This window comes from Linepithema humile, chromosome 2 (assembly GCF_040581485.1).
Source record: "Linepithema humile isolate Giens D197 chromosome 2, Lhum_UNIL_v1.0, whole genome shotgun sequence".
Lineage (NCBI taxonomy): Eukaryota > Metazoa > Arthropoda > Insecta > Hymenoptera > Formicidae > Linepithema > Linepithema humile.
In genome coordinates this window covers 13,236,030-13,293,443 of record NC_090129.1, presented here as the reverse complement: position 1 = coordinate 13,293,443, position 57,414 = coordinate 13,236,030, and the positions used below count along the sequence as shown (strand labels likewise).

General features: G+C 39.7%; 3 protein-coding genes and 1 long non-coding RNA gene across 4 annotated transcripts; 1 reads left to right on the top strand and 3 right to left on the bottom strand.

Moving 5' to 3' along the window:
* Positions 1 to 3,636: 3,636 nt before the first annotated feature.
* LOC105670716 (uncharacterized) lies at positions 3,637 to 5,009 on the bottom strand. The gene has a single exon (XM_012364400.2). It carries the CDS (start codon positions 5,007 to 5,009, stop codon positions 3,666 to 3,668), a length of 1,344 nt encoding a protein of 447 aa, XP_012219823.2. The 3' UTR covers positions 3,637 to 3,665.
* A 24,265-nt stretch (positions 5,010 to 29,274) lies between these two features.
* Positions 29,275 to 31,600, top strand: LOC136998260 (uncharacterized). Its single transcript, XR_010888871.1, has 2 exons — positions 29,275 to 30,128; positions 30,218 to 31,600. It is a non-coding gene; the product is annotated as an uncharacterized lncRNA (long non-coding RNA).
* Positions 31,601 to 49,696: 18,096 nt separating this feature from the next.
* Positions 49,697 to 50,659, bottom strand: LOC136997838 (uncharacterized). Its single transcript, XM_067349234.1, has one exon. It carries the CDS (start codon positions 50,657 to 50,659, stop codon positions 49,697 to 49,699), a length of 963 nt encoding a protein of 320 aa, XP_067205335.1.
* A 645-nt stretch (positions 50,660 to 51,304) lies between these two features.
* On the bottom strand, positions 51,305 to 54,247 carry LOC136997837 (uncharacterized). Its single transcript, XM_067349233.1, has one exon. The coding sequence runs from the start codon at positions 54,245 to 54,247 to the stop codon at positions 51,305 to 51,307; it is 2,943 nt and encodes a 980-aa protein (XP_067205334.1).
* Between the last annotated feature and the right edge of the window lie 3,167 nt (positions 54,248 to 57,414).

Below are 57,414 nucleotides of genomic sequence, written 5' to 3'. Positions count from 1 at the left end.
TTTTTTTTTTTTTTTTTCAGGATAATGTCCAAATCATGTATGGAAATAGAGATATTTTAGATCTAGCGACGAATATCCGAGCACCGCTCTTTCTGACATCCGATACCGCGCACTCGTCGCGTAATAACAAGGATGAGAAAGAGTCTGGTAAAAAATGAAATTTGTACAACAACCGTACACGATCCGTGTGAAAAACATGGATGATAAGAGTGGGCAAGGGGTTTGTGAGAAGGCGTGCAGACATGGTAAAATGCTGCCAAACACGATACGCGGTATCATTTGCGGTCCCTCGAATTGCGGTAAAACCAATGTAATGATTAGTCTGCTGGAAAGTCCGAACGGTGTACGTTTCGAAAACGTGTACGTGTACTCGAAATCGTTGAATCAACCAAAGTATCGGTATCTCGAAAGATTGCTCGGATCGATCGATGAAATCGGCTACTTTACGTTCTCGGACAACAACACAATTGTACCGCACAGCGAGGCGTTACCGAATTCCGTATTCGTCTTCGACGATATAGCGTGCGACAAGCAGAATGCGATACGCGAGTACTTTGCTATGGGTCGACATTCGAAGGTCGATTGTTTCTATCTGTGCCAAACGTATGCAAAAATACCGAAACATCTCGTGCGCGACAACGCGAATTTACTCGTAATATTCAAGCAGGATGGAACAAACCTTAAGCACGTCTACAACGATCATGTGAATACGGACATGACGTACGAAGATTTCGGTACATTGTGTCACGCATGTTGGCAGCACAAGTACGGATTTTTAGTGATAGACAAGGATAGTACGATTAACGATGGACGATACAGACGTGGTTTTAACGAGTTTGCGGTACCGCGGAATGGTTAGTTGTTCTCGAGACGTTGACGATGACGCTCGACACGAAAGATATCGACGAGAGGGAGAAGATCGCGAAGGAAATCGCTCGTACGAGCGAGTCGATTCGCAAGAAGCATCGGACGTTGAAGACGGGTAGAGTGGAGCAAGAGGTGCAATTGGAGAAACGGTTGAAACCGATCGTAGAGCCGTTGAAACGAATCGTCGAGAACATCAAGGGTGACGATGATTCGGTTGACGATCTCGAGATTAAAAACGAACCGGACATCAAACGAAAGCGGTCGAGCTTCGAGAAGAAGAAGAAAATCAAGCGTACCCCGTTGACGACACCGATACAGACCCCATTGACGTCACCGATACAAGCCTCGACTCCGTTCCAGCCGCAAAAATTGGTGTTTGAAGCGCCGACATATTTACCGCCCGAAAACGTGTTCGAAACCACGGACCCGTCTTTCGCGACATCCGTGAGACAGACGATGCAAACGTCCGATGGTCGGGAAGCTCTGTACGGCCAAATGGGTCCGCTGGGCCAAGAGTACATCGGGGAGCTCTTGAGCGGTGACAAGAAGAAAGGGATCGACAACGTGTACGATGTATACTTCAACGATGCGGGAACGTTTCTCGGAGACAAGGCCTTCGACATTGATAGAGACGACAATGTGATCGTGGACGGTGTGAAATACGCTGGCACACCCGGCCTGTTTGAATTAATATTCAAAAGACTTCCCGACGATACGCTGTGTACGGAGGCTGACAAACAAAAGTACAAGAGCATACTACTCGCTACTAACGCTCACAGACGTGGTCATAACGCGCATTTACCTATTTTGGGAAACAAAGGATACAAATACAAACATATCATCACACCTCTGATATCTAAGAAAGGTGGAGGTGTTGCACATCTCGACAGGAGAGGTGCGGGTCGCACGTTACCCAAGTGTAACGTACCACAGACCATGACTGTGACCGACAACGCGGTCGATTACGTGCACTGGGATGATCCGAACGAATTGGTGGATCGCCTTCGATTGCTGGACGCCTCCCGTCAGGCGGGAAACAACGCGCACGACAACGAGTTTCTCTCGATTATCGAGGAACTGCGCGAAGCTGGTCTGATTATAAATTGATCACAGCTTTTCAACTATCGCCAGTATTGCTCGTGTGATGCTACAGGAATGTCTATCAACAAATTCGGACTACAGTTAGGAGGAAGCGACAGGGTGACGAGACAGAGCGGCGAAGTCTCGAAGAATTACGTGCGCGAGAATTGTCTCTGCAAGGATGGTGAGGTTTTCAACGCCAAGTCACGCGTGATCAGACATCTCGCCGACCCTGAAGCGGACACCGACGCTGTCAACAAGCTGCATCTGGATCATCACCTCAAGCTTATGAGCGATCGTGAGAATCGAAATCGTTTGCTCTGTGAAAATTTTAAGCGAGAAGTACTTTCGAGACTCGAAGATTCGGAAAATATCGAGCGGACCTGGAAGAGAGACCACGATTACATCGAGACCAGATACGTGGCGTTGGAACGACAGATTCACGATCTGAGAGGTCTCCTCGACGAGAGTGTAGCGCGACTCGATGGAAAACTCGTCGATTGCGAGCGAAAGACGAAGAGTCTTGTCGAGCGAGAGATTCACAATCTTCGTAGAGCTGTGAGAAAAAATTTCATCGAATACTACGATGAGGCGATGAAGAAGAAACAGAACGAATCGCAATGAGCGAGAAGGAAGCGGTGTGCCTGGAGAGGAGATCGCTCGTGGACGAGCTCCACGCACCGGCGAGAAGAAACTTTACGCGTCGGTCAGTCGTCGTGAAAAGATACGATGATTTGTGGCAGGCTGACATTGTTGAGATGAGACCGTACTCGCGATCCAACGGCGGTTACAACTATATTCTAACCGTTATCGATGTGTTGAGCAAGTACGCGTGGGCTATGCCCTTAAAGACCAAAGGTGGAATTGAAACGTCCAAAGCATTTTCCGCGATATTTAGGGAGAGAATTCCGAAAAATTTGCAGACCGACCGTGGAAAAGAATTTTACAACAGAGATTTCCAAAATCTTGTCAAGAAACACGGCATCAATCATTATTCGACATACTCGGTTATGAAGGCTTCGGTGGTGGAACGATTCAATCGCACGTTGAAGAACGAAATGTGGAAGTTTTTCACGCTCACGGGATCGTACAGGTGGATCGACGATTTACCGCGATTGGTCTCGGAATACAACGGTCGTAAACATCGTACGATCGGTATGCGCCCGATCGATGTCACTCCCGAGATCGCAAAGGGACTCTTGAGCACCGTGTACAGTAATATAAAAATTGCCGCGCCGGCGAAATTCAGGGTGGGTGATTCGGTGCGCGTGAGCAAATTCAAAACTGTATTCGAGAAAGGATACACGCCGAATTGGTCGACGGAGGTGTTTAAGATCGCCACGGTGCAACGTACCAATCCTGTGACGTATCTGATTAAAGATTATCGCGGAGATCCGGTCGCGGGAGGCTTTTACGAGCACGAATTGCTCAAGACCGCACAACCTGACGTTTATCTCGTGGAGAAGGTGTTGCGCCGAAAGGACGACAAGGTGTTTGTAAAGTGGTTGGGATTCGACAATTCGCACAACTCTTGGATAAATAAAGACGATGTATTGTAATAAACTATGTATATTTTACATTGCATTATAATAAACTATTATACATTTATATACAATAATGTTCTTTATTACTACAACATGTTACAATATATATACATTTAAAACTAACAACGATAATAATACATAAAATATTAAACTATATAAATTACTAAGCATTATTTACAATTGTATTTTATAATGTCCCCATGGTAGAGTGTCGGTGGAACCGGATACGACGTGCCGCTTATCGTCGTACGGACTGAGCGCGAGTTTCGACTCCGACACGGTGTACACCTCGTGCATCTTTGAGCGGATGCACGATTGACGCCGCGTTAGCTCGATTTCGTCGTTGAGACACCGAGTGTAATCGTCAAACGTTATAGTTCTGGCGACTACACTCTTTTTTACACCTTTGACCTTTTTGGTGTCTTTTTGGCCGGTGACTCTCAACGCGTACATCTTCGCCCTCAGTCCGACAAATTCCGTCATGATCCCGCCGTTGTTCTCATCTTTCATCAGACCGGGTACTTTCTTGTTGGCGCGCGGTATACCGTAAACGTTGTCCTCGGAGTAGTCGCTCGTGTCGAATTTTGAAATATCGCGTTTCATATCGTGATATACGTTCTCGCATTGTAGAAAGTATATCAGACTGTCGGTATCGGTATACATAATTTTGCAATTGTCGCGGTAGAGAGGCGCCATGTACTCGTAGTGAAACTCGTACAAGCAGATCTTGGATATGTCGAGGATACACATACCCACGTAGATCGGCTTGTTGAATTTTACTTCGAGTTTTCGTAACTCTACGGCGACTAGATTCTCCGAGAACACGCTTCGACTGTGGAAATTCGGTTTCGCGATCATAGCCTCCGCTCCGTACCGACCCTCCCATTGTGTAACGAGCCGTACATCCGTGTGATTTCGCACATTCTCCATGGTTTTGCCAAAAACCGCGTTGTTCATCAATTTGTATAAATTTTTCTCGAAATCGTTTGTCACCCGTGTCCGAAACTGTGTATTCAGTTCTATGTATCCGCGGAGCCATGGAGATTGCGCGAATTGCAGTATGCGGTGAAACTTTGCAATTCGCAGGCCATGTAGCACGCATTGCTGCAGATTACGGTAGTGAATAACATAACGCTGCTTATCGTACAGCGTTGCGAGTAACTTGAACTCCCGCTTGCCGGGCGGCTTATCGCGCGTCGGGCAGAACGGTAGGTCGGAGTGCGCGTCGTGAAGATTCACCGGATACTCGAGATCGACTTCCAGCACGTAACCGGTAGCCGAATCGGATGCAACGGACATTACGTCAAAGCTCGCGACATCATCGACCCATCGAAATTTGGCGTAGGGCAACGGTTGACACATTGCCCAGCCGTACAAGTTGTTTACATCATAGTACATTAGGTACGATGACGGTTCCGATGGATCGTACGATGACATGTATTTGTTGTTGGCGGTGGCGTATCGGTTGGAGCATTGGCTGAGACCTCCGCGTATACCGCGCTCGACAAACAGCACCATATCGATGTCCGTGAGCAATTCGAATTTTACGCGCGTGTACTTCATCATAGCGTCCCACGTGTATCCCGGTAGAGTGTAATACTGAGCGGGATCTAAACCGTAACTCTTTATACACGTGTTTCGGAAATTTTCGAAAATATCCGCCAACAAAAGAACGTCTGTTTTCAAATACAAATCGCTGTATTGACCTAGATCTTCGATCGAAAAGGTTTGCTAGACGTTTGTCGCGTGCGCGTAATCGCTCTCGGATACCGTTTCTCCGGTGAGCGAGCTGTAAAACGATTCGCGCGATGGTAGGCTTGTGTCCCGGAGCTTGTCGACGCTGTCGACGTACTCGTAGGGAAACACACCTTTCCGAGTAAGCAGATTGAAATGTTCCGCGGATAAATGGCTAAATTCCGATCGTGAAATTTTTAATTCATCTATAGTTAAATATGATGTTAATTTTTGTAGACTTGTACCGAGAAATCTGAATGAATCGATGAATCGTAATTTTATACACAATTTTGATTTTTCATCCTCCGTATCTTTAACATTTTTTGTAAATGAAATGTAACGTTCTTTCGTCAGCGGCAGTAAATCAATGTTGCCTTCGAAAGCATTGGCAACATCTTTGATGATGAAATGCGCGTCGTAACCGGATAAATTGTGAAATATCACTGGGATAACGTGGGAGTCTTTGTAATTTAAATTGCACGATGAGTGCGCGGCACCGCGGTAACGCCCGGTAAGATGACAATGATCGCGCACCCGCGTATCATCCGGTGTAAACGGTTTCTCGCACACGTGACACGTCGCGGAGCTACGGAATTTTTCCGATTCCTCCGGCGTAAGATCCGCCATGGGGACGACGGTGGTGCGGATCGCTTTCACGCGGTGCGCCAAATCGTGCAGTTCATTGACGAACCACGCTGTGCAATCCTCACCGCGATACGACTTATACCCGGATAAAGAATTATTGTACGTGCAACTTACATAATATCCTACGCTAAACACATTGTGATGCTGATAGACGTATGTGGTGCCGTCTTGTCCATCCTTCTTCTCGAGCGTACATTCGAGATCGGCGTACACTACAAACGGGAGCCGCTCCTTCCGGTTGTAGTTGCTGAACGTTAGCCACTTGTCGTCCTCGCTGGGGAGAATGACGGCGCAATCGTTCATCTTGCCGCAATCGACGCTGTGGACTGACAACTTCTCCCGTGTATAAAAGTAGTGTAGACACCTGTAATAATTTATTTGATTAAAACTATGAATAAAAATATTGATTTATTTTTTACGTATATTTTTACTTACCGATCGCAAATGTACTTTTTACATTTGTGCATGCTCAGTTGTGAGCTCACCAACCGCGGCAGGTTCTTTATACACGCAAAGTGTGCATCGTTGTTTTTACACACGTAGAGCAGGTTGACGTGCTTCTCTTTTTTATCGTCGGTGAGCCGCAGAGGGACGATTTTGGAGTCTTGGGTGGTAAAGACGTTGACGGAGATGGTGTTCAGTTTCTCAAATTTTGATATTTGCGGAAGCGTCACGGGGAACTCTATGCCGCACAGGTTGAGCACCGTTGAGTAATGTGGGTATTCTATCGTCCTTTCCGAATTTCTTTTCGTCGGATATAGAGCGGCGACGACTGCCCACGCGAAACACGTATTATCATTTGATTTCACGTTGACCACCGCCTTTTTTAACATAATTTTCCGCGGTAACTCGATGTGGCATCCCGCGCGTAGAGGATTCAACTTGTTGACGTTGATTGTTAGGTTCAGGATACGTGACAACGCCCATCCACTGTCGCGTTCCTGAAACTCCTCCAAAGATGTCAGGATGACGTCAACCACATGCTTCGTGTACCACTCGTTTAGATCAGATGTTGGATATATCTCTTGATTCTTCGTGGCGATGGTCTTCACAGCAGTCTTATCGCCCGCGATAAATTCCCCGTTGAACGCAGCATTGATTTTAACGTTCCCACGCTCCGCCATGACGCTCTGGATCCGCTCAATAACCGTATTTCTTATCTCTTCCAAAAATTCACGAGGATCGATGAAGTCGTGATTGACAACCGCACCCGTCAGCACACGGTTCCTAAACGCCGTCTCGATCTCCTTCCACGTGTAGCCCTTCTTCTCGTATCCACCGTATCCAGCACCGATGGGCACAAAACGCTCATGCAGGGTGTTCCTCACACCCTCCAGACGCACAATTTGCGCCACCAGAGAGTTGACTACTCCGGTTCGTTGCTTCTTGCGACATTTTTGCCTCAGAGAATCGAGGTACTCGTCGCACTCGTAGTCCCATGGAAGGAACTCTCCCAACGTTTTGATATTCGCTGCTCGTACGGTGAGATCGCGCTCCATTTTGAACAACTGTGACAATTTATATTTTTTCACGAGCTTTTTATACCCGCCCGTCGCACACGACACTAATTAAAAATATCGATGATGTCACGCAAATTGAAATCTGGCAACATGGCGCCTAAAAGTGGCTACCTAAGGGCCTATGATCTAAAAATAGCGATGATGTCACGCTAAAACCTGCACGAACCTGCAAAGGATATAAACAATTCTCGGAACTATGAATCATTTTTGTATAAACAATCCTTATCTCTCTATGACTCATGCTTATATAAACAATCCTTATCTTATCTTTTCCAGGAATTTATGTAATCCGATACCTTCCCCGCACCTCCCCCTCACCTCCCTCGTCGCCCCCTCCACTCCAAAAGTGCTGACGCAGTGTAATCCGATACCCTTTGTATAAACAATCCTTATCTCTATATGACTCATGTTTATAAATTATAGCAATTTAATATGAATAAGTTTATTTTAATAAAACTTTTGAAATTGTTTATTTAAATGGTTCGCTACAACGGTGTAACTTGACTCGCGATAAGTCGGTACAATCGACGCGTTCTCTTATATTACTACAGCGGGATGATGATAAAAAAAAACTTACATTTTAAATATAAAAATTTTTTATTTCAATATTCACATACAAACATTTCCGACATTTCGTCGGTATCGACACAACACATCAACTGTATGATGCCTAAGTACTCGGCTTGCGTCTTACATTTTGGTAACAATTTTTCGACGCGATCCCGACCATACGTCTGATACAATTGTCGAATATACTTCTCCGGAAGCGGTAGATCGCTCAATAGGTATCTGCTTGCAACGTTCTGGTTTATGACCTTCCCGGTGAGTTCGACGAGACTCCTCGGCTGTCGCATCGTGGTGATCCTGAAACATTTTACAATACACCTAAATATCTACTCGCTGAATATTTCTCACTTTCTATTTTTAGAGATATTTTTCTTACCTAATTCGCACAGAGTGCAATCTTTAATGTATGGCGCGGGTCCGTCGATGTGGTCGCGCTGCCACGGCTGGTTGTAGTGCAACGAGCACCGACGGTAACCCTGCATTTCCGGGTCCACTCTTACGTGTTCCGGAAGTTTCTCCCACACTTGATCCACGAACCGAGCAAACTTGCTTAATAAAATCACCTTCGGCACAAATTTTAACTCCGCTGCTGTTAAATTGAGAATATCGCGTTCATCCGAGAGTGCGATGAACATTTCGACTGTTATACCACTCGTTCTTCGCGGGTCTTATATACCCTTATTGTATAAACATTGTGGTGATGCATTCCGACAACATGGCGCTCTACTTTGATGCGCAGAGAAAAACCAAAAGATGTAAACAGTTCTCGGAATCCTTATCTCTTCCAGGAATCCTTATCTCTCTATGACTCATGCTTATATAAACAATTCTTATCTTATCTTTTCCAGGAATTTATGTAATCCGATACCTTCCCCGCACCTCCCCCTCACCTCCCTCGTCACCCCCTCCACTCCAAAAGTGCTGACGCAGTGTAATCCGATACCCTTTGTATAAACAATCCTTATCTCTATATGACTCATGTTTATATAAACAATCCTTATCTTATCTCTTCCAGGAATCCTTATCTCTTCCAGGAATTTATGTAATCCGATACCTTCCCCTCTCCCCCGCACCTCCCTCGTCACCCCCTCCACGCCGAAATTACCCCCTCCCCTCCAAAACGATGACGTCATTACCCCCTCCCCCTCAACCTCTTCCCCCTGTAATCCGATACCTTTCCCTCTTCCCCGCACCTCCCTCGTCACCCCCTCCACTCCAAATTTACCCCCTCCCCTCCAAAACGATGACGTCATTACTCCCTCCCCTCCAAAACGATGACGTCATTACCCCCTCCCCCTCAACCTCTTCCCCCCTTCACCCGCGCACCCCCTCAGATGCCTGAGTTAGAACCCCCATAGCTATACTACTAACTTGTAATTACTGCAGGAAAATAGGACACACAGAAAACGAATGTATGAAAAAACGTTACGATTCACAAAATGCCTCTCGTGAAAATCAAAATTCTTGGCAAAATAACCAATATAATAACGTCAGACGCGAGCAAAATTTTTCGCGGAATAATAACCCGAACGGAAGGGATTTAACAGTAACCAAAATTTTTCTAACACTAACTATCAATCCAACCGGTTTAACCAACCCAATCAATATAATCAAGCGAATTATCAACGTAATAATAATTTATCTAACAACCTACCTAATAATTCAACTAATAATTCACATTTAAACTACCATGGCCAAGCGAAAAGCGCGCAACGTCAAGGCCAAATATCGAGTCGCGCACATCCGATTCAATCACTAGAACAAGAGCAAGAACATATACAATCAGAACAACCTCAAGAAATCTTATATCAATCCCATTCGAAGAACTTAGAAATTCAGGAGACAGATTCTTGTTAGATACAAGCGCTGATATTAACATCATTAAAGCTAACGCATTAGAGCGCGATACACTTGTGTATGTCGATGAAAAAGTAGAAATTCAAAGCATAACCGAAGAAAAGCAACAAACTCTCGGAACTGCATACTTACATTCAAATACGGGAGTTCACGAATTTCATGTAGTGCCCAGTAAATTCCCTTTGAAGGAACAAGGAATTATAGGTTCTACATATCTGCGTCAAGAAAACGCAAAAATTGACTTCAAAACGCGAACGGTAACAATTAGCAATAATCAAAGATACCCATTAGAATTTAGTAATCGAATAACGTTACCGAGTAGAAGTATTTGCCCTGTGATGTTACAAACGAAACATTATAACATTGATAATGCATTCATAGATCACAAAGAGTTAGAACGTGGTGTTTTTCTAATGAATAGCATAGTAAAAGTGAATCACGCGGGAGAAACGTATACATACGTGACAAACACGACTGAAAAAGAAGTAGAACTAGAGTTACCTGAGATCGATGTAGAGCCAGTGGATATTACCACGAGCCCGAGGGACAGCCCTACATATAAGATAAACTCGGTAATCTCAAATAATGTAACAAAAAGATTAAAATTATTAAAACAGAATTTAAGATTAGATCATTTAAATGAAGAAGAAAAACAGTCAATACAACCTATAATCGAAAATTTTAATGATATATTCTATTTACCGGGAGATCAATTATAAAAGGTACTAATAGAATTACACACTCTATAAATACGACAGATAACATCCCTATAAACGTAAAACAATATAGATATCCACCGATCCATAAAAACGAAATTAAAAATCAGGTAAATAAATTATTAGATCAGGATATTATTCAACCGTCTGTTTCACCGTATAACTCACCGTTATGGGTAGTGCCAAAAAAACCCGACGTTGATGGCAACAAACGATGGCGGTTAGTAATAGATTTCCGTAAACTAAATGAAAAAACAGTTGGAGATGCATACCCTTTACCTAACATATCAGATATCTTAGATCAATTAGGCAAAGCCAGGTATTTTTCGTGTTTCGATTTAGCCTCAGGCTTTCATCAAATTCCCATGGATCCGCAAGACACCGTAAAAACAGCCTTTAACACGCCTAACGGTCATTTCGAGTATAAAAAAATGCCATTCGGTTTAAAGAACGCCCCCGCGACGTTTCAACGCCTGATGGATAACGTTTTAACCGGACTACAAGGAAATGTTTGCTTTGTTTATTTAGACGATATCGTTATATACGCACAAACTTTAGAAGAACATAAACAAAAATTACACCAAATTTTCGAACGAATCAAAGAAGCTGGTCTTAGCTTACAGCCAGACAAGTGTGAATTTTTCAAGCGCGAATTAACATATTTAGGCCATATAATATCAGATAAGGGAGTTAAACCTAACCCAGAAAAAATAAAAGCAATCGAGCAATATCCAGTTCCTAAAAATCATAAACAAGTAAAACAATTTTTAGGACTTGTAGGGTACTATCGTAGGTTTATTAAAAATTTCAGCAAAATTACAGAACCATTTACTTCGCTCCTCAGAAAAAATGTACCATTTAAATGGGAAATGAGGCAACAAATTAATTATGAAAAACTAAAACAGTTACTATCGAGAGAACCCATTTTACAATATCCAGATTTTGATAAAGAATTTTTATTAACTACTGATGCAAGCGATGAAGGAATCGGTGCAATCTTATCACAAGGTGAAATAGGCAGCGATCTTCCCATTGGTTACGCTTCACGAACATTAAATAAAGCAGAAAGAAATTACGACACAACGGAAAAAGAACTTTTAGCTATTGTCTGGGCAGTGAAACATTTTCGACCTTACTTGTACGGTAAACCATTTAAAATTATCACGAATCACAAGCCGTTAACTTGGCTCTTTAATGTTAAAGATCCATCATCCCGACTAATGCGCTGGCGATTAAAATTAGAAGAATATAATTATAAAGTCGTATACAAAGAAGGAAAACTAAATACAAATGCAGATGCACTCTCTAGAAATCCGCAAATAATGACCTTTCAGACACAAGCTTCAGGTAGTAGCGATGCGAATTTGAGCTATAGCTTATTTTTACAACACGCACTAAATGATTCATTGTGGGAAACAGATAATATAATCCCTCAGTTTCAGGTAGCATAAAAGGTCTTTTAGTGAAAGAAGTAAACTCTTCTCCTAAAATTAAAATTTCTCTTTCTAAAAACGGTAATAAAGCAGAAGACATAACGCTCACACCGGGAAATATTAAAATTAAGAAAAAGAAGCATCTAATCAAAATAAATCTCGTTACACGCGAAAATAAAAATACCCCAATAAATATGGAAGATATTTTTAATTGCTTAATTAAACTAAAAGAATATGTAATTGCACATAACCAAACGATAATTTCGATAGCACCTATAGGAGACGCTAACAATAAAATAAAAATAACTCAAATGATAAAATATATATTTAAAGATACACCAATTAAAGTATATCTATTAGAATCGTTAACACAAGAAATTGTTGATCCAATAATAAAACAAAATATTTTAACAGAACTACATAATTCAGCGATCGGAGGTCACAAAGGCGTAACAAAAACTTTAAAACGAATACAACAATACTACTCATGGGATGGTATGAAACAAGACGTAAAAAATTATATAAAAGCTTGCCATGATTGTCAAAAACGAAAATTAGTTAGAGTAAAAACAAGAGCACCCATGTTAATTACTGACACTCCAAGTGAGGCATTTGAAAAGGTAGCGATCGACATTGTGGGTCCTTTGCCGGAAACAGAGGAAGGACATAAATACATCTTAACCACACAGGATCAATTAACGAAATTCTGCACGGCTTATCCATTGCTAGACACAAACAGTACGACTATAGCTGATAAAATCGTCAATAAATATATTTATACCTATGGTTCACCTAAAGAATTGTTGTCCGATCAAGGTAGTAACATTTCAGGAGAGTTAATGAAAGGAATTGCAAAGATCTTTAAAATCAAACAGGTAAAAACAAGCGTTTACCACCCTCAGTCAAATGGAGCATTAAAGCGCTCACATCACGTATTAGCTGAATACCTTAAACCATATATTAATCAAAATCAAAATAATTGGGATTCATTTCTAGATGCCGCTATGTTCTCTTATAATACCGCTTATCACGAAGGAACAAAAATATCTCCGTACGAACTAGTATTTGGACGAAAACCGCGACTTCCTTCCGTACTTGTAGAACCGAGACAAGGAATCACTCATGAGGAATTTCTCGCAGATTTAACGAATAGATTGAATTACCTAAGAAAAAACGCTAAGAATAATTTACAAAAAGCTAAAGAGTCAGCAAAAGAATATTACGATAAGAAAATGAAACCCTTAGTTTTAGATCCGGGAGAATACGTTTATGTTTTACACGAAACGGTCAGAACAGGCAGTAAAAAATTGTCTGATCAATACGACGGACCATTCCAAATTACACGTAAACTGAACGACGTAAATTATGAAATTAAAAGAGGCAAACGCAATCAAATCTTGCATGTCAATAAATTAAAACGCGCATATTTTCCTTTAACGACGCAATGATTTGCAAGCAAACGGACCTATTGTACCAGATTTCGACCATCCATACTTGCGAATCGGAACTACTGAAATCCGCTAGATTAGAAAACATATTGAAAGAATGCGATATCCGTGTAATGAAAATTCATAATACTGTCTGGTATCAATTACAATCTGCGAACTCGTGGCTTTATACTGCGCCGCGGGAGGAGACCCTTCACATTTTATGTAAAGACGACAAGCCGCGTCAAACACAACTACTTTTAACTGGTTTAGTTAAACTATCCCCGGAATGTGATGCCATTTCGGATAATGTATTATTACATACCCAAACTATAAGCATAATCGATACCATTGACAAAGATTTTATTCCTAACGTTAATCTTAGTACAAACAAATTATGCGAAGATATCAAAGAAAGTAATGTTAATATTTCAGAGCTTCAATTGTTAAACATTGATAAAACACCTCACTTAGATATTAATTTGTTAAAAACAGCTAGTTCTAGTTTGGACGAATTATATAAAGAAGCAAATGAGATAGGCAAACATCACCGAACTAAAACCTTATATGAAAAGACCTTGAGTTGGTTTTATTATATATTATATACTATGATAGGATTAGTTATTATCTATATAACGGTAAAATGTTCATTGATTAGTAAGTTCGTTCATATTTTTAAATTATGTTGTATACCTAAGGAAGGCTGCGTTCAGTATTTTAACAACTGTTTTAATAATAATATAACCACTCGTAGTGCTCATCCGACAGCTACGCAACGCGAAGTTACCTTTATATCGGTACCGACCGACAGCGAAGAATCCCTTCGTATTGAAAGAGAGGGACATGGAACAAATAACGAGATCCGACGTTCTCGCTCTCGTAATAATCGATTGTCAAGACTTGAACGCGTGTAAGACAAAACACAACTATTGTATCGTTTTAAGGAAATTTAACATTGCGAATTAATGACATAGTATAAGAGCCTATACATGTGTATGTTAGAGTATAAGACTACGTTATACCTCATTGTTTAGAACATTGTTGAATATTAATTTTTCTGATCATTGTAATACTAGATTAAGTTACTGCGTTAATTTAGAAATAAGATCTTAAATGTATTTTTCTACTTCGAGAAAGATCTTCATTCCTAAGGGGGGAGATGTTACGTGCCGCAACTTATAGTTTCTTATATTACTCTTTTTTTATTCGAACCTTTGAACCTTTTTTATCTTTACTCCTTCTTGATCCTAAACACATGACCCTTCGATGACTGCAATAAACATAAACGCTGTCTCTATGCCTAACGCATATTTTCCTTTTGACAAAACCGCTTCCTTCCAATAAACATTCCGCCGCTACGATTTTCCTACAGCACCTTAAACGAAGATCATTCTCGCCAGTTCAGTTCTCGATCAAAGCTCAAACCAGCAACACCGAATAAAGACTTTTTCCACAAACGTGTCCCGACTTATTCTAAATAATCTATTACGTAGCTATACGCTCGTAACATCTCTACACACGTGAATAATTATACGTTCGTTCTTCTTTACTTTTGTGCAATAAAGCTAATAAGCCTTTCCGTGAAATCTGTCTGGTTGTTTGTTCCATAATCCTAACAGGTTATGGGCCCAGTCTTGCTTGCTTGAGATTAGAAGTAAAGACGCAACTAAAGTGTGTAACGTCTGCATAACCTCTACGGTTGTCGTGCATCATGGCGGAAGAAGACAGATACAAGGTTCCTCTGCTCGACGGAACAAACTTCAGTAATTGGAAGTTCCGCATGGAAACATTATTGGAAGAGCATAATTTAACTGAGGTTATAGAACAATCAATAACGTCAAAGTTGGAAGCAACTGTTACGGCTAACGCGGAAGAACGAAGACGAATGGAAGAAAACCTAAAGAAAAGTGATCGGAAGTGCAAATCGTTGATCGTGCAACGTATAGGCGATAGTCATCTAGAATACATTAAAGACGAAGAAACAGCACATGGAATCTGGACTGTATTGTGCAATACATTCGAGAGGAAAGGGATCGCGAGTCAATTGAGGTTAAGAAAAAGACTTTTGACCATGAAATATGAGTTATCAGAACCTATAAGTGCGCATTTTCTAAAATTTGATAAACTCATTCGCGAGTTAAAGTCCACTGGCGCAACAATCGAAGAAACAGACATAGTGTGCCATCTATTGCTAACAATGCCATCAGAATATGACACAGTGGTAACTGCCATAGAAACCTTATCGGCTGATCAATTAAAAATCAGTTTTGTAAAAGGTCGACTACTGGATGAAGAGGCGAAACGTTGCGGCATGATGGATAATATGAAAAGCGATAAACAAGTGGCATTCGTAGCAAATAAAAATGCATACAAAAAGGAAAACAATATGAAGAATAAAAGCAAAAATAAGTTTCCGTTTGCGTGTCATCATTGTGGGAAACTTGGCCATAAACGAGCAGACTGCAGAAAACTACAGAAGGAAAATAAAAGTGAGGCAGGTTCTGCAAATCTAATTGCTGAAAAGTCTAAAAAGGGAAAGCCCTGTGAAGAAAACTTTGCATTTCAATCAGTAACAAAAAGTGGAAATAATGCTGTATCGACAATCTGGTATCTAGACTCGGGGGCAACGGAACATTTAGCTCGTACGTGTTAAAAAACTTTCATAATCTAAAACCTTTGTTAAAACCCATTCAAATACAAGTAGCCAAATCAGGTCATTCAGTGGTTGCGAAGGAATGTGGAGAATTTAATGTACGTACACAAGTAAATGGACACTTAAATTCAATTACAATAAAAGATGTACTAATAGCGCCACAACTACAGTTCAACTTACTGTCTGTTCGAAAACTGGAAATGAATGGCTACACAATAACCTTCAGTGATGAAAAAGGAATTATACAAAAAGGAAATCACATAGTTGCAGTTGCAAATCGAAAGAATAGACTCTATGAACTTGATTTTAGTGAAGAATTCGAAAGTGCTACTGTATGCAGTGTTGAGAACGACGTTGAGCTCTGGCATAAGCGACTTGGTCACCTGAATTACGATGGACTTAAAGAATTGTCATCGCTGGTGGATGGTTTAGAACTGAATAAAGAGATTGTTATGTCAAGATGATGTGAAATTTGTATAACAGGAAAGCAAACTAAATTATCTCATTTACAGACACGAAGCCGAGCGAAGCGTCCACTTCAACTAGTACACAGTGATGTGTGTGGTCCGATGGGTACAACCTCCTATGACAACAAGAAGTATCTGCTTACCTTTATTGATGACTACACGCACTTTACAATAGGATACACACTCAGTGGAAAGGACGAGGTCTTCAAATATTTTAAAAATTTCCATGCCATGGCGGAAGCTCATTTCAATTTAAAACTCAGCCGACTTAGGTGTGACAATGGTCGTGAGTATCTATCTACTGAAATGAAAAATTATTTATCAAACAATGGAATTCAATATGAAACAACTATACGCTATACTCCTCAGCAAAACGGCGTAGCGGAACGCATGAATCGCACCATTATAGAAAAAGCACGGTGTATGATTTTAAATTCACAACTCAGTAAAACCTTCTGGTCTGAAGCAGTACTTGCAGCGATTTACTTAATTAATCGAAGTCCCACGAGTGCGATAAAAGGAAAAGTACCTGCAGAACTATGGTTTGGAGAGAAACCTAATGTTCAGAAGCTCAAAGTGTTTGGATGCATCGCCTATCTACGCCTGCCGAAGGAACTGTTAGGAGGAAAATTTGATTCACGCTCAAAGAAATGTCGAATGGTAGGATACTGTCCAAACGGATTTCGCCTATGGTGTCCGGAAGATAACAAGATTATACTTGGTAGAGACATAATCTTCGATGAATCAAGATATGATTTTAGTGAGAGTTTCTATGATCTAAGAATTACAAAGGATACACAAGTGAGAGAAACAGAGACGGACGAAGGACACAAGGTTACTAAAAGAAGCGGAAACAACGGAGATACATCGGAAGGAAGTGAACCCTATGAAAGCTGTGAAGAAGAGGAAATTGAAGCTAAAAATTATGATACAAATAACTTACAGAAAACAGACAGTTTAAGACGCAGTACAAGAATCAAAGCTACTCCGAAATACTTGGAAGACTATACCGCAATAGCACTAAGTGCTGAATCCTTTGTGGATGAAGTTCCAGAACATTTTGATGACATAGAAAGAAGAGATGACAAGGGTGAATGGTATAAAGCTATTCAAGAAGAAATTAATTCTTTATTGGAAAACAATACGTGGACATATATGAAACTTCCAGATGGGAAGAAGGCTATAGACAGCAAATGGGTCTTTAAAGTCAAAAGGGATCAAGACAATAATATTCAACGCTACAAAGCTCGCTTGGTAGTGAAAGGCTGTGCTCAACGAAGAAATTTTGATTACACCGAAACGTATTCACCAGTAGCACACATTACAACAGTCAAGGCTTTGTTGTCGGTCATAAATCATAAAGGTTTATACGCAAGACAATTAGATGTGAAGAATGCCTTTTTGCATGGAACAATATCTGAAGAAATCTATATTAGGAAGCCTCAAGGTATATACAATCAGGATGATCTGGTCTGCAAACTGAACAAATCCCTCTACAGTCTGAAGCAGGCGCCACGTGCCTGGAACGCAAGATTCGACGAATTTGTGAAAAGCCTTAACTTGAAGAGATCTGAAAACGATAAATGTCTCTATTCTTGTATAACAGAAGACAGCAAGCTATATCTTTTGCTTTACGTGGACGACATAATAATAGCTGGAAATAATAAATTAAAACTACTTCAATTAAGAGATGCATTGATGCATGAATTTCCCATTACAGATCTGAAGGAACTGCAAAATTTCCTCGGCATGAAAATAGAAAGGCGAGAAGATGGTATGTTTTTAAGTCAACGTGCCTACATGGAACGGCTTTTGGAGCGTTTCAACATGGCTGAATGCAAACCAATTGGAACCCCAATGGAAGCACGAGTAAATCAAGATGAGACAAAAACTGAAGAGATAATTGAAACAAAACCTTACCGAGAACTGATCGGATGTCTCATGTATCTCATGCTAAATACAAGACCTGATATAAGCGTGTCGGTGAATTACTTTAGCCGATTTCAAAACTGCACTACCAAGAATCACTGGAATGGTTTGAAGCGAATACTACGTTATATAAAAGGAACTTTAAACTACGGATTATTTTACAAGAAAAATGAACTCAACATTGTATTAACTGCCTACGTAGATGCAGACTGGGCCAGTGATAAGGACCGTAAGTCTACTACAGGATACTTGATACAAGTGTACGGTGCTACAGTTTGTTGAATTACTAGAAAACAGTCAACAATTGCTCTGTCATCTACCGAGTCAGAATATGTAGCATTGGCTACAGCAGTAACTGATGTGATGTGGTTACACAATGTGTTGACTAATCTTGGTATAAACTGTAACGATCCCATTACTATTTTTGAGGACAATCAATCTTGCATACATTTACTCAATAAATGGGAACATCGTAGATTAAAACATATAGATGTTAAGTATAATTTTGTTAAAGAACTTTGCGCTAAGAAGTTTATAAAAGTTTTATATATACCGACCAAAGAACAAATAGCTGATATGCTTACCAAAGGACTGACTGGTGAGCAGTTTATTAAGTTGCGATCAAGCATTGGTATTTATAAGAATTAATTTTTGTTTAACGTTTTTAAATGGTTTAAATTGTCAACTTGAAGAGGAGTGTTGGAAATGCAAGTTGCCAACTGAACTATCATAGAGAGTGCTATGTATGTAATGTTACTATATTTCTTTATCCTTGTTTTTTTTAGTTCTAGTTCGACTAGTAAGTTTTTTGACTAAGAACGCTCTCTACACACGTGAATAATTATACGTTCGTTCTTCTTTACTTTTGTGCAATAAAGCTAATAAGCCTTTCCGTGAAATCTGTCTGGTTGTTTGTTCCATAATCCTAACACATACCATTTCTTATGGATTTTTATGCCGGATTGAAATATGACCTTAGTTTTCGTCTAGCATGAAAATTCCCCGAAATAGATGGAGTTGAAGTAACACGTGACACCGCCTTTCACGGATCGAGATGCTTTTCTGCTAAGAGTCCCCTTGCCTCTTACAGATTGCGGTGCTTTTTTAAGGTGAGTCCCCTTGCCTCTCACAGATTGGGGTGCTTTTTTAAGGTGAGTCCCCTTGCCTCTCACAGATTGGGGTGCTTTCTTAAGGTGAGTCCCCTTGCCTCTCACAGATTGGGGTGCTTTTTTAAGATGAGTCCCCTTACCTCTCACAGATTGGGGTGCTTTTTTAAGGTGAGTCCCCTTACCTCTCACTATGCAGGGTTGTTTTGTGAATCGTAATAGATACATTGCATATTTCAGGATTGGGTATTTGTATCCCATGGTATTGAGCAAATCCAAGGAACCATACAATTGTCATTACATGACTGCAACAACCTGCAGTCCGAGCACCACTTTGACAAGTACAATAGTACTCACGAATAGAATCCCGTCCAGTTTTTGCTTTTTATCTATCAAAACAAAAATGTAGTGATACTGACCACCACGGTAACGAGATTTCATATGCGCCTTAATCAATGTAGGTTCTTCAACTGAGATACCATACTTCTCATAGTTCAAAGCTGCTGACGGGTGCTTTGGTCTTGGATTAAACTTCTGCACCACAAATATTCCTTCTTTCTGATGCTCTGCATAGTATGAAATTGCATTGCGTATTTGATAAGGTCCGAGACTCAAGTAGTACAGATCATCCATCGAAAGTTCAGGAAATCCAATGAGTCGATTATTTTCTTCATTATCGAGTGATGTATACTCGACTCCAAAAAATGGTGCTCTCAGTTGAGGAAGATTGAATTCTTGGACGATGATTTGCAAACGATTAGGGACGTTAAGTCGAGATTTCAGAGTCTGTGCTATGCCTTCATGCATAATATCACTCAGAATTGGTTTGTGAAATAAATTCAAGAGGGTAAAAGCGATATAGAGAGAGCCGAGATCGTGTTTGAGAGTTCTATTATGTGCTGGCAAAGAGAAAATCTTGAATTTCTTCTTGAGGCGACCGAAGACTTGCTCTATCACCCAGCGACATTTGGTTACACATCTTGAAGCATTTGCTTCTGCGGTATTGAGTTGGCCAAGTCCTGGATAATAAGCTTTCAAATTCTTCTCTTCAGTTAGGAAATTCAGCACATCACGAAAACCTCTATCAACTAATATCGTATCACCCTCATGAATAGTATGCAAGTCGTTCGCGTATCTCTGGAAACAATCCCGTAATATTATCGCATCATTATGCGTTGCGTCAAATGGTCCAAAAACGTATAGAATGAAACCATCTGAAGAGCAACCTACCATAGGTTTGACCAGCGGCATTTTTTTCTGCTCACTCCACATATGTTTTTGTCCTGCATAATTCGCAAATTTTTGTGCTAGGCGATAGGTGGCATCGAATACTATGCAGGCTTTATCGTCGGGAATGTCGAATAGTACTTTTGACATTGGTGTCGTATGAGCAAGGAATACTGAGCGATTATTCCGATTGATGAATTGTGGAACGAAGTTTTTATGGAAATCTTCTCTTGCTGAATTCATATGATTTTCAATAGTCCTCCGACAAACACCGAATAAGAATGAAAGTTGTTCATCAGAAAGAGAAGTTCGCATTTTACAAAGTAAAACAGCAACATGCTTAGGTTGACATGTTACAGAAAAACTGCATACAGTTTGAAATTGTTCTTTATCGAGAGCAAACCAATTTTTGAAGGTCGTATTATCAATGGAGTCGATATTATCCACATCAAATATCTTTTCATTTTTCCCTTTCAGCTCTTGATAGTAAATAAACATAAGATCACTGACTGTTTTTTGTTCTTCAGCACTTACTTCTTTTGTAATTTGCTTCACAAGTGGCCAAAATGTAGAATTATTGACATGATTGCTACACATACGAGCATTATATTTGGTCAAGAATTTATAATCCATGAGTAGTTTACAACGGATAATTCGGGGAATTGCGATCAACTTCGAGGAGTTTTCGCAGCCAAAAGTGCATCGCGAATGAGAATTAATACCTTGACGATAAATCGAGAGAACAGGTATATCTGGATCATCATCCATCTGGGATCTTAAGATGATTTTTGACTGATTACTAAATTCGTAACAGTTTTTACATATTTTGCTCTGTAATGGAATGTGATTCAATTCTTCTAATTTCCGTTTCTTTGGATTATTTTTCCGCAAATTGTTAACCATCATCAACGAATTTGATGTGTCTTCGATAGGAAAAAACTTATCATTTTTCGATCTCTTTTGGTCATTACAGCCTAAACATTTAGTGAAAGGCATTGTCTTATTGAAGAATCAACGATCGTCAAGATATGAAAAAATATACCTGAAGAGACAAGAGAATGTAGAAAAAATTAAGATGAAACAAGAGAAAAGTAGCGAGAAATCATAGATATATATAAAAATAGACCGAGCGCTTATATGACACAAATTAAAGTATCGTACAAACAAAAAAATGGAAAACAAACAAGCAAGAATAGAATAGAATACATTAGAATAGTATGTAGATAGATTCTTGGAATATACTTCATGTGATAGTACAGTATTTCAACTGCGAGAGAACTTGTCAATGCGTCATGTAGCGAGACTCTATCTTTCAGGGTGCTTTATAAAGCACGCTTCCCCCCCCCCCTCTCCTCCATAAATGAAATAGCGGTGAATAGTAGATCGTTCATTCTCTAAACAATGAATCCATTCGATAGAATATATCCTCAATATTACATGAACTTCAGCCACGTATTTTTCCTTATGCGATATACCCTGACTGGAAATCATCACTTTCACCCTCTTGTATCTCCGGAATCGTGCCTATGCTCATCTTGAAATTTTACTGAGATTAATGTTTCATCTAATAGTACTATTTGGCATGAAAAAAAGTTCGAAATTCGAGGTCCAAAAAATGGGCTAAATTTGCCATCACTTTTTCTCCGAAACTAAGGCTTATTCACCCAAACCCTTTTACGGTGTTTATACTCTCGATCCCCTCTTTCGAACGTACTATGGTTCATTGCATTTCGTATTTCGCATTTCTTGCCATCTCCTTGTAAGCCGCTCTTTCCTCGCACTCACTCATTCGAATTTGTTTTGTTCCTATCGCTCTTGTTCGTCTCGTTCGATAGACCACAACAAGTCTTGTTTTTCTCAATCTATCTCTCTCCATCTGATACCGACACCTTTCATTCACTGAGTTATTTCAGTATCTCCTTCTGATCCGCGATAAAATTTCGGACTCAATCGCGAACAACATCTATGTCTTAGATATGTAATGATATCTAACCTAACTTGGAATTTAATAGTCGGTCATGATTCCATGCCGCTCCATGTAATAAGTATAATAATCGGTGTGAACAAGTGGGAATTATAAATACACATAGTATATTAATCGCTGCATTGTCGCAATACATGCGTCGATCTACTTGGATGTACATATTTTCTTGTGAAATAAAAATTGAATGAGTTTTTATTTCTGCAGTTACGCAGAGTACAGTCGCACAGTAAAACATAATATCACTCCTTATTTTATATTCTGTACAATTAATTAATATATTACTTATTTTTTTAGAGATGGCGTATCATATTGTTTTATTTGAAGACGGATTATCCGTAGTTCCTAATAATTGGCTTTCGGAAGACCGATCAGTATGTTTTTATCCTTCTGATATATCAGATAGCCAGATTCAACAAATGGTTAAACGTAAAGAAAAGCTGAACATCAAAAGCGAGAAAACAAAATGGAAATTGTACAACGTTACTCGGATTTTCGCATCAACAGGTATAGTAGTAGATACTATATAAATTTAATAAAAAGCTACAACTATATAATGTTTTTATTAATTGCGCAGATGATTATGAAAAAAGCGTACGTATGCAGACTCTTGCGATAACGACATCGGATACAAATACAGATGATGACAATGATGATACGTTAAAAAGGACCCGTAAGAATAGAGCGAAAAGGTCTTTTTCTTCTGATGAAGAATCAGATTGCAATACTGTTACTGAATTATTGCATCCGCTACCTGATTACCGAAATCTTAAAGTTAGCGCTGATTCTCCATGTCCATTAAGTACATCCTTATCGCTGCAGTCATCCACATTGGCTAATAATTATACTGATGCCGAGTCATTACACGTTGAAGAAAATCATGTTTTGGCTACGTTTGAATTGCCAATTTTGCAAGAAGTGAATACATTATCAAGTATCGCTGGTAAACAAAGTAATTGGAACAATAGAATTAAACAAAAAGAAGTGGCAGAAATTACATTCCCTTCAAATAAAGAAAATGAGTCTACCGATACAGGTATGAATAAAATTATAAAGTATTTATTTTGTATGTACTATAGAGCTCGTATGGGAAATAAACAATAATTTAAATAAATTTTCGTCATTTTACATAATTCTTTATTACTCGCCTGAACAGGTTATTCATGTAATGAATAATAAATGCATGTTATTTTTTTAAAACTGGAATGGTTTAAGAATTCTTGGTTAACTATTTAAGTTTTAAGAAAATAACACGCATTTATATATTATGAATAACCTGTTCAGGCGAAATAAACAAATTTATTTAAAAATTCAAAATTTAAAGGAAATCCAGAGTCGAATTTAGGTTTTGATATAAAATCTTCTTTACTCGTTATTTTGAATAAAGAGGATTTTATTATCCAAAATAACGAGTAAAGAAGATTTTATATCAAAACCTAAATTCGACTCTGGATCTCCTTTGAATTTTGAATTTAAAAATTGGGAGCCTAACATACAAACTTTAAAATTTATTTAAATTATTGTTAAGTAAAGTTGAGTTTAAAGAAAATAAAAATATATTTATCGATATTCAATAGTCAAAAAAAAAAAAATGGTTGAAGGATGGCGAATCGAAACTATCCAAATCGGAATTATATATACATGTAATATTTCAGAAAAGCTGAATATTCTCTTGCGCAAGAGCAACAGAATATTGTTAGAAATAAAAGATATCAAGAATAGATTGGATACTCTGGAAGAAAACTGTAACAATAATAACTATTTATTCCATAATGGGTACCACCAAAAAGCAAAGCAAGCTGGAAATTCAGAAAATCCATATAAGTTTCCAATAAATAACAGTCAGGCATTGGAGGAACTCGACAAAATGCTAGATAACAAGGAATTTTTTACGACCACTGTGAGAATAAAGAAACATTTGTTTATTTCTTTTCCAATTTCCATATTTTTTATATGCAGTGATGCGATAATATATAATCGTTGTCGTTTTTTGTTCAGAAAAGTACCCTGCTTAAAAAAGTGGATTAGAAAGTATAAAACTGTATAGAAATATTATCTGAATTTAGACACTTTTTTATCCACTTGAATCCGCTTCTATCAAGTGGAGGGAAAATTTTATCTAGTTCTATCCGGTTCTTCAGTTATATACATACATATCTTTCCCAAAATACAAATTCAAAGTCTATTCAATTCTATCTGGAATAATCAAAAAATCAAACGCTATACGTTTTCATCCGAACGCGGTATAGAGATTTTATCCGAACGAATCCACACTTGTATCCGAATGTTCCCTCTGGCATCTCTTTCCATTTTTATCCTATCTAAATGATACTCATCCTATCCAATTGAATCCAAATTGCCAACGCTATACGTTTTCGTCCGAACACGGTACAGAGATTCTATCCAAACAAATTCACACTTGCATCCGAATGTTCCCCCCGGCATCTCTTTCCATTTCTATCCTATCTTAACGATACTCATCCTATCCTGAATAATCAAAAATTTATAGCTCTTTTAAAGAAAACGTCAGATAATTATTGTGAAACTTAGTTCTTTCTACTCGATATCTATACAGTGACGTATAGTTTTACTTTTTATGAACTATTCGTTTACTTATACAATATATACAAAGTGTCCCATTTTAACTTTGAAATGCGAATCTCTCTAAAACGGAGTATTTTTAAGGAAAAATGTTTCAGACAAAAGTTATAAGATTTGAAAAGATTTATTTACTGATCTTATCAATTTGACCTTGGATGTTGTCGCCAATGTTAAAACAAGTCCTTGAATTTTTTAAATAAAATCCTCCATTTTTTATTGTACATTTTTGTAGCAGATCTCAAGAGCTTTCCAAAACACTATTGTAACAGCACGCGCTGTTACTAAGCGTCACGCGGGCTCCACGTGAGCACCCCCATTTAGGGCCGCATTCCGATCCCCCAACTCGAGGATAAAAGCTCGAGAAGGGGTAGCTGCCGGGTAGGGTAGCACCCCAAGTGGGGGTAGCGCGACCGGTATAAAAGCCGGCTCGCGGAACAGATCGAGACCCATTCCCCGAGTACGACTCGGACAAGCCTCAGGGCGCACTCTGAAGCTCCGGTCGTACTCGCTCCCATCAGTGTTGCGATATGGGACCGGTTGTATGCGCATGTGCGGCTCTGCGCATGTGCGGTGATGGAGATCCAGTGCCGTTATATGTTATGTGTTGACCGTATGGCGGGACGTTTTGACATGAGAAGGTCTGGTGACTACAAATAAGGTAAGATTTATTTATTTACAAGCATGGAATCTACGGAGCCAGCAGCTAAAAAACCAAGAAGTAAAAAATTTCAATCAATTTCAAAAAATTTAGAAATATTTTTAATGTAGCGGGGTAACGGTGCCTTGTTTAATTTGTATGAGACACTGTACTAACGCCGTATTGTCGCACATGCGCATACAACCGGTCCCATATCGCAACACTGGCTCCCATCCCGATAGTCGTTCTAGGGGCAGGGCGTTCTCTGCCTCGGCCGGGTGTTTCGGCGTTCGACTTCCGACTCTCCGTCGTTCTAGGGGCAGGGCGTTCTCTGCCTCGGCCGGGTGTCTCGGCGTTCGACTTCCGACTCTCCGTCGTTCTAGGGGCAGGGCGTTCTCTGCCTCGGCCGGGTGTCTCGGCGTTCGACTTCCGACTCTCCGTCGTTCTAGGGGCAGGGTGTTCTCTGACTCGGTCGGGTGTTCCCGGCGTTCGACTTCCGATACCCCTTGCACGAGAGAAGTCTCTCACTGTCTTAGGACACAGCGTACCGGCAACCGTCGTCGACTCAGCAAGGCTCGGATATACGCGGTATCACTTATTTTTTATTACTTTGCTCCGTACCGTACGAAACCGACGATTAAATAATTTAGTTTGTTTAGATTTACACCGTTTATTTTCCGTTCACAATTAGAATTATACACATGTACCGTCGAAACATTAACTCGTCTAACCGATAAGGAATTATATTATTTACTGCCGATATTTATAACCGTTGAGATATTAGACCGAAACCAAAATACTCATGTACTCGTTGTTACTATTTTTCTTTTATATTATTGATCCAAGTGCTCTCATAAAATAAATATTTATTTTCTTTAAGTCATTTTTGTTAATTTGGAGTCTCCCGATAAACCACACGAACGAACTCTGGCAAACCGACGAGTTATTCCGCGTCGTAAGAATCCGCTTCGCTAACTACGCACCGTCGTAATTCCGCATAAAAAATTCCGCATCATTACGCACCGCCCGTGAGGCGTAAAAATACGCACCGTTACACTATAATTAAGTATTTTTTTATTAAATACTTTTCGAGTCATTTTATATTTTATTTTGACATATTTTAATATAAAATTTAAAATATCTTGCAAAATTTTTAATTTTCAATAATTTTACCATAATACTTTTATGTACAGAATAATGAGACAAAACAATTGATATAAAGAAAAACACATAATTATTAAAAAAAGTACATTATAAATTACATACACTTTTCTTTAAGAATAATTATGCGTTTTTCTTTAGACCAATTGATTTGCTCATCATTCTGTACATAAAAATATTATAATACGATTATCGAAAACTAAATATTTTATAAGATATTTTAGATTTTATATATCAAAATATGTTAGATTAAAATATAAAATAACTCGATAAATACTTAATAAAAAAATATTTTATTATACTGTTTTGGAAAGCTCTTAAGATTAGTTATAAGAAGATGCAATAAAAAATAAGAGGTTTCATTTAAAAATTCAAGACTTTGTCCTAATCTTGGCTACGCCACTCGAGGTCAAACTGATAAGATCAATATAAATAGATCTAACAACAAACAATACAACAAACAATACAACAAACGAAAGAAAAGACGAGAACGCTACTTGCTTTCCCATCCCCCTTAAAGATTTAATGCCCTGCTCTCTGTCTATACACACATATTTTCGCACATAACTTTCTTTCACGCGAGTATCTCAGCCAATGAAAGGCGCTATGGCGATATCGCGGACTCGCGGCGCTCACGGTGACAATGGAGAGATGGGAAGAGTAGTGGCCCGTGGCGGAATGGCCGGGCGCATGTGTTATTAAGAAGACAAAAGAAAGTAGACTCTGGAAACTTGGTCTCAAGCGCTCGAGCATTTGTTTCGGGCCATCACTGTCGTCAGTCGTCATCAGTATACAATAGTGTTATCGTCATACTCATTCGCTTATCGTCCATGAGAGGATATATCCGCGAATTCGCGAGTTAAATGAATGCTGCTTTGTTTGATCACTATATATTATTATCACCGACCGCTGACGAGTCTCCCAGAGAACATCGCGTAATGAATAAATTCGCGTGTGTCACATATTTAAACACGTGTTCGCATCACAGTGCAACGCAAATAATCCAAACAGCATCCATAAAAAATTTTAGCGGAGATGTTGACAAAAAGAAAAAATACAAAGAGTATTGCAATGGAAACATAAGCGGGATATGTACAGCAAGGATGCACTTTGTGGAAAGTGAGTAATAATATTAATTTCTATATTACACAGATTGTCAGATAGTTTTATATATTTTCTTTTCTTATAATTTATATACAATATTTATCAGTCTCGGCACATAAATGAAAAATATTTTTTACAAAACTCTTGAAGTACTTTTAATTTAACAGAAGCTTTTTCTATTTATATAAACTATATATAAGAACTATTTGATTTTTGTGCCGATTAGAATGTATTGTGTTTTATATATGTACTTCACATGCTTTGTATTGTTTTTTTTGTCACGACGACAAATAGGCCAGAGCTGTTTTATAAGACTTCAGACATAAGACAGTATTGTGCGTCACGTGTTTTAAAGTAATGCACAATACTGTCTTATGTCTGGAATCTTACAAGACAGCCATTCTGCTTAGGCCCATAGTCGTATACTATACGTTATTGACAACAAAAAATTAATAATAAATTATAATAAAAAATATTTATTTTTGTACATTAACAAATATTAAATGTGTAGACACGCAAGAGAAAGTTACAGAACGAATGCTGAAAGAAAGAAAAATAAATATTCCGAAGCATCTTATGACTGATACTACGACTGATGTCGACAGCGATAATACTAATGTTCAGCAGCCGACAAATAAAAAAAGCGAACAGGAACGTTAAAAAAATATGACGAACATATTGAGGAAAAAATTAATTGCTTCCGAAGCTGCATCAGTACTGAAAGAACAAAATTTAAATCGTATTAATGTATCAGCATCTGTTGAGACGAGATGCAACGAACCGGTAAATACCGCTGCCCATATGTAGAAGAAACTTGTAATTGTGAAATAATGCTTATAACATTTTTTCAGTTATCTAAAAGGATGAACGTAACATTTGAAAAAACACCAGATGAAAAAAAGGGCCTTCCAAAGATGCAGACAAGATAAATTACAAATACGTACATTTGAAATTCTTTCCAAGTAGATACAACAACTTTGCATACGAATTTGATATGAATCGGAAAAGGAGAAAAGCATGTAATAATTGAAATATGTCTTTATGAAATGTTAAATTGTTATGTAAATAGTATAAAATAGTCTAATAGTTCAGAAAATAGTCAAAAAATCGTGAAATTGTTAATAACAAATCGGAGAACTTGTTTAAAGCGCGTGAAACTGTTCAAAATTGTTTTACAATGTTTACCGAAATGTTATGCATTGTCAGATAATTTCCTGATTTATAAACTACTTTTTCATTCTTAAAATACTTCTCAATTGCCAAAATACAATTTTTTAAACATTTAAAATGTTTTTTAAAGTATTATGCGTTTTTTAAACTTTTAATTTTAAATTTTTCCATTTTTTAGACGACTTGCCGATGTTGTACACAAAATTTTTACGATCGAAATTTTTTTAAAGTTGTTCAACAGTTTCATGTGTTTTAACAAATTCTTTGTTTTTTGTAACATTTTTCCGTTTTTTGGACAATTTTCTTTACTTTTTAAATGTATTATTAATATAACAATTGTAAGTTTGTAAAAATATTGTTCCAGCTTTTATGTTTTTATGCTTTGAATTTCAAAATGTTGGATTATAGCTGGACACCCTTTTGTATAGAAATCAATATATAAATAATGTTTTATATTTAATATACTATTCAATATAATATTTTATACGTTTTACAGTGTTTAATATTAATACATTTATTGCAATCATTTTCAGATGTTAATGGAAAAAGATCAAAAAATTGATTATTTGCAAAAACGTCTTTTGCAAGTCGAAAAGTTGCTGGAGAGCGAGCAGGCAGAAAAAAAGGAATTGTTCTCCTGAATTTAGAAGTTGAATTTAGAATTGCAAAAAACCGTTATTAATCAGTTCGCAGCCGCACAAAGTAAGTTATACTTTTATATACAAATTTATTGTATCCTATTTACAATTACTGACATTTGACATGATTCCTTGTTTTGTTTCTCAAAATAGCTTCAATTTCCGATTTAAATGCTGAAATAAAAAGCACAGCGAAATCTGCAGGAAAAGAATGCGCCGACGTGCTAGGAAAAATCGACGATGAAAAGGTAAAGCAATTTATGAAAAATGATACGTAGTTTGTTACTGTTATGAGCATATATAAAAATGGAAAGGATTAAATGCCTATACATTTGAATCCTGATTTCAGTTGAAAAAGATGGATAGAAATGGAAAGGATAAATCCGGATCGAAATCAGGATTCAAATGTATAGGCATTTAATCCTTTCCATTTCTATCCATCTTTTTAAGCAGGGTAGTTTATCCAGATTTGGAGGAGTTGATCTTGACGAGGTGACAAAAACAATTCTTAAAAAAATGATTACAAATGATTTGGCGCAGGAATATAGTCTTAAAGGAATGAAGAAGAAAAGAAGCTTCGAAGACTTGACTAATGTTATGAATCTGATTATTAATAAGTATTAGCTATTATGCATTTTGTGCATATATATGTACTTAGGGTAATATTTATATATTGTAATATTTATATATAGGTGCAGTTCGATCACCAACGAAATGCCACGGATACTAATATTATGAAAATAATCAGAAATTGGCTTGTCAATGCCTCGAAACGTATCAAGAGCAATGAGTAAGTACCAATAATAATAATAATAAGTATTTAAAAAGATAGCATAGACGATTTATTTATAATTAGTAGTATTTTCTCTCAATAAACGAAAACAAAAAATGCAAAAAAACGGATTAAGAAAATCAAGAATTTGAATTCTGTAACATTAAAAAATTATTCCAATATAAATTTTATTATAAAATAGAAAAGAATTCATGTCAACGTTGTCGAATACAGATTGTGAATTTTTGCTATCTTTGTTTATCTACTTGTATTCTTTTCATTTACTGAGTTGGAAATGAGGACTTTAATCATTTATCGCATAAACTAAGAACATTATAAAATTGTTTATTTGTTAATATTAAAATCTACATATTATATATCATACACATAAGGTTGTGATTTTTTAAAACAAAAATTTTTGAAAGATGGATGTGTTGAAAATGTTTTAATAAGCATCTAAAAAATAAAAAATAGTTTATGCGACGTTTGAAATACCTTTTATAATATGCTAATTTTTTGTATGTAGGAAGAAGAAACAAAAATTAACACATACGGCTGACGTATTGGACAAAGGTGAAGCAAATGATTAAAATCTATTTAGTTTTTAATTTATACTAAAAATCGTTTTAATATATATAGCCAATAGAGCAAGAGCTGGATCGATTTGCTCAAAAATTCCTTTTATTTATAAATTTCTACAGACGTTTCGGCCAAGGTACGTGGCCATCTTCAGTGTAATACAAATTATAAAATTTAGTACATGATTAGAGAAGCGTTGGTACTATTTTTTGACTAAGGAAACGCATCCTATTAAAGTGAAAAAACCAAAATTAGGGGTATTCTCACGGCTCAAACAAGTTGTAGAAAAAAATTATATAAATACCTCTGATAAACGTGTAGTACAATGTGGTTAGTAAAGTTATATACGTGTGAGGCCACGGACCGTCTAACTTGCAAATTAGAAAAAATAAACTAGATTGAAAGAAATTATAAAAAATTAGATAAAACAAAGATATGAAACCATAAAAAAATAAAAATAAATTAATTTTGAATATCAATACCTTAACGGTTCGTCACTACTATGTAAAAGCAATTAAAACTATGACATGTGTCCACGGCTGTGAGTGGGACTCGACTGGTAAGGATGTAGGATGGAAAGGAAAGAGGGGATAGGTAAACGAAAACTACAGGGTAGGGAATTTTTTGAGTATTGGAAGATATGTATCCGGTAATGATTCTGTGTCCTCCTGTTTGTTCAGTCCTGTATTCTGTCTTTTTATATGTAGCATTTCGGAAGTTAATCTTTTACTGTAACAAGGTTCTCTGTCTAATATATCAATTTCGTCCCATTTGAAGTCATGATTAAAATCCATTCTGTTAGATAAGAATAGAGAGAGAATTGAAACAAAATAATTTAGAATCTTAAACTATAAGCAATAGGCAGTTTATGAAGGACAGGAAACAGTTGAAAATTTCACTGTAAATATTTATTCAAATGGTTATATAAAATAGTGATAAATAAACTATAAATTGTGACGTGACGCTTTTCGAGCGCCGTCACAAGGGCGATAGCCCGGCCGAGGGAGCAAGGAGCCCTGGTGTTGCTCCTCGCGTGGAGAGAGCAACCCGCGAGACTCCACCATTTTTGCGCGTCGTTTGTATTGTAATTCCTGTTTTTGTACCGTAATACCGTTTTTGAGTTGTAAGGCGAGACCCCGTGCGGGCGGCGTTGCGTGTTTTGTGCCTCAGGGCGAAGACAGCATCGCCAGGGAAGCCGGACACCGGGGGATCATCCGCAGGGGCCACGCGTTAGTGACCCCACGAAAAAGGTCAGGTACCGCGATTCCGTCGCCTCCGCCATCCAAGCCCTATCTAACTCCGCTTTGGTTTCAGCCACAAAGTCAAAAGCAACACAAAGACACGCAGCAGCGGACCTCGCCCGGCTGCAGACGGCTTCGAGGACCCCGAAGATGCTGCACCCGGAAGGACCGGAGTATGGCCCGGCCAGCCTAACCAGTCTCTTCCGGGAACATCGACTTACCGACACGTTATCAGCCGAAAGACTTGAGGAAACCACAGTGAGCGGAAGGGGGCGCCCTGGATGAACTGTGGGCGGTTCTCAGGGGCCCTCCTTTTCGGAAAATCGGCAGGATGCGCAGGAAGGCGACGCGAATCTGGAAGGACCTAGAGGCAGAGCCGAGAAGAGTCACTGTTCGGTGTGCCGCGAGTGCGTGAGGACGAACACGAGGACTCAACCCCACGACGCCGAAGACGCCGAAGACGTCAACTCGATGTAAGCCGCCTCTCGGGTAGCCGTAGAGTTCCGTCCGGTTATGGCTGGTAGCGTGAGTCTGTTTTGTATTTAGTGTCTCTCACACAACTAACCGAGAATTTTGATACCGTGAGCGCGTATTGACGCTCAATTACCGCGTGTCCAGCCGGCTCCGGATATCGCGTAAAAGTCTCTCCGTCTTGCGTGAGTTAAGCGCCGACAGTCTCTTTCTCGTTGCCGTTTCGTTTGCCGTTCGTTTCGTTACCGTACCGTCTTCCCGTTACCGTTTCTTTTTGTAGAATACTGACTAATTGCTACCGTTTTTCCGTTACCGTTTCTTTTTGTAGGATACTGATTAATTGCTACAGTCTTCCTTACGATATCGTTTTGTTACCGTTTTTTTGTCGCGTTATCACCGTACCGAAAGTACCGTGGGCGGATGCCCGCGGACGGATTTTGCTCGGGAGCGTTCTCCGCGAGACCGCTGTTACCGCCTCGTTAGCGTCTCGGCGAGAAACGTGAAAGCCCGCGAAAATAGCCGCTCCGCGACATCTCATTTCTGGCCGTTAGGCTACCGTCGTTCAAAGTATATTTATTTGGCCTTCACCGGCCGTATCGGATGGTCGTAATACAAGTCATTTGTTTTGTCGAAAATCGTCGGATCAGCTGCGAATTATCGTGATCGCGTTTCCGAGATTTCATATGGTTACCGAAATTTGTTCTCGTTATCGATTGATTGAGCGAATTACCTTACTACCGTATTAGACTATTTCCGCCGTATCGGCTCAGGCCGAACGATCTACGCATCTTTACCCTTGTAACCGAATCATGGAAATACATCATTGTTAAATATTAATGATTGAGTTGTCCTTGTGTTCACCTCTCACTCCAGATATCTACGTTAAGTAAAAGACCTGCGCCCCTCTGCCATACTGAGCGGGGAGCGGCCGAGCAAATTTTGAGAACTATTAAAGTTACCGATACCGCGGTGCGATTATTCGCACCTGGCGCCCATTTCCGGTTACCGTTATCGCGTGAGTTACCTTGCTCCCGAATTGTGTGGAGTACCGCGAGTTACCGAATCGTGCAGTTATTGCCGATTTCGCGAGCTACCTTGCTCCCGACGAGCGTGGAGTACCGCGAGTTACCGAATTAAGCATCTGTTTCTGATACCGTAAGTTACCGAGTCGAGCAGTTATTGCCGATGCCTCGAGTACCGATTTCCATTGGGCGTGCTCCCTCGGATCTGGCGTGATTCCGAGGCTAGTTCACGTCGCAAATTTTGGCGCCCAACGTGGGGCCCACGCCGTGAAAAAATTATCGAGAAATTAGGGGAAAGTAAAATCTGGAGAGTGAGAGAGCGTAACTCAATTAATTATATCTGTGTCTTTGTCAAGGTACTAATCCACTTATTACATTTCATGTTCTTTCGTCTGTGTATATGACAAATGTACGTATCGTCCACAATATATATATGCTGTCCTATGCAAGTAAGTTGCAATAAGTATATTCTAAGTCCTATATAAAAGAAGAGGACTCTGGAATTTGTGTGCCGCCGCGTATACGTGTGATACCGCTCGCTGTGTTGGCGCGTGCCGCTCAGCTGTAGAGTTTTTCTACACGCCGCTCGCTCGCGGCCGAACGCGACGTAAACACTCATACACGCGCTCGCTTATATAATACCGTCTAGACCGATTTCGCAGAAATTAAGTAGGTCAATAGAAAAACGGAGACCTTTAAAGTTCCACCTGTTCAGCATTATTTCCGCCTGACTGATTTCGAGCGTGTTGTAGAGAGCCGTTTATCGTATCTTTCCGATATTAATTATACGCGAGGCCTGATTTTCAAGATCTTTTCGTTAATTTCATAAATTTCCGTTATAACGAATCATTCGCATAATATTGTTCGATAAGAGAATCGTTATTATGACCACTTGACGAACTTGTTTATTATTTGATACCGTTGATCTCAGTTGCTTTCTTTTGATTATTGTCGATAGCTCATGTGTTACCTTTTTTCGGATTTTGTTTGTTGTTTCTTTTCTCTTAGGCTTCAACGTATAAGATCGTGTTTAGATTCGTTGCATTTAAACTTCCGTCTCAACGTATCCTTTTGATTTTTATTACTTACGGAATTATTTAATTCAACTTTGCGTGATCACATCACACCTTTTTTGCTACCTTTCTTTTTTCTCTTTTCCTTTTCTTTTCGTTTCGCTCTTTAAGTGCATAATTATTGTCTTTTCAAAATTAATTATTTTCTTTTTGCCTGTTCTCGTTATCTCTTTCTTTTTCGTTAATATTCGTGGATTGATCATTGCGTTCCGTATTCGACAACTAAAAACGTCTTTCTTTCCTTTGTCTTTTTCCTTTTCTTTCTTTTCACGATAACGCTGGCAATTAACGTTTCATTTCCGATATATATTGATTTTAAAATGATATGACAGTGATCTTAGCCTGCTAACTTTCTTTTCTTTGTTTCTTTGTAAAATTCTTTTTTTCTTTCTCTCGAGTCATACCGAATATCCTTTTTTTTTTTCCTAAGTAATGTATTGCCTGACTGAGGCCGGATTGAAAATATCGTTACCGTTATTATATTGATATAGCCACATGATGAAAATTTCGATAGTGGGTTTAACGGACTCGCATTGAATTTGGCTGATTTGGCGTATCAAAGTCGTTAAAACGTACAGTTTTCGTGTCGTTTGAAATTGTTTGTTTCTCGTATTTATTCGTTACCGTATCAATTGTGTTTATGATTTCTTTTTTTTTCTCGTGTCGGTTACTCGGGCATACGGTCACTTTCGTGTGTTGTTTTTATCTTGAATTAAGCTACCGTTATTAATTTCCTTTTCATTTCTTTTTCTCGTTCCTTTTCTCTGTATGTCCTTTTCTCTTTTATGTCTTCTCGCGTACGGATAACAAGGAAGGCGTATGTGAAGCTTAATTGCAGTGAGACCGCGCAAGTGTAGCGGTGTTATCATTATTTTTTTTTTTCCTTTCGGGAGACTTATTGAAATTTCGTGGAGATTTGGAATACGCCGTCGAGAATCGGCTCTCGGCGTGATTTCTTTTCTCTTTCCGTGTCCCTTTTCGTTTGTCGGCGATTATCGTCTCGTGAGTCAGTTGAGAGTAATAAATTAAGCTTACTTTCGATTTTTGGTGTTCGTTCGTATCTTCGATTTCCTCTCGTCTTGTTAGTGGCGTTAATTATTTTTTCTTTCTTTTCTTTCTTTTCTTTTTCGTTCTTTTCTTCTATCATATATCGTTGATTTCTTTTTTTTTGTTGTTTTTGCGTGTGCATTTTCCGGTATTGCGTTCTTTTGTGGCGAATTCTCGTTCGGTAACTAAGTACTTTTGGTTAGTACGAATCAATTTAGCGTCGTTTTTTTTCTTTCTCGTCTTTCTTTCTCGTTCGTACCGTTCCTTACTGAGATTATAATTTTTTTTGGAAGTTGTTTTGCGTCTTGACTGCGTTTTTTTTTACGAATATTCGAGTGGGTCTAGGGAATAGGACCGGATAATTTTTCTTTCTCCACATGAGGAAGGATAGTAATCCTCATCAGTGGATTTACGAACTGACTATCGAACAAGCGCGACAACACTTATCGGATAGAGGATTAAGTATCCAGGGAATTTTGCCGGTTTTACAAGCGCGACTTACGCGGTACGAGAACGCTCAGCAGGAAAAGTCTCCCCCGTCTCCGGCACTTAGCCCGGCTGAGGACGCCGCGATGTCACTTGACAAGGGCGCGATGTCGGGTGAATCCACCCCCCGAAGGGAAGACCCCACTTACCCGGGACACTCCCGTTTCACATTCGGGGGGGAAAAGGAGGATGCCGCGGTGGGAGGAGCTTATCCTACGCGTCCCCCGAAAATTCCGGAGGTTCCCCCGCAAATATACGAACCGCGTCCGTCACGCGCGTCCACTGCGGAGGCGTATAATTTGATGCGTAAGTGGAACCTACAGTTTTCGGGAAAACGGGGTAGCGACGCGGAAGCATTCCTGTTAAGGATAAAAAAAATAACCTTTTCAAAAAAAAAAGGTAAAAAAAAAGGCGCCAAGTACACGCTCTTGTCACAACCAAAACAAAACAGTATTGTTTTACATTTAAAAAAAATTGCCGTATATATTAAACCTATCAAAAAACCAGTCGTATATATTACCCTTTCAAAAAAAGCTGTCGTACATATTAAAACCTTTCAACAAGTAATGCTGTTGTGTATATTAAAACTATAAAAAAATATAATATCAGGAAATGACGCCAAGTGGGATTAAAGAACTATGAAAAAAGTTGTACACTATTTCTATAAAACTCTTCTATAAAACTTTTGTACATAAAGCTGTCGTATATATTAAAAAAAAAATCTAAAAAAATGCTGTCGTACATATATTATTATATTGCATACTATATTTCACCATATTTTACATATACTATACTATATATATTATATATATTATTACATATACTATACGATATATATTATTTATAATATTACATATACTATATATATTATAACAAATTAAACTCATAATTAAAAAAAGTAAAAAAAATATTAAAAAAATAAAAATATTTTAGTAAAAAAAAATTTTAAATATTAAAAAAATTTAATTAAAATAAAAAAATATTTATTAAAAAACGCAAAAAAACTTGGCGTTGCTACACCTCAAAATATTATAAAGCAAAAAAATTCGTAATAATATAACAATTGACGATTAATTGACATAATGTAATAAGTTGACATCATGTAAGTTAACATGTAGTTTACTGTAGCAACGCCAAGTTTTTTTGTGTTTTTTAATAAATATTTTTTTATTTTAATTAAATTTTTTTAATATTTAAAATTTTTTTTTACTAAAATATTTTTATTTTTTTAATATTTTTTTTACTTTTTTTAATTATGAGTTTAATTTGTTATAATATATATAGTATATGTAATATTATAAATAATATATATCGTATAGTATATGTAATAATATATATAATATATATAGTATAGTATATGTAAAATATGGTGAAATATAGTATGCAATATAATAATATATGTACGACAGCATTTTTTTAGATTTTTTTTTTAATATATACGACAGCTTTATGTACAAAAGTTTTATAGAAGAGTTTTATAGAAATAGTGTACAACTTTTTTCATAGTTCTTTAATCCCACTTGGCGTCATTTCCTGATATTATATTTTTTTATAGTTTTAATATACACAACAGCATTACTTGTTGAAAGGTTTTAATATGTACGACAGCTTTTTTTGAAAGGGTAATATATACGACTGGTTTTTTGATAGGTTTAATATATACGGCAATTTTTTTTAAATGTAAAACAATACTGTTTTGTTTTGGTTGTGACAAGAGCGTGTACTTGGCGCCTTTTTTTTTACCTTTTTTTTTTGAAAAGGTTATTTTTTGAGATATTATTTCTTTTTTTTAGTAATTTGTTTTGATTGTGACCAGAGCGTGTACTTGGCACCTTTATTTTACCTTTTTTTTTAAAAAAGGTAATTGATAGATATTTTTTTTTAATGATATATATACGACAGTGTTTTTTAAAGCTAAAATAATGAAATATCAGTTAGATTTTGCTAAAGACGGCCCATTATCACCCCAGTCGTACTTTCAGTATACAGCATACGACGGTCCTCTTTAATTAATTAAGTTACAAAAATACAAAATTCTGTAAGTATCATATTGTTTCTAGGCCATTGTGTTTTTCTAATTGAAGCATCATCAGCTTCAATCCAATCATTTTCTTCTCTATGCAGGGTGTCCCATTTAACTTGAGACAACTAAATATTTCGAAAAATAAGCATTGTACGAAAAAATGTCCCAAATAAATTTTTAATATTATCAAGGGGGACGTCTGGCTGTATAAAAATTAACCCGCCCCCACCGCCCCTTGGGGGTGGGGCGGGTGGCAACTTTAAAATTTCAAATAAGAACCTCCATTTTTTTATTACAGATTCGGATTCCTCGGAAAAAAATACGTAAGTTTTGTCCGAGACATTTTTTCGAATCGTGATAGATGGCGCTGTAATCAGTGAAAATTAGTTTTTGCCATTTTCTCTCACCATCGGGGTGCTTTATTTCGGTGAGTCCCCTCGCCTCTCACTATTCAATTACAATAAATGCTCGAAATGATGACTTTCCATTTTGATGCATTTATTAACTCGAGCTTGGAATGCTTGTACACATGTAGAAAGTGTATCTGGCGTTATTTGTGCGCAAGCATATCTAATACGTTCCACCATGTTTTCTCGAGTATTTGGTATTTTTGTATACTCTTTTTCTTTAAGGTAAAATTATTTCAACTTTCAAAATTATTTCAACTTTCTTCTCTAAAGATAAATAATCCATTATTTATTTAATAATGGCTGAAATAAAGAACGCGTCCGTAAAAAAACAAGTAGCTAGCGTACCAAAACTATGAGGCATCTACAAATGTAGTAAATTTCTGAAATACTGAAAATACTGAAAAGGAGAAACAAAATAAATGAAAGAAATTAAGTCAGAACAATTCTTCAATAACTGGATTCTTTAAATTTCAAGTCAAGTAAATTTCAGTAATACGTACGCTAGCTACTTGTTTTTTTACGGACGCGTTCTTTATGTCAGTAAATAAATAATGGATTATTTATCTTTAGAGAAGAAAGTTGAAATAATTTTATGTTACCTTAAAGAGAAAGTGTATACAAAAGTACCAAATACTCGAGAAAACATGGTGGAACGTATTAGATATGCTTGCGCACAAATAACGCCAGATACACTTTCTACATGTGTACAAGCATTCCAAGCTCGAGTTAATAAATGCATCGAAATGGAAAGTCATCATTTCGAGCATTTATTGTAATTGAATAGTGAGAGGCGAGGGGACTCACCGAAATAAAGCACCCCGATGGTGAGAGAAAATGGCAAAAACTAATTTTCACTGATTACAGCGCCATCTATCACGATTCGAAAAAATGTCTCGGACAAAACTTACGTATTTTTTTCCAAGAAATTCGAATCTGCAATAAAAAATAGGGGTTCCTATTTAAAATTTCAAAGTTGCCACTTGCCCCACCCCCAAGGAGCGGTGGCGGCAGGTTAATTTTTACACAGGCAGACGTTCCCCTTAATAATATTAAAAGTTTATTTGGGACATTTTTTCGTACAATGCTTATTTTTCGAAATATTTAGTTGTCTCAAGTTAAATGGGACACCCTGTATATATTACAACGTTTATAATTATCTATTTCATTTAGTCTCTATTAGGCCCTGACCTATTATCATCTCTTTCAGTTTAATAAATAATTTAATTATAGTTGGTATAAATAGAATTACAAACTCGTATTACATAGTTAAATTCAATTTGCAATTTATAAGTGGCTTTCAAAAACGATATTCAAATACATTGAGTACATGAGTTAGATAATTAATTAAATATGTTAGTACGTATTATTCATTTGATTAGTTATTTAAAAACAATATACTACATATAATTATTTTTAACATGTTCACAATTTATACTGACAATGAAAAATAGAAACTAGCAGATATTACATTATATTACCACGATTTGGCCGTTCTGCACGTGCGCGACGTCTGTAGCCTGCGTACGGGATATATGTATAGGTACAACGCTTGCGCACAACGCACAGAGTCTGCTCTAAAGTGAGAAACAAATATCATCCGCACCGTAATATTTTTCAAAATTCTCAAGCACAATCAGCAATGTAGGAGTATTACACATATTTTATTTCACACACGTATACCGCTGTGTGGCCAGATTTGAGACACAAACAGCAGCAGCAGCAGCAGGAATGAAAGGATTACCGCATATATGCGCAAGTCACATTGTACATGTGAGCTCCGCGCTTCGCATGTACATGGCTTGCGCATGCGTTGCCGGCGATACATGCCGATATGTGTACATCTGAGATACTAGCCATCTATCGGCAAGAATTTATAAAGTACATCCCAGACGACTGAAATAATTTTCATAGTTTTCATGACATTTCGACTTTAGACTTTAATATCTTTATTTATACAGCATATAGAGCAAAAACAAGCATACTTTTATTATATATTTTGGGTAAGCGCTATCGATTGAGCCTATTTTTAAATCGATCGGCTCAGGCATTACTGAGATCCGATAATCTCGGCTCGTCTCAACTTTCGGTCTCGCGTAAAGAGACACGGTCGGTCTTGCGCTACGCGTGAACTTGGCGCGAGACACTACCGTGTCTCTTGAAAGAAGCTCGTGCGATCGTGCCGATATCGGATTCGGATTTATTTAAGTGTTTACCGCTGTTCTTATCGGACATGGCGCTTTATTGGGTGAGGCTAGAGAGCGCAAATTGGCGAAATTGGGATGATTTTGAGGCTGGATGGAGAGCGCGATTCGGGGATCCCGATTTTCAGTACGCGCTGCGTGACGAAATTTTCAGGCGTACCCAGGGGGAGCACGAGACAGCTGCCGATTACCTAACGTGCTTACGCGCGTTATTAAATAGAATGACGCCCCCCTGGCCCTTAGCGGAACAGCTTAATTTCGCGCACCGCAATATGTTACCGCGTCTGCAAATCGCGATCCGCCGGCAAGAATTCGGAGATTTTTCCACCTTGGAATATCTAGCGAGCCGCGTAGAAAGAAGCTACCTTGCGGAACAAAATTACCGACCCCCGTTACCGCCGGAACAATCTATTTTCCCGGACTTAGCGTACCGCGCTCCGAAAGGAAAACCGAAAAACCCTGTTACCGTTGCTACCGCTGCCTCCACTAAAAAGGAGAAGAAAAAGAAGGCCAAAACCGCGAATAAGGCGAAGGCTGATACCGATAAGGATACCTCTACCGATACCGCTTCCGATTCGTCAACTAACGTTACCGTTTCCGCTACCGCTGCGGCCAGCAATGTTAAATGCTGGAACTGCACTAAACTCGGACATTGCGCACGCGAATGTACCGAGCAGCGCCGTATGTATTGTTACCGGTGTGGCAAACCGAACGTTACCGTCAGAACCTGCCCTACGTGTGCGGGAAACGCGGACCGGAGCCAGTAGGTAGGGTCCCTACGACTCCGGATCCACAGGGAGAGACCCGAGCTAGATTGACAGATACCGAAACGCTAATACATTCATACGTTACGTTCGAGCGAGACGAATTGCCGCCCCTGCGATATTTTACGATCCGTATCGACAATTATACACTTTCGGCCCTCGTGGACTCCGGAGCCAATCGAACCTTACTCGGTCGAGAGGGAATAAAAATTATTCGTACGTTAGGACTCGTGACTTCTAAGGGGAGAGGAATACAAATTCGCACAGCGAATGGACAGATCGCAAACATTCACGAAGAAATCAAGTTACCGTTAGTATTAGAAGGTCAGTGTCGTGAGGTTACCGTTGCATTATTGCCGACGTTGGCAGTACCCTGCATTTTGGGGGTGGATTTCTTAACGAAATTTGGTATAGGGTTAGATTTCGCAACAGGTGAATGGTATTTTGCGCAAAATCCAACCGTTCGTTACCGTCTCGCTACCAACCGAATTTCTCGTGAAGGCTCATATTATGGATTGACGGAATTAACGTCAAAACAGGAGCATACGTTAGATACCTTTTTGAAAACCCTCCCGGAACCGTCTGTGAATCCCGGTATTACAAGCCTCACAGAACATAAGATCGATGTAGGCAGTAATCCGCCCGTGAAGCAGCGTTGTTATTTAGTGTCGCCTAAGGTCCAAGAAGCCATCCGTTCGGAAGTAGACAAAATGTTAGACGCTGGGATAATAGAACCTTCGTTTAGCGAATGGTCGAATCCGGTGGTTATGGTCAAAAAACCGAATGGCAAGTACCGATTCTGCTTAGATTTTCGAAAGGTGAATAGTTTATCGAAGAAAGATGCATATCCGTTACCGAACATGGCGGGAATTCTGGACAAATTGCGATCAGCCCGTTACATTTCGACTATAGATTTGAGTCAGGCATATTTTCAGGTACCGTTGGCTAAGGAAAGCCGAGAAATTACCGCGTTTAGTGTTCCGGGTAAAGGACTCTATCAATTTACGCGGATGCCGTACGGTTTAACGGGGGCTCCCGCAACCTTTCAACGGTTGTTAGATCGGTTGATAGGCCCCGAAATGGAACCTTTTGCGTTTGCATATCTCGATGACATTGTGATAGTAACGCCTACGTTTGAGGAACATATGATCTGGCTGAATAAAGTATTGGATAGAATTACCGCTGCCGGTCTTACCGTGAATCCCGACAAATGTGAATTTTGCCGTGCTCAGGTGCGATATTTGGGATTTCTCGTGCAAAAAGAAGGGCTAATGGTCGACCCTGAAAAGACGCGACCGATCCTCGAATATCCCGCGCCGCTAAATATCAAGCAAGTGCGCCGATTTTTAGGCATGTCGTCCTGGTATCGACGATTTATTCCACAATTTGCCACTCTTAGCGAGCCATTGACACGCCTTTTGAAAAAAGGCAAGCGCTGGGAATGGGGGAGTGATCAGGTCCGCGCCTTCGATCAGCTTCGAGACCATTTAGTTACCGCACCAACACTTGCGTGCCCAGACTTCGAAGAACCTTTCGTATTGCAGACTGACGCTAGTTCTGTAGGATTAGGTGCCGTTTTGACCCAGAATATCGATGGCGAAGAAAGGGTAATAGCTTTCGCAAGTCGAGCTCTGGCAGGCCCCGAAACAAGATACACAGTTACCGAACAAGAATGCTTAGCAGTCGTTTGGGCGATAAAGAAATTCAGACCATATCTTGAAGGCTATAAATTCACAGTTGTTACCGATCACAGCAGTCTACGCTGGTTGCATAATTTGAAAAATCCAACAGGTAGATTAGCTCGATGGGCTCTCGAATTATTAGAGTACGATTACGAGGTAATTCACAGGAAAGGTGCCTTACATCATGTGCCTGACGCACTCTCTCGCATGTTCGAAACTCAGGTTACCGTGGAAAACTCAGATACCGTTACCGATACCGCTACCGATACCGTTAATTTGGTTACCGAAAATGATACCGCTGGCGCGCTTGCCGCTGCCGATACCGCTCCGGGGATAGATACAAAGGATGAGTGGTACCGCAAAAGATATAAAGAGGTGATATCAAGTCCGAGTAAATACACGCAATGGAAGGTCGTGGACGGGCAATTGTACTTTTTGAGGCCGAAACGCGTGATTTTCGAGATAGTCGAAGACCTCGACCGGTGGAAATTAGTCCTACCGAAAGAATTGCGCCGAGAAGCCTTAAAAGACTCGCACGACGCGCCGCAGGCAGGTCACCTGGGCGTAGAAAAAACTTATCAGCGTATCGCCGTTTCTTATTTCTGGCCGAATTTGTTTCGGGATGTTACCGATTACGTGCGAGCGTGTGATATTTGCCAGCGCACCAAGGTCGAACAAACGGGTCCCGCAGGTCTCATGGGTCGCCGAATTGCGGACGGCCCATGGAAAACCGTAGCTGCCGATATCATAGGACCATTGCCGCGTAGTAAATCGGGATTTCAGTACATTCTCGTTATTCAGGATTTGTTCACAAAATGGATGGAGTGCAAGGCACTCAGATCGGCTACCGGAATCAAAATTAAAGAGGCCCTCGAAGATTTAGTAATCTCTCGGTGGGGCGCTCCGAAATTTTTATTGACGGATAACGGTACCAAATTTATCAATAAAACGATGAAGGCGTTTGCCGAAGGGCGTAATATTACGCACACCACGGTACCGCCCTACCATCCTCAGGCTAATCCCGTAGAGCGAGTAAACCGCATTCTTAAGACGATGGTCATTTCGTTCATAGAGAAGGACCACCGCGAGTGGGACGAACATTTGTCCGAATTTCGTTTCGCATACAACACCGCGTTTCATTCGTCCTTAGGGACATCTCCTGCGTTCCTCAATTTAGGAAGGGAGTTGGAGCCGGTGCAATCGCTAAGGCGTCGCGATAATGAGGTTACCGAAATTGAGAGTAAAGATACCGCGGACTGGGGGAAGCGCATGACGAAGTTACAGTCATTGCGCGAATGGATTGTGGAAAACCTAGACCAGGCGTTTCAAAAGCAGTCCTCCCGTTATAATTTACGCAGGCGTGATAGACGTTTTGAGGTCGGCGATTTGGTGCTGAAGCGACAGCACGTATTATCGTCTGCGGCGCAGAATATAGCCGCGAAGTTGGCACACAAGTTCCAGGGCCCTTTGAAAATCTCGCGGGTGATCTCGCCCGTCGTGTACGAGCTAGTCCAGCTGGACGGATCTCCCGCGGGAAAAATTCACGTACAAGACCTGAAACCATATTGCCTTCCCGATCCCGAACAATAGATGCAGCGCAACGTAATGGATGGCGAGGAATTACGCCGGATCTCGCGCGCCTTCTGGCACCGCCACCGTCGTGTATGGCGGTTTATACACAGCCACGAGCCCGGTTTCTGGGACGACTTGTGGGACACGATGGAGGTGGCCCGCCGCTGGCGGTGGACGGAGGAGGGAGCCGTAGTGGCCGAGCCTCCTACCACCCGGGACGCAGAAGCCCAAACTCCGGCGCGAGAGACGAGAGACGCGGCGGTGGAAACGACTCGGGGACCGACCTGCGAGGTCGGCACCCAAGCGGATGCCCAGGAGGGCGCCCGACAACCGGCACCAGTCCAGGAGGACTGGCTGCCGCCGCCGCCGCCGACTAAGACGGTGAGGGAGGACCTAGCCCGGCGGTACGGGGCCCCTCCAGCGGAGAACCTGCGGCATCCGGGAGGCTGCTGGAACTGTCTCTCCGAGCTGCACGCCTACCCGGAGTGCGACCTGCCCCGGATGCAGAGCTTTTGCTTTGGCTGCGGGGAGAGGGACGTGACCGTCCGCACGTGCCCGCGCTGCGGACCCACGTATCGGCGGACGGAGCCCTACACAGGGCCCCGGGGACCGCGAGAGCGAAGACGACGAGGCGACCGGGGGCGAAGGACCCGGCAAACCTCCACCAGCTCCGAGGGATGGCCGTGGCGAAGCCAGTCGGAATCCTCCTCGCAGTGAAGACCCAGGGGTCACATACCCCAACATTTTTTTTTTCTTCTTCTTTCTTTTTTTTCTTTCTTCCTGTTCTTTCTTTTTTTTCTTCTCTTTTCTTTGTCCTTCTTACTTTTTCGTTTTTTTTGCTGTTTTTTTTTCTTTTCACTTTTCTTTTTTTGTATTTCTCATAGGCTAAGTTAGTATAGTTTTTTTTTATAATTATAGTTTTTTGTTATAGTTTTTTTTAGTTATAGTTTTTTTTATATAGTTATAGTTTTTTTCCCTTATTCTGTTGATTGTACTTTTTTTTCTCTTCGTTGTTGTTACCGACCAGTCGCTGCATTGACAGCGCACAAATAAAGCCCGTCAAACCGACTCATGTCTACTTCCTCACCCTCCCCTGGTAGTAAGGCGTGAACCTCCCGTTAACTGAGAAACACCCCGTGACTCTCGCGTGGACGGGAAATTCGTAGAGACTTCCGGGGGGGTCGCACGCGAAATCCGAAAGGGACAGGGGGGGAGGAAAAACGAAGCGACTGGGGAGGCTGTCGAGTTTTTGCGGTTTTGGAGTGAGAACACACAGGTAAGGCTACCGGAGGGGCGGTCACCGGCGTTCGTCGGGACCGAAAACCCCGCGGTCCTCCTCTGGGAAGGGGGAGTTGTGACGTGACGCTTTTCGAGCGCCGTCACAAGGGCGATAGCCCGGCCGAGGGAGCAAGGAGCCCTGGTGTTGCTCCTCGCGTGGAGAGAGCAACCCGCGAGACTCCACCATTTTTGCGCGTCGTTTGTATTGTAATTCCTGTTTTTGTACCGTAATACCGTTTTTGAGTTGTAAGGCGAGACCCCGTGCGGGCGGCGTTGCGTGTTTTGTGCCTCAGGGCGAAGACAGCATCGCCAGGGAAGCCGGACACCGGGGGATCATCCGCAGGGGCCACGCGTTAGTGACCCCACGAAAAAGGTCAGGTACCGCGATTCCGTCGCCTCCGCCATCCAAGCCCTATCTAACTCCGCTTTGGTTTCAGCCACAAAGTCAAAAGCAACACAAAGACACGCAGCAGCGGACCTCGCCCGGCTGCAGACGGCTTCGAGGACCCCGAAGATGCTGCACCCGGAAGGACCGGAGTATGGCCCGGCCAGCCTAACCAGTCTCTTCCGGGAACATCGACTTACCGACACGTTATCAGCCGAAAGACTTGAGGAAACCACAGTGAGCGGAAGGGGGCGCCCTGGATGAACTGTGGGCGGTTCTCAGGGGCCCTCCTTTTCGGAAAATCGGCAGGATGCGCAGGAAGGCGACGCGAATCTGGAAGGACCTAGAGGCAGAGCCGAGAAGAGTCACTGTTCGGTGTGCCGCGAGTGCGTGAGGACGAACACGAGGACTCAACCCCACGACGCCGAAGACGCCGAAGACGTCAACTCGATGTAAGCCGCCTCTCGGGTAGCCGTAGAGTTCCGTCCGGTTATGGCTGGTAGCGTGAGTCTGTTTTGTATTTAGTGTCTCTCACACAACTAACCGAGAATTTTGATACCGTGAGCGCGTATTGACGCTCAATTACCGCGTGTCCAGCCGGCTCCGGATATCGCGTAAAAGTCTCTCCGTCTTGCGTGAGTTAAGCGCCGACAGTCTCTTTCTCGTTGCCGTTTCGTTTGCCGTTCGTTTCGTTACCGTACCGTCTTCCCGTTACCGTTTCTTTTTGTAGAATACTGACTAATTGCTACCGTTTTTCCGTTACCGTTTCTTTTTGTAGGATACTGATTAATTGCTACAGTCTTCCTTACGATATCGTTTTGTTACCGTTTTTTTGTCGCGTTATCACCGTACCGAAAGTACCGTGGGCGGATGCCCGCGGACGGATTTTGCTCGGGAGCGTTCTCCGCGAGACCGCTGTTACCGCCTCGTTAGCGTCTCGGCGAGAAACGTGAAAGCCCGCGAAAATAGCCGCTCCGCGACATCTCATTTCTGGCCGTTAGGCTACCGTCGTTCAAAGTATATTTATTTGGCCTTCACCGGCCGTATCGGATGGTCGTAATACAAGTCATTTGTTTTGTCGAAAATCGTCGGATCAGCTGCGAATTATCGTGATCGCGTTTCCGAGATTTCATATGGTTACCGAAATTTGTTCTCGTTATCGATTGATTGAGCGAATTACCTTACTACCGTATTAGACTATTTCCGCCGTATCGGCTCAGGCCGAACGATCTACGCATCTTTACCCTTGTAACCGAATCATGGAAATACATCATTGTTAAATATTAATGATTGAGTTGTCCTTGTGTTCACCTCTCACTCCAGATATCTACGTTAAGTAAAAGACCTGCGCCCCTCTGCCATACTGAGCGGGGAGCGGCCGAGCAAATTTTGAGAACTATTAAAGTTACCGATACCGCGGTGCGATTATTCGCACCTGGCGCCCATTTCCGGTTACCGTTATCGCGTGAGTTACCTTGCTCCCGAATTGTGTGGAGTACCGCGAGTTACCGAATCGTGCAGTTATTGCCGATTTCGCGAGCTACCTTGCTCCCGACGAGCGTGGAGTACCGCGAGTTACCGAATTAAGCATCTGTTTCTGATACCGTAAGTTACCGAGTCGAGCAGTTATTGCCGATGCCTCGAGTACCGATTTCCATTGGGCGTGCTCCCTCGGATCTGGCGTGATTCCGAGGCTAGTTCACGTCGCAAAATATATATATATATATAACTAAACCAAAAGAAAATAAACTAAAGTAATCTTAGCTGCAAATAAAACTTAATTAAATGGTTAAATATTGTAATCGACCTTTTACTTTATAAAAGGTCTTTACAAACAAAAAGAAAAGAAAATAAATTTATTCTGTAAATAAACAAATCTACTCTTAAAGAATATAGAGAAACTCTTAAATCGATGCAAAGAAGTTGATGTAATCGTGTAACGATTACATCTATACTTTGTATATCAATGAATGTCTGTCGGATCCGTTCTGCAAACTGATTTTTGCAGAACGAGAATAAACCCAGATCCTCAGACGAACAATTTTGAGAAAAGTGAGAAATCAGCTTTGTAAAAGCACTTTTTTTCTCACTAGAGTTTTTTCTGCGTAGCAGCCCGAGAGATGCTCACAAGAGCCTTGCTGCGTAGCAGCCCAAGAGATGCTCACAAGAGCCTTGCTGCGTAGCAGCACGAGTGCAGGAAGAGATCTTTGCTGTGTAACAGCACGAGTGATCCTCACCAGAGATCCGCTGCGTAGCAGCCAGAGAGCAGAAAAAGAAGATGGCGTCCGCTTATATCTTAAAGAAGCCCCCTTATTACGAAATATGAGTCGTGCTCGTCTGAATCGAACTATATTTCTTAATAGAGGACTCGTCAGTCCGTCAATCCCTGAAACAGAGTGCAGAGACACACTTTCTGCTTCGTATAAAAACCACTGAGTTTACTCTTATCGAAAACCACACTGATCGTCGCGAAAGAAGAAGGCATACTACAGAAACGCCCTCTACCGAGGCGAATACTAGGTAGGGGAATGCAGGGGCGCATTGTGGTAATCTTTGAGTCATGTATTTCAAAGCGTTAACTTTAAACATTCCGCCCGCCTTCGTTAACAAAATGTTAACGAATAAGCTATGTGCCTGTAACGGGTACAGGAAGAGGACAGAGCTTGACAATTGGTCGTTTCAAAGTGGAAGTTTGAGTGCAAACAGTAACTACTCGTACCTTTCCATCTTTACCTGGGTGAGAAGCAATGATCCTACCTAGAGGCCATTTAGATGGAGGATATCGCTCGTCAATGACTAAAACAAGAGTATCTTTTTGCAAAGGACTGGTTTCTTGATTCCATTTATATACAGAAAGATAACGCTGTAAGCATTCTTTAGACCAATGCGACCAAAAACTGTCAAGCATTTGCTTAGTAAGTTGCCAACGAGAAAGATGTGAAATTTTAACATTTTCAAGTGAAGGTTCCGGAATTGTTGTTAATGTACCTCCAATAAGAAAGTGTGCCGGAGTTAAAGCTTGAAGATCGTTTGAATCTTCGGTGAGAGGGCATAGAGGTCGAGAATTAAGAACTGCTTCAACTTGAGTTAGAAAGGTAGTCATTTCTTCGTAAGTAAGTAACTGATTTCCGATGACTCTTCTAAGATGGTACTTGACGGATTTAACTCCAGCTTCCCATTTTCCACCGAAATGCGGTGCTGAGGGAGGATTGAATTTCCACTGCGTACCGTCGTTGGCAAGAAGCGAAGCTAATTGGCTTAATTCCTTTGAGAAAGCAGAAAATAAATTCTGTAATTCGAAATCAGCGCCTTTGAGATTAGTTCCGCAGTCACTTATCAAGGTTACACATATCCCTCTTCTGGAAGTGAACCTTTTATAGGCAGCAATAAATGCGTCACTACTGCAATCCGTGACGAGTTCGAGATGCACAGCAGATGTAGAAAGACACACAAAGAGAGCGATCCATGCTTTGTATGTTCGTGAGTTTCTTCCTTTCCAGTTCTTGAGGTGAAGAGGACCGGCATAATCAACTCCAGAATGTAAGAATGGACGAGCTGGAGTAAGTCGTTCAGGAGGGAGTTGCCCCATAATTTGTTGAGCTCGCCTTTGTCTATAGCGTGCGCAGCGTACGCATTTCAAAATAAACGATCGAACTGGTGCTCGTCCTCCAATAATCCAGTAGGTCTGTCGAATAAATGATAAAGTTATTTAAGTACCTCTATGCATTGTCCGTTGATGAGCATCAGCTATGATTAATGATGTCAGTGGTGAATTCCTAGGCAAAATCAACGGGTGTTTTGCATCTTCTGATAAAAGAGATGATTGAAGGCGGCCTCCTATGCGTAGAAGTTTATTGGAATCTAAAACTGGAGTAAGGCGTACAAGGTGATTTGAACGCGGCAAGGCATTTCCCTTAGAGAGGATTTTTAGTTCTTGAGAAAATGATGATTTTTGACTACTTTTTATCCAATAAAGTCTAGCTTCTTCTAGTTCTTGAGTAGAAAGAGGAGTTGTCAAGGTTGTAGTTTGAGATTTTCTGAATCGAGATACAACTCGTTTGCACCAGGCAGTAATGCGCATCAATTTGGTAAGACTAGAGTATTTATAGATGATGTTCCAGGTTTCTTCAGATTGAACATTAGTAACGAAGGCTTGCTTTGGGCGTTCTTCTAAATTTTCTTTTTGAGAGAATGACTGCGGTTGTTGAGGCCATAATGCAGAATCTTGAACGATTTAATGTGGTCCAGACCACCACAGCGTGTGTTTATCTAATTGAGCAGGCGTCAAACCGCGAGTAGCACAATCAGCAGGGTTGTCTACGCCAGGAATAAATTTCCAAATTGCTCGGAGTAATGTTTCCTGGATATGACACACTCGGTTTTGTACAAACTCTTTCCACCGAGAAGGGTGATTATTTATCCAAGTGTAAACAACGGCTGAGTCAGTCCACAAGAAAACAGGGGCGTTTAGCTCTAAAGTGAGTGAGATACGAGTAACTAGATTTGTTAATAGAACTGCTCCTGACAGTTCAAGACGCGGAATTGACATCCTTTTTAATGGCGCAACCTTTGTCTTTGAACATAAGTTTGTAGATATCTTTCCTTCGCGATCCGTTGATCGTACGTAAACGGTTGCGCAAATTGCTCTCTGTGATGCATCACAAAATCCATGAATTTCAAAACTGTGTTCTGAATTCAAGCTGATCCATCGGGGGAAACTCAACTTTGGTATCTCTTGCAGAAGTTTGATGAAATCAATCCATTTTTTAGATGTTGGAAGAGGCAGTGGATCATCCCATCCGACCTTGATAGTCCAAAGTTCTTGCATAAATATCTTTGCAGTAATCGTGATAGGGGACAGAAGCCCGAGTGGATCGAACACTTTAGCTATGGTTGATAAAATTGTTTGTTTAGTAATTGCAGTTGGAACAGATAAAGTAACAGAGAAATGAAAAGTGTCTGTTGATGGATTCCAGCATAATCCTAACACGTGAATCATTGTTGATTTTTCGAATTGAATAGAATTTAAATTAGCTTTTTTCTCAGGAGAAATAGACTTAAGGATGGTTGGGTGGTTACTTGTCCATTTTTGCAAGGGAAAACCACCCGCCATGCACAAAGAATTTAACTCCTCGACAATTAGCTCAGCTTGTGGAATTGAATCAGCTCCTCCGAATATGTCATCGACATATCTTCCTTTAGATAGCGAAGAAAGTGCCAATGGAAATTTAGAGCCTTCGTCTTCGAGCAATTGTGAGATTGTGCGTAAAGCTAAAAAGGGAGCACAGGCCAATCCATATGTTACCGTTGTTAACTGGTAAGTTAAAAGATCTTTCGCTTGATTTATCCAAAAAATTTGTTGAAACTTCCAATCTTCTTCATGAACTTTAATTTGTCTATACATCTTTTCTATGTCAGTAGAAAAGACATACTGGAATTGTCTGAACCAAGTTAAAACGTCAAATACATCATTTTGAAGTTTATTTCCAGTATGAAGAAGATCATTCAAGGAAATTCCAGTTGTAGTGCGACTAGATCCATTAAAGACCACTCTAAGTTTGGTGGTCACACTGGCCTCTCTTACTACTCCATGGTGAGGAAGATAGTAGGCTATCTTAGGTTCAGGTTGAGAATCAGGTATTAATCGCATATGATCCAATTTCTCATATTCACTTAAAAACTCTGAATAAGCTTGTGCATACTGTGGATCTTTCTCTAATTTCTTTGATAAATTAGTGATAATCTGAAGTGCTTTTGCACGAGAATCTCCTAATTTAGAAACAGGTTGTTTGAATGGCAGTTTAACTATGTATTTTCCTTGTGGATCCCGTGAATGAGTTGATTGATAATGGTTTTCGCATGCTTGATCTTCGATGGATAATGATGACGTAGGAGATGAAGAGACTTCCTCGAGCTTCCAGAAATGTTGCAAAAGTTCGTGAAGTTCTCTGTCAATAGAAATGTGATATCCTTGCACACAATTTTTCGAAGCATTATTGTTAACGGGACCTGAAATAATCCAGCCGAAAATAGTACGTTGTGCAATTGGTGAATGTATGTCTCCTTTAACAATTCCGTCTTCAATTATTTGTGAGTAAACGTCGGCTCCTAGAATTATGTCAATAGATCCTGGATATCTGTAATCACAATCAGCGAGTGTAAGTCCTTCTAAATGTTGCCACATGTGCCTTTGAATTTTTACGGTTGGAATAGACGAAGTAAGTTTTGGTAAGATGTGCGCTGATATGGAGATTTCATTATTAATATCATGACGAGATCTTAACGTAAAGCGAGTTGTTCCGTTTGTCTTGTTGGCTTTCTTTCTTCCCACTCCAATTAATGAAATTGATGAAGAACTTCTCGGGAGATAAAGAAGTTGTACTAAACGTTCTGATATTAAAGATATCTCCGAACCTTGATCAATCAAAGCTCTAGCCTTTATGTTTTCTCCATTATTTGCAATAACCACAATTTGAGCAGTAGCTAATAAAGCGCAGGAATTAATTGAATTGTTTTTAATTGAGTGAAGCACATGAGTTTCGTTTGAGCTTACTTCTTTTGCAGGAGAATCTTTGGACTTTGTATAACTGGAAGCTGCATAATTAGCATTATTTTTTTGATGGATGCTTGTATGATGCTTATGCCCGCACTTTTGGCAACGCTTTGTTACCCGGCAAGCTGAGACTCGATGATTTCCGAGACAATTGTAACAAAGCTTGTTTTTAGTAATAATAGCTAAACGTTGTTCTACTGTTTTTGAACTATATTGGGGACAGTTTGCAATATAATGATTTGATGAGCATAAATGACATGAACTCATTTTGTTAGAATGATTTACTTTAGCTTTTCCGCTAAAATGAGATTTCGCAGTTGGATGTGAAGAAGTGGAAGCTTTTCCTGTTCTGGATTTTTCAAAAGCTTGAAGAGAGAGGAGTCTCGTTACTAGGAAATCAGTGAATTGGCTCCAAGTCGGAGGTTCCTTGGATGAGCCTAAATTATGTTCCCATGCCTTTACGGAATCCGGATCAAGCCTTTGTACGGCAATGAAAACAAAAACATCGTCCCATGTTTGGACAGGCCTTTTCAAGGTTTCAAGCGTGCGATAAATTTGGGTTATGTTGGTGTAAAGCTGTTCCATTTCAGAAGCAGATTCTTTCGTCATGCGTTTGAGACCCATTAGAGAATATAATGCAGAATTTACTAAGAGCCTTTTATTTTCATAAAAGGATATCAATGCTTCCCATGACTTCTGAAAATTGTCAGCAGTGAGGGTGGTATTTTTCAATTAATGAGATGCAGATCCTATTAAACTTGTTTTTAGATATTGTAATTTTTCGACTAAAGATAATGTTGGATTGGCTAAAATCAGAGAGCTAAACAAGTCCTTGAAAGATAACCATTCTGAAGGAGAACCATTAAATTTAGGAATGTCAATGCGAGGAAGTCGAGCATGATGAAAGAAAACAGGGAAAGAAGAACTGTGAGATGACGATTGAACTGACGGTATTTCATTATTACTTTCCGAGTCTTGATCGAGAAATGAATTCATTTTCTCTACAGCTTCGACGTACAACTCGTGCGTTACAAAATATAATTTTTCAGAGAAATATGAATGTTGATGCAACTGTGATTTTTTGTCCTGAGTTATCTTTGTCATTGCTAAACATATAGCTTCATGAAATAGAGAAAATTTCTCCCAAGTTTCCTTAAGAGCAGATAGGCGAGCATGTGCTCGCTGAGGCGTGACATTTGAATGACCAATCTTTGTAAGATTGTCCACTGAGTTTGCAATCAAGTCTTTGAGAGTGAGCTGTTGCTCTAAGCGATTTTCTATGTGACTGATCCTCATCTTTCAAACTGCCTATTGTATCCGGCTCGAAGGACCAAAATGTTAGATAAGAATAGAGAGAGAATTGAAACAAAATAATTTAGAATCTTAAACTATAAGCAATAGGCAGTTTATGAAGGACAGGAAACAGTTGAAAATTTCACTGTAAATATTTATTCAAATGGTTATATAAAATAGTGATAAATAAACTATAAATATATATATATATATATATATATATATATATATATATATATATATATATATATAACTAAACCAAAAGAAAATAAACTAAAGTAATCTTAGCTGCAAATAAAACTTAATTAAATGGTTAAATATTGTAATCGACCTTTTACTTTATAAAAGGTCTTTACAAACAAAAAGAAAAGAAAATAAATTTATTCTGTAAATAAACAAATCTACTCTTAAAGAATATAGAGAAACTCTTAAATCGATGCAAAGAAGTTGATGTAATCGTGTAACGATTACATCTATACTTTGTATATCAATGAATGTCTGTCGGATCCGTTCTGCAAACTGATTTTTGCAGAACGAGAATAAACCCAGATCCTCAGACGAACAATTTTGAGAAAAGTGAGAAATCAGCTTTGTAAAAGCACTTTTTTTCTCACTAGAGTTTTTTCTGCGTAGCAGCCCGAGAGATGCTCACAAGAGCCTTGCTGCGTAGCAGCCCAAGAGATGCTCACAAGAGCCTTGTTGCGTAGCAGCCAGAGAGATGCTCACACGAGCCTTGCTGCGTAGCAACCAGAGAGATGCTCACACGAGCCTTGCTGCGTAGCAGCCAGAGAGATACTCACGAGAGTCTTGCCGTGTAGCAGCACGAGTGCAGGAAGAGATCTTTGTTGTGTAACAGCACGAGTGATCCTCACCAGAGATCCGCTGCGTAGCAGCCAGAGAGCAGAAAAAGAAAATGGCGTCCGCTTGTATCTTAAAGAAGCCCCCTTATTACGAAATATGAGTCGTGCTCGTCTGAATCGAACTATATTTCTTAATAGAGGACTCGTCAGTCCGTCAATCCCTGAAACAGAGTGCAGAGACACACTTTCTGCTTCGTATAAAAACCACTGAGTTTACTCTTATCGAAAACCACACTGATCGTCGCGAAAGAAGAAGGCATACTACAGAAACGCCCTCTACCGAGGCGAATACTAGGTAGGGGAATGCAGGGGCGCATTGTGGTAATCTTTGAGTCATGTATTTCAAAGCGTTAACTTTAAACACATTCTGTGGCACGAATTTACTGAGGGGGAGCCTGATTTTTTATTAATATCTGTTCTGTGTTCTTTTATTCTAGTTCGTAATTGTCTTTTTGTCTGTCCTACGTACGTAGCGTCACAGTCTCGGCAAGAAATCTTATACACAATATCACATTGGTTCATCCTATCTAGAGAGTCTTTTCCAGTTTTTATAAATTTGTTCAATTTATTGTCACACGAAAAGGCCAACATACTGTCGTTATTTTTTGAGATTTGAATAAATTGTTCCGATAAATTTTTTACATATGGCACCGTAAATGGCACCGTAAATGGCACCGTTTTTTAAAAAAATGTATCCGTTATAATATCATACCTCCGCATCTTAAATGGTCACTTACAAAACATTTACATCTATACCATGTGAACTCACTCAAAAGGTTGACAAATATAAACAGAGATGTGACTAATAGAATTATACGCTTGGAATTAAACGACGGTTATCTCTTTTTACAACACTTAAGAATCGATATTTACAATAACTTTAAACGTATTTCTGATTTGTTACCGATGAATTTGACTTGTGAATTTTTCACTAGTCAGGAAAGACGTGTGACAAGGTTGTTGCACCAAAAAATTGGGGATCAGGATCGAAAGATCGATTGGCTTATTGCGCTGCAGAACAATGAAAAGAAATCTAGGATAAAATCGATTAATTATTCCTTTCACAAGAGTAAAACAGATGATCGTATCGGTGATGTTTGGTCTTTGGAAAAAACAGATAACAATAACAACGAAAATATTACCATTAACATCACACCTGATAAGTTTAAATTCACAAATGATTTCGAAATAATACGCGATAATTGGTTTTTTAACATTTCTAATTTTACGATTCCAAATGAAGTATCTCTGCTTTTACAGTTGGGCGATAGATTCAATTTACCGGTAACTAACAAAAAACAAATCTCATTCGAATTCATCAAAAACATAGAAAGAAACATAGAAAGATATGATAAAGAAACTCAGTGTTCTGTAAGGAATAAGGCTACGTCGATTATCGATAATTTTGTGATCTCGGGTAATAACATCGATTTTCTGATTGGGTCTTGGCTCAAAATAATAAAGAAATTCATAAATAATAATCCGGATGTTATTTTCACAAGAGCTGATAAGGGAAACGTCACGGTTGCTTTAAACAAAAAGGATTATATTAACAAAATGGAAGATATTCTTTCAGACACAGATACTTATCACATAGTTGAGAGGGACCCAACCAGAAAATTAACCGAAAACGTGCGG

What these genes read in the sequence shown, in the direction of transcription:
- LOC105670716 (XM_012364400.2), bottom strand. Translation starts at nt 5,009, where the DNA reads ATGGTGCTGTTTGTCGAGCGCGGTATACGCGGAGGTCTCAGCCAATGC.
- LOC136997838 (XM_067349234.1), bottom strand. Translation starts at nt 50,659, where the DNA reads ATGGGGCAACTCCCTCCTGAACGACTTACTCCAGCTCGTCCATTCTTA.
- LOC136997837 (XM_067349233.1), bottom strand. Translation starts at nt 54,247, where the DNA reads ATGGGTCTCAAACGCATGACGAAAGAATCTGCTTCTGAAATGGAACAG.